This window comes from Botryllus schlosseri, chromosome 6, assembly GCF_051294905.1.
Source record: "Botryllus schlosseri isolate E-star chromosome 6, Bs_hap1, whole genome shotgun sequence".
NCBI classification, from domain to species: domain Eukaryota; kingdom Metazoa; phylum Chordata; class Ascidiacea; order Stolidobranchia; family Styelidae; genus Botryllus; species Botryllus schlosseri.
The window spans coordinates 12,893,102-12,965,190 of record NC_137241.1 but is presented as its reverse complement, the minus strand read 5'-3'; the positions used below and the strand labels follow the sequence as shown (position 1 = coordinate 12,965,190).

General features: G+C 40.0%; 2 protein-coding genes across 2 annotated transcripts in view; both read right to left on the bottom strand.

The window, feature by feature from the left end:
* Positions 1 to 1,057, bottom strand: part of LOC145441716 (uncharacterized) — a 22,689-nt gene extending 21,632 nt beyond the window's left edge. Inside the window, exons 1-2 of the mRNA XM_080319651.1 lie at positions 1,031 to 1,057; positions 141 to 387 (exon numbers count right to left, since the gene is read on the bottom strand). Of these exons, the coding sequence (XP_080175777.1) occupies positions 141 to 387; positions 1,031 to 1,057 (274 nt within the window). The remainder of the gene's footprint in view (positions 1 to 140; positions 388 to 1,030) is intronic.
* A 36,375-nt stretch (positions 1,058 to 37,432) lies between these two features.
* On the bottom strand, positions 37,433 to 60,890 carry LOC145440301 (uncharacterized). Its single transcript, XM_080317869.1, has 10 exons — positions 60,618 to 60,890; positions 60,417 to 60,548; positions 59,902 to 60,075; positions 58,411 to 58,569; positions 54,598 to 54,783; positions 52,002 to 52,139; positions 51,816 to 51,938; positions 45,318 to 45,437; positions 39,474 to 39,674; positions 37,433 to 37,710 (listed from the first exon to the last, which is right to left on the bottom strand). The coding sequence occupies exons 1-10, from the start codon at positions 60,823 to 60,825 to the stop codon at positions 37,550 to 37,552; spliced, it is 1,602 nt and encodes a 533-aa protein (XP_080173995.1). The 5' UTR covers positions 60,826 to 60,890; the 3' UTR covers positions 37,433 to 37,549.
* Positions 60,891 to 72,089: the final 11,199 nt, after the last annotated feature.

Genomic DNA, 72,089 nt, shown 5'->3' with positions numbered 1-72,089 from the left:
AAACACGATGTGTCTCACAATATCACATCCTGGTATGAATTTGTATTGTGGATAGGCCTAAAATAGGGATTAGTACTAAATAGAAATGAGGAAATTTCATCGCGTCAATGAATTGTTCGAAAAAAAAGGATGATTCTCACCACATGCATCAGTGTCGCACTCCTGATTTTCCTCATTACCCTCGAGACCTCCAATTTCACATGTCCTGGTTTGTGTTCCGGTAGTATCACATCCCCCGATACAAGGACCCCACTCAGTCCATTCGTCGCATACTGATATAAAAGACGCGAAATTGTAACAAATATGTTTGATTACAGCTTTGAAAACAATGTGCAACAGCTCTGAATTTGGATATAAGCAAAATTTGCAGAATAATAGACGATATCGCTTTTAACATGTTAAATACGATTTACAAAATTACACATCCATATGCCGTATTAACAAAAACCTCTACAGGTCGCCCATGACTGGTCACTTGGTCAGTTGTCATGGCCCATTTAAGAGACTCTTTAGGTCGGCACCTCCACGAGCTTCACCCGCAGGATATAAACAATATGCACCCCTTCGTACATACGAGTGTTCAGAAGTCATACAGATCCAAGCACACCATACCGCAGGTGAAGAGCACTGGGCTAAATCACGAACGAGCCGAACTAGTCAAATATGGTGCATTACCTTTTCTAAACAACAAAACGATATAGATCGCCACGCTATCATCATGAAAATCGGGGAGATGATTGCCGCCTGAAGGGATTTATTGCCTATTCAAAACACAATGGGAGTATATTTGAACCTTATTAAGTTTATTGACTGAAAAGAAGTATAAAGGCTATATATCAGACCTGGGCAAAGTGCGTCCCGCGGAACTATTCTGTGCTGCCCGCGAGCGGATGCTTGGAATTCAAATCATAAAACCTGCTTTTTGAGTGTTTATTCGTGGACTAAAACCATAGACTCTATCAAATGGACAGAAAATTCGTTTACTTTGAAGCCTGTTAATTAATACTCCACGATTACGCTGGCTGCGTACCTCGCATGCGTAACCCAGATTCAACATATTGTCAATGTAGCAAAGTATGAGTAGCAATTAAGTTTAGTTCAAACCTCCTTTGTTGCCATTGTCACATTACGCATTATAAGGTCTGTGTTTTGAATTGTTACGTGATACCTTTCCAAATCCCTAATTCGCAAAACAAGTCAATTAGTGCTCGCGATTACTACATGGCTCATCATATCCAGTGGTGACTTTTGGGGACTCTTTAGTCAATCCTCAAATCTATGCATTTATTAGAAAAGTCCCATATTCCGATAATCATCAAGTCTCTGCATGCGGTAGAGGTACTTAGTTTTGATGCAGTTTATCCTTGCAACCATGCAATAATAGGTCTATGAACTAATTAGGCGAGTGGCTCAAACCTTGACGTGGTGTGCTGGCTCATTACTAGGGCGATGTTTTTACCTAAAAACGAAAGATTCTGACTTGAAAAATCTAAATTTTGACATTTTTTTACCTTAAAAAACTGAATTTTACCAAATTTTGACCCAACGTATGCAAATCAGGTGTTTTCCCAAAAAATGTTAGAATTGTACTACTTTGTAAAACTTTTTTGACGCAAAAACTGACAAATTTTTACATGACAAAATATTATATATTATTTTAACAAAATCTGGCCCTATGATGAATTCCAGTACATGACGTAGGCCTACTATGGTCAAAATAATTAAAATTTGTTGTAGTACAGCGAAAGAAACTTTCCTGCATTCTCGGCAGGAATATCTAGATATCTAGTTCTAGATATCTCTGATTCTCGGGTAAAAAGTGTCTGTCTTTACTAAGTAGCTTGCCAAGGATGGAGATGTGGCGAGATCGCGTAGTAGGATAATCCACAGCTACAACACCAATGGGTTGTGGGTTCTAGTCCGACAGAGGTCGACTCCAGAATTCCTACCCAAGTGTTGAAGGTTCATTTAGGATCCTCCTCGCCTTCTCATCCGCGTAAGCGGTGTCTTACAAAAAGCATAAAAGTAAACCGTGCTGCAAATCGGCAGATACTAGGCGGATACGGAATCGAAAATAAAGAATATCGGCCTGGTGTAAATGACCATTGTAGTCGTCAAACACCATGAATATACAAACAACAACAAGAATAAGAATGGAGAAAGAACGTTCAACTGTAGCAGCTGTTGGCTGACAACACTGAAATTGTGCGTTGCTGGTGACACACCGTGTTGCTTCATTCTGAAAATGGTGTAGGCCTACATCTCAATTTTCGCAAGAACCATGCAATGCCCACGCAGTCTTGCTTCACTTAGGATATATCCAATGGTACAATCATTTCATGTGACTCTTACATTATGTACAATGATTTCAAGGCCGGAAATTTCAAACCGGCTCCAAGCATTGATGCACGTACTGCTCTAAATCCTCAATACATTACGATTCGTTGCGGTGGTGCCGTATACTTCGATTGGAAGTTGAATTGATAATAAATTGCGATTATGGCTATTTTCATATTACAATAATACGACCTGCCAAGGTACCGTAAATCTATATCAAATACACTTCTGTCCGAGTTTAATGGAAACCCCTTTCAACGGCATACGACCCTGCTGGAATACTCGGTCACTTCAGCATTAACTTCAAGTTAATATATAATCGAAATTATTTTCGTTGCCGTTAGCCGTAGGTTGTCGTAGCCAGGGATAAAAGCTTCCGTTTCCCCTCCCATTTTCGACTTGTAGATTGTGACTCCATACGTGCCATTACGTCCCATCAGAGTCAAATGCTCCTGTGGCCCACCAGTGGGCCATGTTTCACCCTTTGAGAACCCCTGATCTATAGCGTATTAACAATATGCGAAAGGTGGCCCTGCTGGGTTAAACCCTCGAATTGAAGCTGATCAACAATCAATGACAAATCATTGTGCCCAACGCTGTTTTTTGTGTGGTTCACTGATTCACACTCTTTACTGACCCGCAGAGCACTTGCGTTAGTCTTCAAGCCTTCGCTGAACCACAAATTTTCGCAGAGTTATAAACCAAAAAATCTGGCACAATATACATTTAACTACACATCTTATACTTTACTATAGTACGGGGGTGGGCAGACCTGCTTCATGCCCGAGTTGCATATCAAAAATCTTATCTTTAGATGAACAACAACACAAAAATCCAAGATATGAATTTATGACGTCACAATGAAATGTAGGCTATCGAATGAAGTTTATTATTGTGTGATGATACGAAGTGCCTCCACGAGGGCTGCAAGGTGTCTGAATTTTGTGTAGCTCTAGTTCTAATTCTAATCCAATTTAGAAAAAAGTATGTAGCTCTAAGTCCAATTCTAATCTAGTTCTACTCAACCTGCTTCAGTTACGCACGCTTTTCAGAGTCACTGCAAACTTCGCGGATTTCTAAATTTTCAAAATTAGGATTGCTCGATAATTATAATACTATTTATCATTCGTATAAATATCACTGTGATATCAGCCCAAGATTATGCAGCTTTGTAATAATTTGGTTGTTTACCAAAATGCTCAAAATATATCAAATATTGCATTGAATATGGCAAATTAAAATTTCAATTGCATATTTGTATCTGTAGCCGGATTTCAAGTATAACGACCAATTCCACAGCGCATGCTACGTTTTCGAAACGACCCGGTAACTCCATAACGGCGCCGATCCAATTTGGCAGAATCAAGCACTATCGTGCGTCACACCTCTCAAATTGTGCTGATATTGAACAGTGGCAAATTGATTTTCTACTACATTACTATTTAATACCTGGACTTATCAGTATTGTCTTCTAATGACTCGAGTCATCACGATCCTGCTAATGGCTTTGCAATTTAAACTTTAGCTTATACTCATCGACCAAGTAAGCAGTGAGGGTACCTGGTTTTGTTACCACCCCCGAGGTTATATTCTTCTCCATCTATGAGGCTATTTATGTTCATCGCTCACCAGTCACCATTAGACTATCGCGACGTGTATTCAGCATCATGTATTGATAATAACTTGCTTCCGAGAAAGAAATAGCATTCATTATACGTTAGGGTTAGATGATACTTTCCTCAGATATTCTATTATGTGTATTTGAGACTAATGCGACTTAATAATATTATTGCGTACACATTCGTGAAATAAGGACGTTGGTAACATTCAGATTCTGCGTAAATTTCGCGTGATCAACTATGTATGATTTTTTGTGTATTTCAGACTATGTATGTTCACAAAGACTGCAATATCGCATGGATAAATGCATCATCACTAATTAATTACTAGAATGCGACTTGATAATATTAATCCCTAGTAACGTAGTCAAACATGATTTTAGATGTATTTAAGACTATCTATGTTCCTGAGAGCTCCGATACCGATTAGATAGCGACATCATCACCAATTAATTAATATAAAATGCGATTTCGACTGCGGACAGATCGCGGTTTCTATTTCCGTGGTCTCTTTATGACTATCTATGTTCACGAGAACACTACAGCAATGCACTCATCAACGTTGAACCATGCGTGGTTTTATGACGATAAAATAAAATTCTACATACATTTCGTGCGATCAACTACGCATGATTTTAAGTGTATTTAAGACTAGCTATGTTCTCAAGAGTTCTGATAGCGATTGGGTGGCAACATCATCAATAATTAATTATTATAAAATGCGATTTCGAGTGCGGACAGATCGCGGTTTCGATTTCCAAGGTTCGCATTTTACGACTTATTACCAGCTCGCAGTACAACTCAATAGGGTCTCATTCTAATACCTGCATAATTGTTTCATGTCCAGTATAAGGGTAATTAAATCATCACTAAAACGCCTCCGGCGTGCTTGTCGGTATATCTGAGATTATGCACGCCTGTGCGTAGCACAGAATCGCGGAGTTTTTGGTGAACTTTGACCGCAGTTTGACCACCCCTGCTCTAAACCATAACTATAACAACTTGAGTAGGTACTCTCACTAGGCAAACCCTAGCAGACATGGGGTAATCGCGATTAGTAATCGTAATCGATTACGACGATTACAGCATTTTCAAGTAATCGTAATCGCAATCGATTACATTCGAAAAAATTCCAAAGTAATCGTAATCGTAATCGACTACTTCCCATATCTAATCGATTTCATTGTGAATAAACGATTACTTTTTATTTGTCCAAGGGCTATGTCATAAACTGAACATTTGGAAGAGATATTATACCATAGGTTAGTGATACCACAAACGTCTGATATCCAACCGCCATTGCTCATTATTACGTCAGACGTATTATAGCTTTGCTCGTCATTGCGTAAGAAGTATCCACAGTAAATATATATTCGTAGGAAGGTATAGTCTGATTGTAATAACACCCGCCGTGCTGTATATCAGGTTATAAATACGCGCCATACGCCACTACTTCGCAGCTGGATAATATTCGCCTTATATTCAACTTATCTATTGATGTTCAGTTATGCTTAGTTAAACGCAGCTTGACCGTTGCTGCTTGGTGAGCAGTGGGCATATGTACGTACGTAGGCCTACACCCGACAAAGATTTAAAATTTTGTTCTCGTCAAATAAAACATCACGGTTTCCACAACGAAGCATTAAAAATCAACAGCTGCTACTACTATATATTATAATCGAGCCGTTCCGAGCTTGCAGCATCTGTGCCAATTAAGGCAGAGTTTTATTTTAATTTTATCTTATTCTCACATTACTCTACTTGAAACGGGCGCCAATCGTTATTTCAAAATTATTTACTCAACATTTGGACCTGCTGCCATAGCCATCCGCTTATATACCATGTTAGCGTGGGTGGTAGCTAGAATCAGCACCAAAATACTAATTCGTTCCCCTCTCCAGGCGTTTTTCTTCGGCCCACAAAGGGTGACAATTTTCAAGTTGAAGACTGAACTTCGTCCATTATGATACTGGTAATTGCATTTTATTACTGTTAATTATTAATTCTCTCTCAGTCCCTCGTGGTCAGATATACCTGTAGAGCTGAAGGCAAGTAATTCATAATTATAACATCTGGTAGGTTGTTGTAATTACTTTACTGTATGTTGTTAATTTGTGACTTCCGGTCTGTTAAATAATCAAACGATATGTTAGTCGCCCAAACGTAGCAGGCTATAAAAGAAAAACTTTTGCGAGACGCACACACAAATTGTCATTTCTTTATTCCACTGTGGGTGCCCCGAGCGGATTTTGCATTGTGGGCTCGGATTGGAAGGACATGACTATTAGTCACGCCCACCCAGCATATTATTGACAATGGACATATACCCTACATTTCGGCCAAGGTCTTACTTTAGTAGCACACTTCGTTGAGTCGCATGTTGGCCGAAACTGCTTATGTCTTTTGATGTGTCGTGACGTTGTAATGACCGGCAACGAAATGCATTTGCATTTTAAACAAACGGTGTTTTAAAACACTTTGTTTAAAACATGTTTTAAACAGTGTTTTGAACAAATGGCTTTTTGAATATTATTTTTTTTCAAACGTGGTCTAATTATCCCATAATTGTGTAGCTACGTCAGAAAAAACACATGTGGTATGAGCCAACGGACGATTTTCACCCGAAATAGTCGACGTACACGATGTGGGGTTGCTGGAACCCTCGCAATCGTCGTCGTTTCAACAGTTTTTGCACGTAGATATAGATCATTGGTACGGAATAGGTGTTCTAATGATGATGACCGCCGACCGTAAAAATGCTGCATACCGATGTAGTCCTGATTAAAGATATTTTTGGTTTGTTTATGACAGTGATCGGAATCCCTTTTCGTCGAAGGAGACATATTTACCCTATATTTTCAATTGTCAATGCCAACCCACTGTGACGTCACACTTAAATATTAAACAAAAAAAGAGTAAAAAACATGTTTAAACAAGTGCTTCGTTTTAAATTGATATTTGTTTTAAATGCAACCCTAACTATTCCTGTAAATTATGCACGCTTTTTTCTTGGGGGGGGGGTATGCATTTAAAAATCAAGCTATCCATTTAAATCTCGAAATTGGAAATTTTTTAAAGTTTATCAAATCTCTCGAAAATACTTTATGTTGGTTTACGAAATACTTTTGAGTCCCCTTCGAGCTCGCTCCCCACCATTTTGGGGAGTTTGGGGTGCGGCAGTTATGGGCCTGGCAAGATTTCAAATCGTTCGTAACGATAAATCGTCCCCTATAAAGTTGAGCAATGGGTACATTATGACGTAACAAGTAAATGACGCTCATTTATAAAGAAAGTTGTTATCTCATTTGCCCGTTCCATCGCCATCCTTATATTGTATTCCAATATATCTTCTGAGATTAGTTCTAAGAAGCAAAATGAATGTAATCGTGAGTAATCGTGATTACTTTTCCAATGTAATCGTAATCGTAATCGACTACTTCCTGATTTTGCTGTAATCATAATCGTAATCGTAATCGCGGGATTCAGGAGTAATCGTAATCGCAATCGATTACATTCATGAAGTAATTACCCCATGTCTGAACCCTAGTAGGGTGTACTCTGATTAATGTAGTAGTAATTGGTCATCGCGAAATAAATAGATAGCATGCAATATGAGCGTTGCTACGATGTCTGACATATACTTTCATTTAATGTATAAAAGTAGGTTATTTATACGTTAAGTCAAGAATAAAAATTAACGCTGTCCACATTGAAGGATATGTAAATATACTAGAAAGGCTACATCTAGACCAGTGGTTCCCAAACGGTGGGGAATTCATTGGATTCTGGTGGGGAATAGACGCATTTGTTCAAAATTATATACAGGACAGTCTACATATTCACGGAAACACATGCGCAGTTGCCGTTACCAGTTAACGGTTAACTGCTCTGGAATGTATGTATCGAAAATTATATCACGTGTTGTTCACAAAACCTCATTTTTAACTCTGGATTGCCAATCATGGCGACACAAACGCATCCAGCACGACTAGTTTGACGTGAAATAACGCATTCGTGAAATTTTGAGCGTTACTGGTATCGGTTCACAATACGTTTTATGTTGCAGTTATAGGCGATTGTTTTGCGTACTGGTGTGGTTGTGTGTCTTGTGTAGTAAAACCAGCAAATACCTGCTCTGTGATGACAAAAGTGCTGGGTAGTGGGGAACAGGACCGTAACTGTCGCACCCCCAACCCCCCAATTGGGGGCCAAAGCGAGCTCGAAGGGGGCTAAAATTATTTCGTGAATTAACAAGAATTATAGAGTATTATTTTGGAAATTTTTGCCACTTTTCAAAAAAAAAATTCGCGATGTTGGCGCGATTTAATATTTGTTTATATATAATATTTATTATTTAATAATACAGAAAATCAGACATATATCTGTGAATATCTGGAAAATTGATTCATAGAATTGAGATACGTGACAGGTTGATTCATAAAATTGAAGTCCGTGAGATCTATGCGAAAGAAGTTGTTCTGGTCCTACAATAGTTGGGCATGACGCCTCGGTCGGAAATCTGCTAAGAATTTTAATTGGTACTGAAATTGAGCTAAAATAAAAGTCATAGTCACCTGAAGTACTCAGTAGCGCGAGTGCCAAGAAGTAGACAACCAATTTTTCGTGAGTGTTTTCCATATCCCAATAAGTTTTGTACCAATAAAATATATCTGCTTTATAATGAACAATGTTATTCATTCGCAAACATGCATTTTCAAGTTGAAGAAATCACAAAACTTAAGAGCTCAACAGAATATACGTCTAACGACATTAGAAACAGTTTCCGTAAGCTGATAAATAGTTTGCCTTCAATAGTATGCAATATTGGACTTTTTTACTTCGTTATACAATCTTAGCAAAATACAATTCGTATTCGAACTCAAATAATGTTACAGTAAGTAAAAATGAACAGAACAGTCGCCGGAGTGTGACGATGTAATGTGCAACATAATAAACCCCCATAGAAACTCAGTGGTGGTCAAAGTCATTGTGGTAACACAAGTAGGGGAGATGTGGTAACGATGAGACACAGCGCGACCGAAAAAATTATCTGTGATAATCCCATGATTACAGTACTCGACTTTGTCTACGATGGCATGCTGGCAGAATCTTCCCTCACATGCTATGGGGTCTGTGACAAATGACTTACGTTTTAGGTGGTGTAAAATAAATTTGGGTAGACAGACATATATATTTTTCTATATCACCTTCCACACTAACAAAAAACCCATAATTTTTGATGTGAGGTATAGGGATTGTATCAGGGTATATAATGACACATATTTTCCATACCATCCTCGAATGAACTATTTTCGATTCAATTACAATATTTGAAGACTGAGGGGCCTATGGTACCATAACCAAATCAAGCAAAATAGTTGGACCAACTAATCACTTTTAATAACAGAAACACGCCTACATATTTAAAGGCTGTAAATAATAGTTACCTGTGGTGTTGTATCGCTATTACGAGGTATTTGAGAGTCAAAATGTCGATTTGCGGGTAATATGTACATTAGGGTGGTCCTTAAAAAACTAATTTTGGAAAGTTTTTGGTCTGACCCTGCCAAAATGTTCCTTTTGGTTAAAAAAAAAACACTGTGTAAAATTTATTTAATATTCATTAATGTTTAGAGATGGCTCAATGGATCCGAAATTTCACCTATAACAGCTATGGAGCATATATAGTAAATTCATAGTTGCTATTGGGTCAACGCTGGAAAGTCTGGATTACCTCGTCTGGTTAATAGCTGATCATGGGTGCGGGTACCATGGGGCCCAGTATCATAATATATTGCCATGTAAGCTCTGTTTGAGGCTTTTGGGGCACATTTTGTGGAGGTCAGCAACAACCCCAAATGCAAACTGCAGTTGCTCCTCGTTTTTTTGTGAGATGGGCATAAACATCCTGAAGCATTGCGTTGAACGTTCTGTGTGGTCGTTGGAGACAAACAATGTGAGTGTGAGTACGAGTATTGTCGACATATATCTAATGCTACAGTGAGGAGGATTGTAGGGAACGTGTGGTTTCCGTCTGCGGGGTTGATTGGCGTGGCGATGTTTGATGACGATCTGCACACGGGCACCGACCATAATATAGTTGTTGCTATAAAAGAGACGAGCTATTACAGTATGTATTTATTACCTTCATACACATTCCACTGAAGACTTACATCGACAAAGAATACAACACTTATTTTGAGAAAACCTGCGATGGTGCCTCGAATATCAGGCAGCTAAGTGGAAGGGCAGTCTGGTTTTATTGCGGAAAAAGATTCACACTCACATTGTTTGTCTCCACCGCCCTCACAGAACGTCCAACGCAATTCTTCAGGATATTTATGCCAATCTCACAAAAAAACGAGGAACAACTGCAGTTTGCATTTGAGTTTGTTGCTGACCTCCACAAAATGTGCCCCAAGACCATCAAACAGAGCTTACTTCGCAAAATAAAATGATGTTGGTCATCATGGTACCCCCACCAATGATCAGCTATTAACCAGACGAGGTAATCCAGACTTTCCAGCGTTGACCCAATAGAAACTATGAATTTAGTATATATGCTCCATAGCGGATATAGGTAAAATTCAGGATCCATTGAGCCACCTCTCAACATTAAGGAATATCAATAAAATCTCACACAGTCTGTTTTTTAATCAAAAGGAACATTTTGGCAGGGTCAGACCAACAACTTTTCGAAATTCGTTTTTTAAGGACCACCCTAATGTATATGGCATTAATTTTGTAAGTTTGGGCGTAAATCGAAACGTGACTTTATGCCCACATTTGAGTTGATATATTCTATTTTATGCTTGAAGGTGGCGACAAAACGTTATTAATTGGTTGCTGTAGCTTAAATTATAGTACACAACAAAACAAGTCGAAAAATTTGAATTTTGGAGCGTATGTCTTATAGGTCCCATGGTCGTGTGCCTTTGGACCCACCCGGTGAGGACCGATGATACGTTCGAGCAACAAATTTTAAACGTTGGTCGAGGATTTGAGGGCCAGAGATCATTTTGCAATTTTTGATCCATCGGTACCACATCTCCCCTAAACCAAAGTAGTGCCATAAATTCGTATTCAAGTATAAATACATAAGTAATAGTGTGTAAACTAATACCGAAACCACTTAAAGTATAATCTGAAATGGTGGATAACTGCTCAAGTGAGCAGTTTGAGGAAGTAGTTAGGTATAAGAAGCAGACTCAAATCGCCGATGGCTGTTTTTATAATCCCATATCCATCTTGACGGCAAACGTAAAGTTACTATTGGCGATGAAAATAGTTGCGATATAATCAGATACCATAATACAGGTTATTCATTGTCAAATTTCATAGTAATTTCAGTCATGACAGTAATCCGATATTATCCAGGTACCACTCTGTACTCGAAATAAACAGAAGTAGAAAGTAAGTTTTTTCGATTGATAACATATTGCAGTAAAAATAATATAATCCAAACAGCAGTGGCGGCTCGTCCTATAGGGCAACTGGGGCATTGCCCCACCTAAAATTCTGTTCAATAACAATTCTTCACCATTTATAGACGCACACCTATCTATATAAACCGAAATCACAGCGAAAATCGTATACTTCTTGTCCTTTCGCTTGTAAATGCCCATATATAGCGAAGTCTCTGCGAAAATCGAATTCTCTTCTGTGTTTTCGCTTTGCGAATGCCTAGCCGGGGCTTGCCCCGGTAGCGCTCATAACAAGCTTTCACTGTCTATTCTCTCAAAGCCGCGCACAACAAAGAAACGCTGATTTACTCTCTCCTATTCATAAAATTACCGAGCAACCGGGGCACGATAGCTCTGTGCCCTTAAGGTGTGATGTAACAATCGTATCTATAGCTGAACTCTGTTACCGTCATCTGCGTTTAGTCGACCTCTGCTGGTATAGGTCGATTTTATTGGGGTTTCACACCATGAAAACTCTTGTAACTTGTTATGTCATGTCGTGATGGTGGTATTTAACACTGCCCCAAGTTTCAGGGTTTCTACTTAAAGTTTAGGGTAGTAATTCCGTTTCCGAAGTTGAGTGTGTGCTGATCCGTCATGTATCGCAAACAGATTTTACTCAAAAGCCGGTATTGGTATCCATTGGTTTTGACGATGTTCAATACCGAGATCGGTTATGACATTTGGCACGGTAAGTCTTAATGTTAGTATCGAACGTTGTACCAAGTTTGAAGTTTGTCACTGAACTGTGTTAGTGGTAATTTGGTTTCCTAATTCGAGTGAGAGCTGACTAGTCATTTATCGCTAACAGATTATACGCAAAGCCGGTATTGGTCTCTATTGATTTTAACGATGCTCCTTACCTAGATCCGTCATAAGCTTTTGCACGGTATGTCTTGATTTTAGTATCGAACGCTGTGCCAAGTCTCAAGGTTGACACTCAATGATTAGGGCAGTAATTTCGTTATCAAGGTCGAGTGTGGTAAAGATGTGCTCCGATCTGACACTTTAGCCTACAACACATTGCGGATTTCACGCAAAAGCCGGTGTATCTGCGGTAACGTTAACTGAGATGATGATATCATACTCAGTTTGCATTCAAATATTTACTTTGATATTATATTCCCCAATGTCAATTTCACCGTGAAATTGTGGCCTTCAAGCCATTTGCTTACAACCCCCTGTCAAGCGCGATAGTGATTTCGTTTTCGATGGCGGCTAACAGCTGATCACTTGATCAGCCTATTCCCCAGTAAATTTTACGCAAAATTCGGTGTTGGTCTGTTCGCATTAATTTTGACAGTGTACCATACCGAAAAGGGCCATGAGGCCACTTCTCGATAATGTCATGTAACAGTGTACCAAGTTTAAGGCTTTCATCCACGTATTTATTCGGTAATATATTTTCCAAAGGCGATTTCGCAGCAGACCTATAAGACAGTAATAAAAACGTATGTGTCGTGTTACAGTCTCCAGTTTCAAGACCAAAATCTCTTATGCTGTACCGACTACCGAGACCAAATTTCCGAGGCTGCTATTCTTAGTTCTTTAGAATGATGTTTTGGATTCAATAGGACAGGCCCAATCTATGAGATAACAATTGCGTATCTGTCCGAATTCGTTGACCTTTCCAATTAGGCTTACGCTATCTCTCGAGTTATAGTCATTTCCATTTCTGCAGATACTTAGTCAGGTCTAATGCGAACATGAACCGTGTTGAATCTTTGTTCCGTACGCCGTTTACGCAGTTACCACACTTCAAGTCACAGCTCACCAGCAGACCTCTCGTGGCTCATACGTTAAAATCACTGTTGCCGGGAAATTCATGTTACCGTACCATCATTAAGTTACTTGTTTACGTTGGAAAACGCCATTGTGACGTCATCTTGATAAAAGTCGCTTGCAGCCCTTGCCCCACCACCCGATATTGTCACGAGCCGCCACTGCCAAACAGTAACCAGTATTGAGAGTAAACGAGATCCGGTTTAGTATATCCACGAAGTAGAATCATCTTTATCTAATCCGGGGAATAACAAACTGAAAAATAAATTTGGATAAGCTAAGAAGATGCGATACGTATACGGTCAATATTTACCATCGCGGTCGATTGGTGAATGCAAGGCCATTTCTTCCACAGGTTGAGGCGAGCTGCTCAACTGCACAAGCCCGTAAGAAACTTTTATCGCTGTGAAGCGAACATTTACAACGTCGCATTGCCAATTCTGAGAACCAGAATGGATAGAGAGGTACAGGGCTCAAATTAATGTAATAATGTGAATAAAATATGCCGAATTTCAAGCAATTTGATGAATGTCCTCGGGCTTTGCGGTAACATTGATCCTTTCCAAGTTCACTGATCTAAGAATTAGCCTACTCGCAGAGGTGCTCAGAATGGAAGTATGCTTATATGTTTTTTGTCGTACCAAAGCAGCCTATACTGTCTACTGCCTACTCAAGTGGTTCTGTTGTTTTTAGACTTCTTCCACTTCTACTTACTTTATACACTTTGGATTATATATAGTAAAAAGTAGTTTCGGGTATATAGTTCCATCTCTGTTATAGGGGGAAATTTATTAACTTTTGGGCGAGGTTTCCCTTGTATCGCGATATTTGCACATATTTTCGGAAACTATAACGCATATCTGTAGTGTCATTCGTTTTTTTCGTCGATCACGAAAATCCCCCCTGCTATTTCAAAAGAGGCCACCTCCAATTTATTGCTAAATGCATGCAACCCATCCATAAAACCTATGTCTGGACATTTATTTGTTATGTACTGTTCCCACCTTCATTTTATACTCCTAGTTGTAGTAGTTTGACATCAATGTCTTGGAAATCGCTGGTTCCACTTCTATTTGAGTAGAAATTCACATCACTGGCTACTTTAACCAACTCTGTCTATAAATGGCTCGAGCGGATAAGTTGTTACGATGACAGTTCTAGTATTCGAGTTTCGTGGAAGTATCCACTTATAGCGGATATTCGTTGTCCGAATAGCGCGGGCCTCTGATAACAAACATAATGTCAAATGCACAGGATATTGTCGATTTTAAAATGAAATAGACTTTAAAATGAAATAGACTATATTCAGCCCAGCTGATATGCCGCAACAGATATCGTGAATAAAGGAATTGTACGGTTCTATAAACTGGCGGATTCTAAGATCGTTACGATGTCCACAGAAAATCATATCTGACGAGCAGCATGCAAATCGTTAAATGATTTCATACGCATCTTCTCGCATTATACTATATTGCAGTGGTCGGGAACCTATGGCTCGCGAGCCATATATGGCTCTTTTGCGTATAAGATATGGCTCTTTGCCAAATATTCATTTTTGTACTGAATTGATCAATATTGCAGCGACTTGTTAGTAAATTTTCATCACAATCAGAATAATTATTCCTGTGGCAGTATAAACATGTCTTCGAGAGGCAAAGGCAATGCCGTGTTCAGGTTTAGGTGCTCGAACTCTTTTCAAAATCCTCAAATTTAAGTTACTGTCGCGCTGGCGACCATTATCACTCGCGCATTCGATGTAGCCGACCCGACTCGAAATCTTGAATTGCGCGATACGTTGATTGGTTAAAGAGAATAGCAGACATGGCGCCACCAATAAGACAACGCAGTTTTCAAATACACGTTGTCTTCCTGGTCTACGGTGCGAAATGAACCGCCGTAGACGTGACATTCACAATTACAAACAACGCCATAGCTACCCAGTACCCACGTTCTTGATTGGCAAGTTGCTGTACCGGCGATAAAATAGACGTGTAGCGCAACATTATATGTTACCGCGGAATACAATGGGAATTGAGATGTCGATCAGTATTTAGATTTCCGGAATCAGCGCGACAGGTACATTGAATTAATATCAGTTATGATAAATTCTAAGCTATTTACGATGAATTGCGTTTCCCTCTCGTTTCGCGCTTTATTTTCGAACAATAAAATGAATTGTATGAATTTGGGAAAAAATGTTCAAAATCTAGTCATTCATGAACATCAATATAAAATACTGATAATAATTAAATGTTTCAAAATTTTCGGTAACAGCTTAAGAGTATATATGGATTGCTGTTAGTGACCATGTTTTGCTCCATCTACGCACGTGATCATGGGTCCTCGCATTTAAAAAGAGCATCACGGCGAACCTACGTTCTCTTAACTCAAGTTTCGCATGTTCAAGTAAGGCTACCAGCACGATTAGTTCGAGTTTTTACAGTGGCAATGTGGCGCACACGACGAATCCCGTGTAGCGAGTTCCAATTAGTGCTACGATGACGTCAAAAATTTTCAATTGTGTCGTAACACCTGATTGACATGTCTGGCTCTTTCGGAGGTAAAATGGAAAAACAATAAGGCCAATATGGCTCTTCGGACAAAAAAGGTTCCCGACCACTGCTATATTGCAATATGCCACACGACACAGTATGCTAATTGCGTGCTCGACTGTCCCCTTGGGCAATGCGTAAAACAACGGTTTGAAATCCAAGCGAATGCGGAGATCGACTAGATTTGAATCACATTGGTTCGTCTCTATGCTAGAGGTGGTCTCTAAGTATACTAGGGCAATCCACAATCTTTTTACAGTGTCACGTGTAATAATTTGATCACGGGGGAGAGGTAGTCAAATTCTTTTTATTCATATATGTATATTTTTTAACATGCATTTTAAATAGCAGACATTTTACCGAAAAACAAATATGAAGTGATTCAAAATCTTAAACGGATTGTCAAATCAATAATATCTGTGATTTAGATTGCCTGCAGTTAGGTGGTTCCGTTTCGAACCCGAAGGTTGATATTGAGGCCTGGTTTAAGCAGGATTCATATCTTCGTTTATTCGCGTGGGCATTCGACCGGATTTGAGCCCAAAAGTTTTTGTAAAGTCGAGCCTCGACCCGAACCCTGCCTTCGCAGAACTAGGATTAGTTTTTGAAGTAGGCCTATGAATTATGAATTGGTTTTGAACGAAAAAGAATAATTTCCTATGGTTGCTTCCCATAGGATTTTCAACTGTTTCTGGCTGGACTTTATATTGAATTGAGAATGATTTTTGGAGTTAGGTGTCATATTCCTACAATTGTGGATTTCCATTTCACGGCAGGCTGTTCGATCTTCTGTAAATCTCTTTTTATAAAGCTCCTTACTGAATAGCCTTTTACTTAATAATGTGAATGACACGACGCCACCAAAAAAGAAGCCATCGCATATCAAACATCCTAAACCGGATCAATCGAACTAAGTAATAAATCCGTGTTTCAAAGCGACGGACCAGGTGAAATACAATTTGACGCACGTTGCATATAGCGTGCCCACTGCCCACTGCCCATGCGCGAAAAACGCTCCTCTCTAGTGTAGGAACAAGCAAATCAAAAATACCCATGTCAAAAGCCAAACGCCTATAGGTCACACTAATACAAGTTGCACGAGAACATTGATGGCAAATGATTCAATTAGACTTCCGTGTTAGTTAGTTCGTATGCGGTGGATTTGACTCGCCGCTATTACTAGCCTTGTTCACCAGAGCGATTGACTGTGAACGTGTGATGAGTAGGCTTAGGTCTGATAGCGCCATATTAATGCCATAAATTGTGGCAGCTTCGATGATATGTTGTTAAAGTATTGGAGTATCATTAGAATAGCAGGGAATGTTCCATATATTCAGGCTGAGCGTACGGTTCGCATAATAATCAATCCGCCGCCGTGACATTCAATCCACTACAAATTTCCGAATCGCCCACAATGTCTGGATTGAAATTACATAGGGGTGAACGGATGATTCACATTCATTGAGCGTAAGTCTGTGTGCTTGTGCGATATGAAATCTTGCTATGGAGCTTGATTCTTCGGATCTTGAGAGCAGTGTTTGTCTGTTTGTGGTATTCATGGTGTTTGGCGACTACAATGAGAGCCGTGTTCTACCTCTTCGTTATGGCGAACACCGCTGTGTCCTGGAATCCAAATAAAGTTCACCCGTGTTGAACGCTCGGCGGGACTTCTGCAAAGAGAAATATATCTGAAAAATTCGAATTAACATGTCAATTGTACCAATGCTAAAGAGCAAGAATGGCGCTTAAACTCCTGACAGTATTGTCATGCTCTGTTCGGTTCAAGCGACCAAGATAGCTGGTTGTTGATTAGCCTTTCCAGTTGTGTTGAAGACATTGCTCGCCAAGGAAATCGGTCAACAGGACTGAGTAAGGGTTTATTAGCTTGTTTACTGGCAGTTTTATTAGGCCGAGGTTTTCTCGCCACAGATGTTTTGGGAGCACACTTCGCAGATTCCCATGTCGGTCTAAACTTCATATCTTGGTTTAGTGTGGTGCGGTAACTGCCTCCGCTGAAATGCATATTTCTATATATTTTGAGTATTTTGGGGGAATGGGTAGCAAATAGCCGTACTAAAATAAATAAATGCAACGGCATAAAATCGCGCGAGGTTCCCAGCTCATCCATTAGTCACAGAATGAATTTTACTGTTGGATTCGAGTCTGTTTTGAGTTCTGGGGACACAGTAATAATATTGCACTGGGAAATTATCTTTCAAGGATATTTCCATAATGCGCAATTAAGTTACTAACACTGCACCTTCTACGACGCCGCATTCGCATCAGATTGACTACATGCGATATTCAGTTGACGCAGACAAAAACATTCGATCTTTGAAATGTAATCAGGTTTGCGTGAATTATTGCTACGCAGAGCCTTTGCCAGAGTTGGTGATACGGATCGGTGAATTTCGAATTTCGAGTTCGCGTTGTATGTTTTCGTTATAATGTAAAGTAAATGATATTGTGATGAATACTGAGGTGTATTGTATTGAATTGATAGGTGTAGGGATAAACCGTAATTCTATCATACTTATATTACCAATCGTAGCTTGAATGTTCGAGAGAACAGGCAAAAGTGCATAACTTATTGGATACATTCCCTCCGGTGATTGCAAAATTGTGACAACCTTAACCTTGAACTTGTCGATAAATTGTGTTATTGGTTCTTATATACACACTAGGGTTATGACTAAAAAAAATTATTTTTGCCTGTAGCAGGAATTGATGAACATTTTGATATATATTAATAAAATTATAATAATTTTGTTCAAATCGAAAAAAATGTCCCGCACAAATTAACTTCAATTTTCGACACTAGTCCAAATATGGAAAAAATTTAAAATTCAAAGATATTCTTTGCTGCAAATTTAATCTTCAAATATATGTCCTTTTGCAGTTCTTTTAAAGTTCTTCCATCAATTTGACTCCCCTTCCTGTTATTATGTTAGTGCGAGGGACATCTACGACGGACATATCCGACTTCCAATGGGGTTTTGAGGTACTTTATCACTGCTGGACATTCGACGGCAAAGATATCAGCAAATAATCTTTGGTATATTCTAGAGCTCGACCGATATTGGATTTTTGGGTCTATACCGATATCTTACACCTTGACCGATAACCCCAATACATTCAGACGATATTCAAAAGAAGTTGGATGTATACATAAGCACATTTTCAAAGCTTCAGGGCATTTATTTGAACATCTTTACAGCCATTGTTATACTTGAACATGAAATAAACTAGAAAGGCCTCCTCTGGACACCTGTAAAGTGTAAGCTATATGAAATATATCAATATTCTCAGTCTAGCGGCCAAAGAATATAGTTTTCTGACTTCCTACTGCCATGTTGTGACGTCACGAAAATTACCGATAATTCATTCAAAGTGTGATAACGTCTTGATATTATTGGCGAACCGATAATCGGTCGGGCTCCGGTATATTCCGTCTATAGACATCTGGTTTGAATACCAGACTTCCTGACACGCATTTGCGATGAATAAGCATGATATCTCAAGAGTTATTCTCCATCTGGGGACTTGGAAGTACGGAATTATAGTCCTTGAGCTTCATCTCGCATTGCGTAGAGATGGACGTTTATGCCATTTGATTAGTGGTAATCTACTATTTTCTCTGAAAGAGCAGCATGCTCTTCACAGCACATAGATAAACTTAAAATCTTCCCTCCATCCTCGGTTTTCTAATATTTTCATTTGAAATTCTGGCTTGGTGGATAGTACAAAGTTTTCATAGTGTTTTACCATATCCATCTCCAAAATTGTAGCTGAGAGCTGGATTTGTTGAGGATGTTGGGTTGAAGAACTCTGATATATGCTTTAGAATCGATAATATTATGTTGGCAACCAATGTATTGTGGTTTATGAAAACCCTTTCTCATCATTGCATTTTGCAGTTTCACAACAACACCATTCCGCCGCCCAGTATCAACAGATGCTGAGTCACATATGATATGACATTTTCAAATTTTCATCATATTCCTCTAATCGGTTTTCTAGACCGCTGAAAATATGTTGAGTTGTTCTACTTTCGCCTTTTCGAACAACCAGTTCGATTTGTGTCAGAAAAATTGAAATTATACGATATATACAGTCTACATCTAAAATCGAAATTATTAATTATTTATTAATTATTTAATTTTTGCTGTAAGCAAGAAAACGATCGGAATAATTCAATCTGGGCAATCACAATTTACCAAAATACTATTCTAAATCTTCGAAATTGGAATTTGGTCAGTTAAAATCAAATCAGTCGGTATATATATTATATAGTCTGTATCTATACAAAAAAGCCTATCCTTCATACAGTGAAAACTGGAAAATTTTTGTGCGGGAGGTTTTTGTTCAACCAGTCCTAACCTTTGTTAATTTTGAACTCAGGACACAAAAGCTCATCGTTTGTGACTACAGGACACACAAAATTTCGAAATTTTTTGTGTAGTCATAACCCTAATACACACGCAGATCCGCTGCGATAAAAACAGAATAGCCCGATGTGACCTTTCTTGGAAAATGTATCGGGCCCGTAAATAATAATTAAACATATCCAGGTGAACCCGTTGGTATAACAACTTCGTTACGTGATGGTATTTCGTGGCCTGTCTGCTGTGTCAAAAGATATTGAAATCGCCCAAACGTACTAAACTAAAAGACGCATGCGATTTCAAATTGGTATTTATGCACTGGCAAACAATTTTTCTCTGTGGGATGGTATTCAGACTGCCAGGACAGGAAAATTTGGCGCCACAGATTTAGGCGCCAATGGACTATTAAGCATATATGTAAATATATTGAAGTGTGTTGAGGCATAAGGACAGTCCTTTTCGGCCAAGGTTTTCTCGCTGCCGATCGTTCTGGCACACTTCTCGGAGTCGCATGTTACGTGTCCTAAAACTTCATATGTCTTGCTGCGTCATGGCGTGGTAATGGCCGACGCCGAAATGCCCATCTCTATAACTCATGCGTATTTTTTCTTTGGGGAAGGGTAGGCTACCCAATAATCAAGAAATTAGACATCATTAAATCGCGCGAAATGTTTTCGAAAAATTTGCATAAAGATCCAAAAAAGACTCTATAATTTATGTTAATTCACGAAATGATTTTTGGGCCACTTCGAACTCTCCCCCTCCCAATTGGAGGGTGAGGGGTGCGGCAGTTACGGTCCTGCTTGGTGGGAATATCGTAAAGTTTTTTAAAAGTCACTGGTCCGTATATGATTGTAAAAAAGTTGCATTTGCGTTAGAATAGTTGGAATGCTTGGTGAGAAATACGAGATTTGTAACGGTCACTCGAATTGATATAAAAGTAAAAAGTTATAGTCACCTGAATCACTCTGCATCGTCTGTGTCAAGAAATAGACATCGCCGCTTGCGAAAGTGTTCTAGATTAGACATTCCAATAAGTTTTACATCAATAAACTAAATCTGTCTGAAGATCATCAAAGTTTGTCACTGTGAGAAGTAACGATACCTATAGGTGATAGCAAACTCGGTGGCGATTTCAGGAAGAGTTAAAAATACTATTCGCGTCATTACGGATTGCGTGGCGAAAATAAAGATTTGACATGGAACTGGCATCGCTCGATACGCCAAAATTGATGTATAAACAGAGTATGCACGAATACATTGTTGTAACTAGCCTTAGGCCGAAATAAATCCAAAGCATCAAAATCATTGTTATGATTCGTAATCGCTGGATTGATCAATCCCCAGATTGGTCGTAAATCCAGATTTAATCACTTGAATTTGTAGCGTTTTATTTCTCCCTTCATGGACCTCTTGGATAGTAGTCTGCTGACCCTCGAATGATACACGGACCCTAATGTAAGAATCTGCTTTACACATTTTCTTTTTCTCTTCATACAAACTCCTGTCATATCTTGTCGACATTTTTATCAAAATCTTTCATGAAAATCTATATTTTGAAACAACCTTATTTTAGGCATTTTTGGCATTTCTATTTTTGGCAGTTTTGGCATTTGGTTGCCGAAATGCCAAAAATAACACGGCCTGGATATGCACCAGGGTTGTAATGACTCGAGTCAGACTCGTGTCACAATTTTTTTGTGACTCGACTTGACTCGAGTCATTTTCTTGAAATGGGAAAATGACTCGAATCGACTCGAGTCAATATTTGGATTGACTCGACTTGTACTCGAGTCATTACGCATGACTCGACCCAAGTCATTGACTCGGCTTATTTTATATGACTTGAAGATGAAGAAATTTGCAAATCGTAATGGCTAGATCAATGCATCTGACGAATTCTGCCGCCATCGCTATTTGTCACCACTGCTTCCGATGTACTTGTCTGATATCAGATATGCCGCCGTAAAAACAACAGACAATGGTACATATTAGCAATGTATTGCACAAAATGATCCAGTAATGAAGGTGTAATAGATCCTCCGCAATCAAAGTACTCAAGACTTTTCAATTATACACGACTTTTCAATTATACAAGCAAACAATCGAAGCAAAGTTCAATTAGAGCCAATGCAATGACTCAGATGGTCAAGTGCTTGGAAGAGCTTGACTGATAAGCTCTTGTGTAAATTTTAAGGTGATGATTCGGCGACTAGAAAGAATGAGTATCCAATGCTCTTCAGTGTGGTTCAAAAATGCTTTTCCATTCCTGCATCTATACTGCACCAGTGGAACGTATATTCAGTAGAGAAGGGTTTATTCTAATGTAGGGTTGCCAGACGTCTGGAATTTCCCGGACATGTCCGCAATTTCACTGTTAAAACTGCGTCCCGGATGAATTTCGAAAATATGCCGAAATGTCAGGAATTTTGAAGTAATCTCATACGTTTTTCCTAAATCAACATAAACAATATGAAATTTGGGTAGATTTATGCTACGTGAAATTTTTGTTCGCGCTACTCGCGATTTAGTATGTCGGCATTAATATGGGGACTACCACCCTCGCAAAAACTGCGATCAAACATAAATAAAAATAACATTCATTTACAGAAATAAGTCTAATTGTAATCGCAATTACAATTACAAGATAACGGTATATTCGTAGAGTCGGTTTACGCCGTTTCGATGCGTTATTCAAAGATAGAGGTTCTAAACCTGGGGGTAGTTTGCCTTTATTTTGGGGTTCGCGAAGGTGTTGAATCACTTGAATGCAATCAAATCAGTTTCCAAATATGCCGTAGATAAGTCTGGGCAAATGTGCCGACTTTTAATTAGTAATCAGCCTATCAAATTTTGAGCTGGGCCACGGAACATTTTCATATTGGAAATGGAGTCGCGACCATAAACGGTTGGAAACCAGCAGGTGCGCGGTGTTTATATAGCTCAGTGATGCATTGAGCACAGGCATTAGGCTGATAAATAATCCTATCGATGTGACATGAGCATGACTTTACTATGTACAATTACTATGTACAATTTAAAGAAGTATTCGGAAAATTTGAAAAAATGATTTTGAGCAGCCCCGTTGTACAATTATTTCTCCAATGCTGTAAATGTGATGTAGTCTGTAATGCAATTGGGAAAACCTTCAGTAATATCAAAAGGTATCTATTTTTTTGTTACTGCACATAGCTGCATGCACGGTATTACAGCATGCTGACCTGGTGAAAATACCTCTCCAGACATAAACATGCATTTGTTGATTCTCTATTAGCTCTGATGCGAATTCGTTGGTTCTTTATCAGATAGCACGTAGACGTGAATTCTTTGGTTCCCTATCAGCTATTTGTGAGCTGTCGTCGATGTGCTCGAAATAAAAACTGAATGCTTGTATTTGTGATGTATGTCGGACTGACAAGACAGATATTCGATTTTAAGTTCTAACATTAGTAGAGTTATCATATTGGCGGCCTGTCTTGTCTATTTGTAGCATCGGAATTCGATATTACCCAAGCAGGATTGAAAACATGAGTTGAACATGACTTCAATACTGTGACTTGGACTCGGACTCGAGTCATAACACTACGACTCGGACTTGACCCTTTAAACGGTGACTTGGACTCGGACTCGACTCGGTGATGAACTAAACATGTCTCGACTTGACTAGAGTCAAAACCACAAAAGTAAGATTGACTCGTGACTCGGAACAATGTGACTTGGTTACAACCCTGATATGCACCTTCCAACCCCTTCACCACGGAACTCTCTGTTTCAATGCGTGAGCGAGCAAGTATCAAATTGCGCTAACTGTTTTCGTCACAAGGGCCATTGTCAGTTTGAGTTCTTCACCTCTCATGACAAACACAGTAACACGAGAAGTCTGGGGTTTCAGGATCTCTTTTGAGCAAACCATGCAACCCTTCTGCATTTCCTGCCATGGCTGAAGACCCATCAATAATTACAGAATCAGCTTTGTCAAGTTGACGTTTTGGGGGGTCTCGATAAAAGCTCGTCATTACGGGACATCCGCCCCCCTCCTGGAGGGGTGGTGCATGATTTAGAAAGCCGTAAAGGCTAAATCTGCACTTCCTTGTCCAGCGGCATATGCACATCATGCGCTTATGGTATACATATGCACAGATCGTGTGTATGTGTATCATGAGTCGATGTATATGCCGCAAAAAAAAAACAAGGACAAAAGTAAACTACGTCCTTTCCTTTCCTGTCCTTTCCTTTCAAATGTGTCCCCTCCGATAAAATGCACCTGGATTATCATTTATGCAATGTCCGTGGAATTGGTGGATTCGTCCAACTTTAGGCTAAAATAGTATGCGGGGAAACTTGTTCCAGAAACTGCGACAAAAGATCGACTGACGTTGCTGTTACTCATTTGGATACGGTTGAATCAGATTCGGACGCGAGAGCGAGCGAGAGAGACAGGAAATGAGAGAAAGGATCAGACACGTCCGAAAGAACACGAGAGGAAAACATACTGTGAACATTATGAAATTCATGTCGTGGCGATAAGCGTCACTCTAGTGACCATTATTATTATTAATGAAAATTGAACGCATGGGTTACACCAGTGGTTCTTAACCTTTTTTCCTCCAGCGCCCCCTTTCAAAAATTATCGTGCTCCAGCGCCCCCAACCTCATATTGTAAGGAATGTAATAAAGACAATGAGTAAGAGGGAGGGCCGAAACAGCACTTCGTCACCCCCCCCCCCAAAAAAAACGTTGGTCTTGGGCCCCCCATCGGGTGATAAGCCAAACTTCCGGGGGGCTTCGCCCCCAGACCGCCCTTCGGCTATCCGCTATTTGCTGATACTATAGTATCTACACTGGGTGTCCATTTACTGAGCCAGCTATTCTCGCCTAGACGCGCCAAGCGCAAAAAAAAATTCAATTAATAATGATTGAATTGGTCAATATGATCGGGAATTGCATGTATATCGATATCAATTTTTATCCTCTCTCTTCTCACGTTAACAGATTTACCGGTAGAGCTGAGTGATGTGTGATTGAAAAGGTAGGACCCCTCAATAATATTTATACATCTTCGGGCGTATACCTGTTGGCAGGAACGAAACGGCACTTCGTCAGGCCCCCCGAAAAAACTTGGGTCTTGGGATCCCATAGGGTGATAAACCGACCGTCCCCCATCACGTTGATCGCTTTTGCCACGAAATCAGTTTAGAGAGCCAGTGCGAAGCGCGAAAACTTTCGATAGTTCATGATAAAATCGGTCAGTAAGATCGGGAATTGCATATATATTGCTATCAATTTCTTGTCCTCTCTGCTCACGTTACCAGATTTACCGGTAGAGCTGAGTGAGGTGCAATGTTCCCTCTAAGCTGCGCATGTGCGCAGTGCTGACACGGTCACAGAAAATCTACGTTGCGCACAACAAATCCGAGTTTATGACCTTTTTTAGTCGTTACGCACTGTTGTCCAAGGGTCTGCGAAGTGAGTTGTTGAGTGTGCGCAGACTCGTCAAAACGTAGGGCGAACATTGTGAGGTGTCTTGGAAACTGCAGGGCCGTAACTAATAATTAAACATATTCGGGCGGGTGAACCCGTTGGTATGACTTCGTTGCATGATGTTATTTCGTGACCTCCTGTCTGCTATATTAAAGAATATAGAATCGCTCAACAGGGATATCGCCCAACAGGAATATCCAGTTTTAGATATCCCTGTCGCCCAATCGTACTAAACTAAAAGACGCACACGATATCAAATTGGTATTTCTTCACTGGCATATCATTTTCCCCTGCCAGATGGAATTCGTCTTCTGGGGTTCAGATTGCCAAGACAGGAACTTTCGGTGCCAGTCATTTAGACGCCCATGGACAATTAAACCTATTTGTCTTTTGTAGTCTATATATAACGAAGTTTTCGGTGTTAATTTGCTTTGAATAGTCATTAAGGATATGTCCTGCCACCACATCATCTACTGCGAAGCCATTTTTCTCCAGCGCCCCCATACCGCCCCCCTGAGCCCAGCGCCCCCCATATCGCCGCCTGAGTGGAGGCAAGGTTAAGAACCACTGGGTTACACGGTACCGGAAATATAACCCCTGACAAGCCATGGAGCTACGGAACACCAACCTCTATAGGCATACATACAAACAAACAAACAAACTAACAAATAAATAAAGTGATGCGTCATACGCAACGTTCTATTCCAGTGGTTCCCAACCGGTGTCCGCGGACCCCTAGGGTCCTGCGAAGCATTTTCAGGGGGTCCGTTAAACCTCTAAAATTAAAAAATGATTGAAAACCGAATTCATGAGTTTTTGAACTATAGGGTATTCATGGGGCAGTCTCGCTTCATAACTGCCGAAACTTCAGGATTCGCATCAACAGAATGTCCGTCTGGGATGAAATAGCCTACTCTGTCAATTCATGTCAATTGCCAAATTGACAATATAGGCTACTGTTACTGGTAGCGAAAACACACCATTTTATTACTCACCTTTTGGCCTCCGCCCTAATCATTTTGGTCCGATAGGGAATCCTTCCGATCACATAGTACATGGAACAAATCTGTGTAGCTCTCTGAGTCTGCCTTCTAGACACGCATTAGCATTGAGCATTGAGATATTTACCTGTCAATATATGGGCGACGAAGGCTATACAGTATTTAGCAACCGAAATGCTTTTTGATCCAATATGAAAAGATACTTTGTCCTATATTCGAATGATATCATAAATGAGTTGATAAAATCATGGCCCACATATAATCTCATGACATAGTATTCAGTAATTTTACGGGACGAAGTAACACTCGTTGCTGCGGTGATACGCATCGTGCCAGCAATACTCTCGATAAGAAATCCTTGTTGGCTCTCTCCTTTATTTTTAGAACGGAAAGCAGTAACATTTATATGCCGCCTGCGGTTCAGCGCGCTCGTTGCTCACATAAGGTTTGTTGGTTGCAACGAATCGTGCTTCGTGGTACTTCATACAAACGTATACAGACCGTTTGTGTAAGATTCTTGTCATAAACACCCACATTGCTCGCACGAATAAAATATTTATCTAGATTTTGGGATAGTGCGAAACACCAGTTTCACTGAGCAAGACAATTGCCATTTATGTTGAAAAATATTACTTCTAGGGTTGCATATAAAACAAATGGTTGTTTTAAACAAAGGCCCTTTTGTAAAATGTGTTTTTTCAAGTTGTACAATATGGGAAGGTTGGAACACTCAAAATAGACGGTTCAACAGCTATAGTACGTAGATCAGTGGTTCCCAAACTTTATCGATGTGAGGGCCAAATTTAGAATTTCAGAATACGGTCGGGGCCGCACGAATACTACGGCTATGAAACGGACCCAAACAGTAATCATGGCTATTTCGGAGTAGTTTTATTGCCCTGGCGAGATTTCAAAACTGTACACTGTTTACCGCTACTTATCTACTGTATTGGGTGGCCGTTGAGTGAATCAACTTTTCTCGCCTAAACGCGCGAAGCGCGAGAAATTTCTTTAGTTTCATGACTGAATCGGTCAATATGATCGGGAATTGCATGTATTGCTATCAATTTTCATCCTGTCTCTGTTCACGTAATCTGATTTGCCGGTAGAGCTGAGTGAGGTGTGTTTGAAAAGGTATAGGCCCCCTCAATGGTAATTAAACATATCCGGCGGTATACCCGTTGTCAGGAACGTAACAGCACTGAGTCAGGACCCCGGGCTCCAACGGGGTGATAAACTGACCACGCATCACGTTGTTCGCTTTTGCCACGAAATTAAAGTTGTACTGTTTAGTGAGACAGCGCGACGCGCGAATATTTCGATAATTCATGATAAAATCGGTGAATAAGGTCGGGAATTGCATTGTTGTTCTCTTTGCCCTCGTAATCAGATTTACCGGTAGAGCTCAGTGAGAGATGTCTTTGAAACTCCAGACCCCGTAAAATTAAACATCTTCGGGCGGGCGGACCCCTAGGTACGACTTCTTTACATGATGTTATTTCGTGACCTCCGGTCTGCTATATCAAAAAATGTAGAATTGCCCAAACCTACTAAACTGAAAGATCACACGATTTCAGATTGGCATTTCTTCACTGGCATATAATTTTCTTTCCTGCGAGATGGTATATGTCTAATGAGGTATAGATTGCCAAGACAAAAACATTGGGCGCCAGTCATTTAGGCACCTATATCAACAATTAAACCTGTATGTATTTTGTTTATATAACGAAGTTTTTGGTATTTCGAAGTTTTTGGTCAGCATAAAGCAGTCCTTTACGGCCAAGGCTTTCTCGCTGCCGATCGTTCTGACACACTTCTTGGAGTCACATGTTACATGGCCTAAAACTTTATATGTCTTGGTGCGTTGTGTTGCGGTCATGGCCAACGCTGATATACCCATTTTTATAAATAGGACTACCAATTATGCTGCTTTTAGCCGGCAAAAGCAGTATGCATCTCGGCGTATTCAACCGTGAGTCACATGTTGCACCTCTAGTTATCATAGGGTTACCATGCGTCCTCTTTTAAGATGATTTGTCCTATTTTTTGATTTTTTTTTAAAGTGTCCTCGGAGGAGCCCAAATGTCTTCTTTTTTGAGATTCTGTCTTCTTTTTGAGGATTGTGGTTACATATAGGGTCAAATTCGACTGACATACATTAAGTCAGCACTGTAGGAACGCTACTGCGGTTATTTCTGGAGCTGGACCGGAAAGTTGACCTTTTTCAGTCAACCACTTGTTAATGTGAAAGAAAGACTGTATTTTCCGGGAGTTGAGCCTCTTTTTCTTTTTTTAGTCAAGCGACCAAGAAGTGGGAAAAATTAATCATTTTTTCAGGATTTTCCTCCGGTTTTGAAAGTTATCAATACCTATTTATATCCATAACTACTGCTCGTTCAACTGGAAAGTTAGGGCACATTGCATTGAAACAGCAGTGACGTAACGTTAGCAGTCTATACTCACAACTTTCCTGCAATTCTATAATTAAAAACTACAGAGGCTAAGCCGAGCAAGAGTATTTTATAAATATAAATTTTATTTTGTACTCATAACTCGATTTCTTAATATCTCTTGGGGGCCGCACGAAGGCTATCTGGGGGCCGCATGCGGCCCTCGGGGCCGCACTTGGGAATCACTGACGTAGATATTTCGTCAAAGGAGCTATATTTGCTCAATATTTTCAATTGTCAATACCACTCTACTATGACGACGCAATTGAATATGCGTGACGTCATGGCTTAAAAAATACACAATACAATAAATGTGTTAAACAAGGGCCTTGTTTTAAAAATGTTTGTTTTAAATTTTTTGTTTGTTTTGAATGCAACCCTAATTGTTTCTACTCCTATTTTCCAGGATGCATTGTATGTTCTATTTCCGAGATCTCAAACACGCGGCAGGCGACGACATGATGGATTTTGAAGTATTAGACACTAATTAACTCTAGAATTACCAAGTGTCTTTTTTGACACTTTTTCATTTTTGACCTGCTTGCATTCAGTCAAATCTTCACTTTTCGGCTGAAACTTCCTGACAATTATTTATTTTCTTCAGGCAACCTTACGAGTGATTTTCATCAGTCGTCTAGTAGAAATAAAAAAAGGTATATACATAACTACCCAGAACTACCAAGTGGCTTTTTGACGCATAACAGGTTTATACCCCAAGGCATCGCAGTGTCACTGGTTATGTATCTGTCAAAAGTACACAAGTCGTTTGCAACAATTGGACGTTGTCAATTATGGCAAGCGGGTTTAACTGTGTTCGGAACATCTCTTGTAATAGAAGGCAATGTATCTCCTGTTTTCCGAGTCATCAAGTCTCTGTAACATTCAAATATGTACTGTTTCTGAAGCTCCGCGTGTTACAGGAAATAGCAACTGGAACGTACCACTACACTGAGCCGGTATCTTTATTAGCCATGTTATTGTACTATGATTGTACCAGGGCAAAGGGGACTTTGCCCTCGTTCGTTCTAGTCTAGGAATGGATCATCGGGGGCTGGCTCTAGTAAATGGAATGCATTACACTGAGTGCATTATATTTAGTCAGACCAGGGATATCTAGAAACTAGAAATCTAGATATCCCTGAGTCAGACCCTCTCGAGAAACTGGTTTATGGAAATCAGATACTTTTTATTTACATACAGGGTGAAAAATGGTGTAAAGATACATTTTGTACTCATTTATTACCAGCCTCCCAACCAGCCAGATAAAATTGGACTAAAATGTCAGATGATGAATGCTCCTGCCTTCTGCTAGTAAGTATTTGTACAAGGGCAGCTTTCGATATTTAGGCAGGAAAAAGGCGGGACATCCATTCTATAACACTGGTCGACATGATTTTTCTTTTCTGGCCAAAATGATAACTATCAAGTCAATTTTCGTACGCTGATTACGAATATGAAGTCGCTTTTTTTCTCTCACGTCTGGATTTTTTGTAATCTGTCATTTAAAATTTTGCATATTAGTGCTACAACAGCCTGTTCTATGACGTATTCCTTGCTGTTTGATCATATCTATCACCATTGTGACGTCAACAGAGGTGGTCAAAGTACTTATCATAGGTACTCAAGTAGAAGTAGAAGTAACGGCATTAATTTCTACTCAAGTTAAAGTAGAAGTAATGGCGTGAATTTCTACTCAAGTAGAAGTAAAAGTAACTTTTTATAAGTATGTAAAAAAGTCATTACCTAGGCCTAGTTTTTGATATCAGTATCAATTTACTAATGTTTTCTTCATCTCAAAACATCACAAGACTGCGATACAATGAAAAGATAGGAAGGCGTCGAAACGACTTGGAGTAGTCTTTGAAATCAGACATCAGAAAACTGAAATCAGACCTGGGCCTAGGCGATGTAAAGAGGAGGTATGCACAGCACAATGAATGAATAATACAGAAACATTGAGGCTGTGAAGCAATTGGAGACAAAACTATTTACCATTTGGTGTGCTAAAATGGTTTGGAGAGAGCCACATGGACATGGAAAAGATTGTTACTTTTGCTCATGTTTTTTTATTTATTTATTGTCAAAAATCAGTATGAAATTCAATATCCAATTTGACTATACGATCGATTTCTCATGGGCCAGATGTTACAATTCCATTGCCTTCAAAAGTTTTACCAGCAGTTGAAGGAGATTCTCTCGGTGAAGAGTCTTTTTCTGAAGAGTGTTCTCAGCATGTGTGTGATGGTGAACAGCAGCTATATAAAGTTGAATCAAGCTGAACTAAATAACTGTGTCATTAATATGAATTTGCCAAATGAATTTGCTCTAATTGTAGGTTCCAGATTGAAAGTCAAACATATAGCCTACTTGGCACTGTTACCACTTTTGCTTGTTATATGCATCGTGATAGTGAATACACATTCTTCATTGCCGGCGAACCCTCTTTAGTATATTGTGTCGATGTTCAAGGTCTCATAGAGACATTGTGAAACGTGAATTCCAGCCTCTTTATTTATGCATCAAGCCTAAAAGCTGTTTTGTCGCAATATACAAATCAATGTGCTTTTATCCCTGTAGCTAGTAGGCTACAACTGGCATCAAGAGGTATTATGAAAATATCAAATTTGGAATAAAGTAGGCCTACTCAAACGTGTAAAGTTTTGAGTTGATTTTGAACTCATAAATATGCTGCTGGTTCAACGATCTAGAACTACAAGGTATCCATGTTTTATGTGTGAATGGGACAGTAGAAATCATTGAATTAAACGTAAGTGGCCAATGAGGGAGTATCTTACACCAGGCTTTAAAATGTTTAGAGGCTGCTGCTCTTATCGTGAGATCTAATGTTGTATTTCCACTATTGTATATTAAACTGTATCTCATGAAAAAGTTTTTAAAAGGTCTGATCAAAGAGAGTGCACGTTCTAAATACATTCACGAAACGTTTCTTCACTTGAGTGCTGTTACAGTTAAAGAGGGTGTATTTGTTGGATCTCAAATCGGAATACTCACCAAAACCCCCTTATTTCTTATTGGGAGGGCGGATTTCGAAAAAAATACATGACTCTCCCTCATTGAAGTTGCATCTTAATTTCTTGAAAATACTATAAGGATCCTTTTTATATGGAGGGTTTAGTTTGAGATAGTAAAACCTCTATCCAATAAATAAGTTGAGAGCTTTGTAGGATGTATTTCGCATCATATACGGACCTAAACGGGCAAATGCGCACTTGATACAGGCGTTTTTTAGTAAAATTTTCAATCGACATTTTCGAAAAAGTGTGACGTGATGGGTGAATTCTGATGGCAAATTCGGAATTAGCATCGTCAATTTATGTAAACACAATTAATCATTCTAAAAAAAAGAAAAACAAAAGTTGAAAAATGTCGACCAGTGTAATCTATACATGTACCCAGCATAATAATGTAATGAATCTGATGCAACCCCTCTTCAATCACGGCTACAATGTTACCTGCGATAACTTTTTACATCTCCTAATGTAACTGTATACGCTTGTTGAAGAAAAATAAGGCCCATTAGTTGACAATATTGGCTAAGGTTGCAGGAACCTGTCCCGGGCCACGAAGAAAAATCAGCAGCTTTATGTAGCCACACTTTTCAAAATTATCGCTTCGTCCATAGCCTACATGTAGGCTAAGTTAACTGCGAGACACCAGGGCAGATATCGAAGTCTGTACACTAGGGCTGTTCAAAAATAACTTATTTTTCTGGATTCCAGTCGTTCAGTTATCAAATTGTCAGGATACCATAAAAAAAAAACGCTTCACACCAAATTTGGTTCAATTCTAACAAGTATAGGGCTCCACAGATCCAATTAAATTTTTTAATTTAAACAGGAAAATTGAAAAAAAAAATTTCAAATTTTTTTGTCAACCCCATGAAATTGTTGAGCTGTCTTCAGAGATTTCAAAGAACGTGCTCAAATACAAAATGAGCACCCGCACGACACTGATATTTTTCTCCAATAAAATGGTGATCTGTGATTAGTGTTGCCCAAAGGTGTGCCCAAAATATTGCAAGTAACTGTGACAGCAATGAACAATGATTTTGCAGGTCTTTGTGTTGATTTTTAGCCTCCTTGAATGCAATGAATCGGCCAAAATACTACATGCGTCAAAAAACCACTTGGTATTAATAGGTACTTCGAAATTCCGGTATTTCTAGTGTTAACCGCTACGTTTCTCTTTTTTAGACTTGATTACTTGAAGTTCGCTCTAAAACTACTCCAGAAATCTGAACCTACTCATCAGACTTGACTATGACATCACTTTCAAAACTTACCACGCGATGGCAGATCAACTATTTCGTTCCATTACCTAATTATGATGGTAAAATATGACCCTCCTTTGATGATTGGTGATTGAAAATTGTGATTAGCGTTTCGACGCAATCTTGTAGAATTACTCGAACTCGGACTGAATGGGCGATAAAATTAAAAGGGTTCAGTCTGGTCGAACGTTACAATCAAAGAAGGTCTTGTGACTTGGAACGTCGTGACTTGGTACAACCACGGATGCAACGAACTATCAGACCGTTATGGCCCTTATGGGGAATGGTAATATACCAAAACGTCGTAGCTTGCGTTACTTTTGGGATTTATTTATCTAAGGAAGTTGGTATGGCAATGGCAACCATTAGCGTTCTATTGCGACCTTGATGTATATTTAGTTACACCCTGCATCATATTAGGTCTCTTCACTTTTGTTATTATCACCAATTAAATGTGGCGAGTAAGGTATTGATACGCTCCACACCTGCAACACCAACAGATTCTTCGGCGCAGGCCACCTAAGTGTTGATGACCTGTTTTTAGTCGTCCCGACAGGAGCGAACCGAATTAGCTCACCTTGAAAACAAGACTTATATTACTAAACTCCGAAACTGATAACAGTTATGTCGCGAAAACTATTTGCGCAACTGTGCAGTGTGCATTCATATCCTGGTCGCGCGAAGCGCGAACTTCTTTCGAAGGTAATAAATGAATTCGATGAATAAATATGTAACCTACATATATTGTTGGTCGATTCTGTATACCACTGGGCTCATTTGGCAAGGACATGATTATTTGTCGTTTAGATATAGCAATATCGAAGGTTTCGGTGAACATGCCTCTATCATTTTGTGCAAATGTTTCATCACCGACGATCTCGCTGCGAGAGCACAAGCGAAGTCGCATGTTCGACGACACATTATCTCCAAATTGCGAGTATAGTTAGACTCAATTCCGTAAATTACGCGTATGTATACTTTTCAGGAGGGGGCTCCAAACGAGTGACAATAAATGATGCGATGTGCTATGAAAAAATTCAAGTCAAATAATTCTGCTACGAAATATTCTACTTTGTGGTCATATACGAAAAACTGCGATACATGTGGCTGGCCATTGTTTACGCCAATGCGTCGGAACTGATGTTTTAGTCATCAAATATCGCGGTCAGGCTGATCAAACTTTGGTTGGCCTTGGTTGCCTTCGAGAATTGCCTCGCGGGCTGCACAAAACCGTCTCGCGGGAAGTCCGACCGAGGTCGACTCCAGAATTCCTACCTAAGTGTAGGAGGTTTATCTAGGGTCCTCCTCGCCATATCATCCGCGTAAGCAGTGTCTTACAAAAAATCTAGAAGTGCACCGCGCTACAGGCGGCAGTTACGGAATAAAAAATAACGAATATCGGTCTGGTGTAAATGACCATTGTAGTCGACAAACACCATGAATACCACAAACAAAAACAACAACCCAAAAAGTCTTCGAGTTCAATACATATTCGAGTTCAATACATATTCGAGTTCAATAAATATCATATTACAATCGATGTTGTATTGAAAGCTATACTCAAGTCCTGTACCACGAACCAGCTATTCAAGTAGCTCCTGTGGATGGACGTGTGGTAGGGGAGATGTGGTACCGATGGGTCAAAAATTGGAAAATGATCGCTGGCCCCAAAATGTTCAGCCGAAAACAGCAGATCTTTTTCTGGCTCAGCACTTTGATACAAGCTCTACCTAGCGCGCACATATACATGAATATCTGTCTTTTTAAAAAATCTTTATGGACGTTCAAAATTTGTAGCTCGAACGTATCATCGGTCCCCACCCGGTGGGTCCAATGGCACACGACCCCGGGACCTATGAGACATATACTCTAAAAACTCAGATGTGACAACTTTTCTTGCTCAGTATTATAATCTATGCTACAGCAAGCAAAAGAAGAATGTTTGGTCGCAACTGTCAAAAAATAGAATAAATATTAACTCAAATGTTGTCATAAAATCACGTTTCGATTTAGGCACGAGCTTATAAATTTGATGGTACATACATTTTCCCCGGAAATCGACAGTGTGACTTCCAGATACCTCGTTATAGCGATAAAACATCATATGCAATTATTACATAAAGATTTTCTGTACGTAGGCATGTTTTATTTGTTTCATGATTAGTATGCTTGATTATTTTGCTCGATTTGGCTATTGTATCATCGGTCCCCACCCTACTAATTTTATACATAAATCGAAAAAAATTCCACTCAACGAAGGTACCGAAAAAATAATAGGTGCCATTATATAGACTGATACAAGCCCTACACTTCACAATAAAAATGATTGCTGGTTTGTTCGTGTTAAAGGTTACAAAGAAAAATGTCAATGTCGATCTAAATTTAGTTTACACCCCCCAAAACAAAAAACATCTGTGAGAGACCCCATAGCTCGCGCACGTCGATTTTTTTTGTATGTGAGGAAAGATTTTGCCAGCATGCAATTGTAGACAAGTCCACGGAGTGTAATCATGGTATTAACATGGATAATTTTCAAAGTATTTTCGGTCCCAGTTATCCATCGGTACCACATCTCCCCTAGGCCATACATGGGTGTAAATGGCAAATTAGTACCCAAATGGCATTATGACTCAAAACACACCCTGCCGTAGGGTGTAAATCGTGGAAACATACCATTTTCGTTTATAGTGTTGATTTTAAAAAGAGAAAGCAATTTGGGAAGAAGTTTGCATCACATCTATGAGTGAAATTGTCATCAATAGCTCATTATCAATTGTCATCAATAGTCTCACGGTAACTGGTTTTATACATAAACCTGAGCTAGTTTTCAGATGTTTTGGAAATTGCTACTTCCGTAGAAATTTTAAGGTGTTGCTCTACTACAATTTCTGTAGAAACTGCAATTATATAAACCACGTCCGGTGTTGACACGCCTTCAACGATCGCAGTGCCCTGCATGTATGATTCCACGACGTGAACATAAATTGATGGCTATGCTCTTGACATCGATATCGGAAAATCTTCCCGCGAATGCTCGTTCCATGAGCGGAATTCGGGATATTCGCAAGGCATTTCCTGAAATCTAGAAGGCTACTGTGAAAATATTGCAGTTACAACGATGCAGGCGATGTTTCATCTAGTTGGTATGACAATTTCACTCAGAAACGTTATTGAAGCAGATCCCAAAACCAGCATAAAATGTTAGCGCTTGAGTAATTAGTGCAATTAGCAACATCACAATAAATAACTCTTCCACACCGACGATGACGTGATAAGAATTAATGACTCAAATTTCAAAAATAATTATAGAATAAGAGAACACGAGACTCAATTTATTTGTGGACGTAAATAATAAGTTTTTTAGTCCTAGATTGGCTTGATAAAATCATCTGCTCTCACCCCTAAGTCGCTGTGTGGGAAGCTGGAAAATATGTTTCGCATCGTTTTGGGGGCCTTTACGCTTGGCATGTTATGTTCATCCAGATCGAGCTCTCAAATTGGCGAGCAATGTCATTGTGAGCAATGTCATTGTGAATTACAATAACAAATGTAAACCGGTAAATGCCTTTGTGAGAAAAAATGCTGTGAACGACTTTAAGCGACCGTTGAGCTCCCAATCAATCTTGCACCCTTCATTCAAGCTTTTGAATCTCAGTATACTAATGGTCGAAGCTGTTAAGCTATAAGTATGTTTTTGCAAGTAGTTTCTAATGACATGTGTACCAATTTCTCCTTCACACGTGTGAACTGATTTTACCGTGTAGTAAAATAGTTTACCAGAGGAAGTCCGTGGTTTCCTCCACTACGCTTACTTCTGCGATTGGTGGCTAGCTGCATCTGCGATTCTGTGTCTTGTCAGGTGTCACTATCTCAAGGTAAATCACTGATTTGGGCTGCTATACGACATCAGTCTATTCTGAGGCGACGCGCCTGGTAGCGAGAAGCGAAATCGTGCTAAATATCGAATTTCCGATTTATGTGCGTCAGCCTGTTAGCTCCTGCAATTGTCATGTACCCTGGAGGTCGGCAACCCATGGCTCGTACCATTTCATATTCAATTTCAAAACAATATCACCTACATCACCTTTTATTGCTATGTCTTATTTCACCGCGTTACACTGTAACTATGTACAAAAGAGGCGACACATATCCAGGATGGCAGCGTGAAGCATAGAAATCGTCTCCATGTCATACGACGGCCTTACCACACGAAGTTACACCTCTGCCATTTCGGTCTTTACATGTACACCTGTATGTTATGCCACGTATTGGCCTCTCATAGGAGGTACCGACCGGGATATGGCCGTACCGATGACGATAGCAAGTGATCGGGCGTCTGGTTCGGGGTGCTGTAAAATACGAACGGTGTTCCTGACGCGCGTAAGTTATTATTAAATCAATATTATATTTGTTACATATAGATATATGTTATCTCCATGTCCTCTGTCACTATATATCCAAATAAAAGATTGTGATTTTGCTTATAATCTCAATTTTACTATAGTGCGGTCCGCGAATGGATTCAGATGTTGAATGAGGCCTTCAAGCTAAAATGACTGCCAACCCATGGATTAGAAAGTGGACTTGTTTCTTTCACATCGAAAATATAGGAATCATATCATTCATTTTGCTGACATGTTCATTTTTACAGGTGAAATCCCTTAATAACTGAGCGGGATAGCCCCTTTATCGCGATAACTGAATATATTTTCGAAAATTGCCACTATTTTCATTTTCACCAGTGAGTTTTTCTTGTGGCGAGGACCCATCTTGCTATATCGAATGTAGCCACCGCCGATCAGTTACTACAAGTGTGTGATCAAATGTACAACTCACCTAAGAGCTTTTAGACATTCATTCTACTTCCTAAGAGCTTTCAGACATTCATTCTACTTCAACATGAACTAGTTTAGACGCATCTTGGAAATCGTAACTTGTACTTTTAATTGAGTGGGGTGGTGTATTACTTGTAACGATTCGAGTCCGGGTATTGGTGCGACATTTTTCTGAGTACTGAAGTTACATGCTCCATTACAATATAACGTATTGTAATTTGTACAACGTATTGTCAACGATATTGTGGTTTCGATGCTTTTTTCCAACATGGAAGCCTTCAAACCACAATTGGTCGTAGCTATAGGGTTGCATTTAAAACAAAAATCAATTTAAAGCAAACATGTCTAAAACAAGGCCCTTGTTTGAAACATGTTTTTCATTGTTTTTTGTTTGTTTGTTGTTTTTTCGCCATCAGGAATACTTAATTGTGACGCCACAGTGGATTGGCATTGACAATGGAAAATATAGGGTAAATATGGCTCCTTTGACGAAAAGGACTTCCGGTCACGGTCATAAACAATCCCAAAAATATCTTTGATAAGGACTACATCGTTATGCATCATTTTTACGGTCGAATTATCATTATGTGGCGTTCGACTGGTTTTATTTTCGTCGTCGTCGCTTAAAACTTGAATAAGAGCTGATAATAGTTGAACTTGCCACGCCGTCCGTATTCGTATTCGTAATGAGTAGGGCTGGACAAAATCCAGTACCTGAGGGATTCGATTCTGAATCACGTATTATACTTCGAGTCGAGTATTCGAGTATCATCAATTATGACATCACAACAGGAATGATACGCCAAATTTCCAACGAGTACCATTTATGCCACTTTATGTTTCGTATGCTGCAATACGGCCAATCAAGATTTTAAACCTTCCACAGTGGAAAATTGTATCGAAACTATAATTCTCGTTGATAAATTAACTTTCAGTAGCGAGGAGCGTAACATTCAAGCACTCGAAAAAATAATTTTTTACTACTCGACTCCAATCATTGAAATTAATACTCGATTCAGATTCGAGTACTCGAATCATTGGGCCCAGCCCTAGTAATAAGTGATACCCATATATACTCGACTCGACTCAAAGTTTGATGCTCGATTCGGTATCGAATCACTCAGATAATCGAGTTTGCCCGATAATTGATCAGAAATGTTCGGCGTTACTTATATTTATCAATGCTTACCACTTTATCCATCTCTGCTTTCGCCAAGCTTTGCATTTGGTTGTGTATTCAAAATATATGTTCACGCTACTGGTAAAAACGAACTAACTTTTTGTGGTAGTAGCTTCTGTTGTTGTGGTTGTCGTGGTTGTTGCTTCTGTTGTTGCTAATTCTCCCATACAAGACCCAGGAATGGCATCACCATCGTCTCCACAAGTGCAAGCTTCCTGTGCGCCAGAAATTGCATTGGTGCGCAGAAAGGGCTCTCCATTTTCAACAAATTGTCCGGAAACGTCATCCCTGCACATTTCTGGAAATATATTAATGAGATGTTATACAAATTATCAATATGCTTTCGCAATTTGGACATTATTATCGGCCTTTGTCGGATCGGGGCCTACGATAAGTTAGCCTACTTTGACTATTTTACTAGAGATCAGTGATGAGCATCGGAGCGGAGTCGGAGTGGATTCGGAGCGGAGTTTTGCCGATTTCGTGACAGTCGGAGCGGAGTCGGTATTTACTACAGATATTTTTTCGGATAATTTCGGAGTATTGTAATTTTTGTCTCCGATATCTTTGGATAGCTCTGACCAGAATACACTATTGATTATGATTACAAACCAAAACACAGACAGTTGACACCTTGTAAAGTTGTAATATGACGGGTAACATGAAAAATGATTGTCAAGTGCATAAAAATCAGCCATCTGCACTTCAATTGGAGACTGGAGAGTAGACATTACTATGAGGCCAACCATATTATCACATGTACCATGTTGTACCATGTACCATGCTTGCCACTGTTTCTAATACTTGACGAGATTCACCGGAGTATCTCGGAGTCTGGGATTGAGCTCTTCGGAGTCGGAGGGAGTTTTCTTCAGACACCAAAGTTGTCGGAGGGATTCGTAGTCTCGAAAAGCACTATCCGCTCATCACTCCTAGGGATGGTGTGAACCTTCGAAAGGTTCAGGTTCGCGTGAACGGTAACCTTTTTGAAAGGTTCTGTGTGAATGCGAATGTGAACGTCATGACGTCACTTGACGTTATATTGCTAAATCCAACCTACATGTTAGTGAAGTGGTAGCCTATATTAATTTACAGATACCTAGGGCCACACCCAGAGGTGGTCGAAGTAGTCAAGAAAGCTACTCAAGTAGAGACGAAAAAATCTACTCAAGTACGAGTAGAAGTACTTCTTCCATAAGCAACCTAAAACTACTTGAAGTAGAAGTATAATTGACTGACTTTAAATCGACTCAAGTAAGTAAGTAGTTGTGAAAACGATCGTAATTCGTTCGCATGGATTGTCAAAAGGTGGAAATTAAGCTATGCGAAAGGTGCAAAGCGTGATTCATATTGATGCATACCAGGAGGTATTCAATTTTCGACAGCATAAGCATTTGTTCGCATCACGGGATGATAATGATAGTGTTGATATGGAAATGCGATACTAATCCTCGTTTTATAAAATATCATGGTATGGCACACTCCCCCGTATTTTAAGGCCCGTAGTTTAGTCGAAGAGAAATACGGAGACGTTGTATAGCAGGGGTGGGCAATTATTTTTCCCCGCGGGCCAAATGAGAAGCAGAAATATGATGGCGAGCCGAGTAAGAAATTTTAGAATATCCAGCGTATTGATTTTATTTCTAAATTGGAAGCAGCGAATTGCATGAATTGGTGCTCAGTGGATGTGTTGATATTGGGGAATGACAAAGTGACGGTTAATTACCCAAAAAAATATTTATTTACCGTCATATTTTGTAACAATACTAAACATTATACATTTTGAACTCTCCAAAAACGCCTATCCGCGTTTTTCTATCAATAAAAATTATCATCCCCCCAAACGTTGGTCTTGGGCTCCCCATAGAGATCTAAACCAGGCTCCTGGTGGCTTCGCCCCCAGACCTGCCGCCATCGAGATGGACGATGCACGAGATGTCTTGTATACACTAATTGGCAACGTTGATGCTCTAATCGCGCAAAGCGCGGAATTTTTTCATGATTCATGATTCAATCTGTCAATAACATAGGTAATTGCACATATATTGCTATATTTTTTAACCTGTCTCAGTCCACGTAGTGGCCTAATCAGTTTTACCGCTAGAGCTGAGTAAGGTACTGTCTTGGAAATATTCGGGAAGGCCCATTGGTATAATTACTTCGTTACATGTTGTTATTTCGTGACCTCCCGTCTGCTATGTGAAAATGTATTGAAATCGCCAAAGCGTACCAAACTAAAAAGACGCATCCGATTCCCGATTGGTATTTCTTCACTGGCAAATATTGCCTATGGGCAATTGGACTTCGTGGTTTTCGGTCATCATAAGGGCAGTCCTTTTCGGCCAAGGTTTTCTCGCTGTAGAGCTTTTTCCCCTTTGCTTCATTGATCGTGGTGCGTCGTGGCGCGGTAATGGCTAAGGCCGAAATGCCCAATTCTAAGAACCATTGATCTCTAATCACGCCGAGCGCGAGAAAAATTTGAATGAAGTTGCATAAATTTTCAAAAAAATACCTTATAATTTATGTTCATTCACGGAATAATTTTGGGCTCGCCACCCTATTGGGGGGTTTGGGGTGCGGGAGTTACAGTCCTGAGAATAATATATAGCTTATAGTCTTGGTAGCTGGTTTCCGAGAAGTGTGCAGCTTGCCGAAATGGCCTCGTTGTGGTTGCAGTTATTAACCATCTTTGAATTTCAACTTTCGGCTTTCTTTTTTTGACATCCTTTATTGGTGGTGATATATTCATAAAAATCATGGGTACTGATTCACCTGTTTCACGAATTATGGATTTGGAAACACATCACGTAACAATTTGAAACACAGATCGCGTAATGCGTAATGTGACAATGGCAACAAAGAAGGTTTGGTGACTTCTTGCGACTTTAATTTTAACAGCATAATTTGCTACATTGACTTTACTTTAAATCTGGATTAGGCATGTGAGGTACGTATAGGCTGCGTAATCACGGTATGCTAATGAGCAGACTTGATAGTAAACGAATTTCCGGTTCTGTTTATTCATCCTATGGTTTTAGTCCACGCAGCAACATTAAAAAGTAGGTTTGATATTTGAAATTTTAAGCTACATTTCGCGGGCCGCACAGAATCGCTCGGCGGGCCGCACTTTGCCCAGGCCTGTTGTATAGGATACGGTGTAAACACTAGGCGTGATTAGTAAACGTTAGTAAAAATTATGGTGGATCGTAAAAATGCCATATTGTGGAGCTTGGAAATTGTGGAAATTGAAGGCATTACTACACTTGCTTCTATACTTCAACATGTATGTTATCCAGACAAAGAACTGATATTAATAAGAACTCAAAGTATATGATACTGGGAATGGAAAGTGAAATATAAATAGCGGAAAATGTATTTCATGTCTTTAGTCTAGAAAGTTTTAAATGTGGTATGCTAAAACAGCTCTAAAACTAAAAATATCAGAGACCACTTTTCCAGATTAGGGCGCGCTATGGACTGCTAGATTACGATATGATAAGTAAATGTTGGATTGCGAAACATCAGTTTCAAACGTTATGATGAGCCATATATACTGGGATGCTGTGTGAACGGCACCACGCAAACCCGCTACCTAAATTATGTTCAGCGATACGTTCGTGTGATCATATTGGTTACTCCGTATCCACTGAGCGCAATGCGCGGCGGAAATTCTGGACTTTTCTCAACTTTTTTGAAAATTAAATGTTGATACTCCGCGAAAACTGCCCTGAAATTGCTCAGGCTATCTTACTGATTGTAGGATTAAATTACTTCTACTTAACAAACTGAAAATAGCGAAAAGTAAGTAAGTAGACACAAAATATTACGAAGTAGAAATAGAAGTAGCGAAAATCAGACCTACTTGAGTAAGTACCGGAAGTTGAAGAAAACTACTTGAGCACTTCGAAAAAGTAGAAGTACTTCGTTACTGACCACCTCTGCATATTGCCACAATGCTGAAGTACATATTGACGTCATAAACGTCGCCAAATGTATCAACTGAGGTAATCAAATGATATAATCATCCATTAAGGTTAATATCTTCCGTCGCTTTGCCAACAATTTCGCCGAGGATGTGCAAGGGAGTATAAGCTAATACGCCTTAACGGTCTAGGCCAGACCGGACAATGTATTCGGCGTCCGAGTATTTCTACGTTGATATTGAGCAGAATGTAAAACGGATTTCTATGCTTGCTACCGATATTACTCCACAAACAAGTTTTTGTTTGTTTTGGGGTATTCGTGGTGTTTGTAGACTACTATGGTCATTTACACCAGGCCGATATTCTTCTTATTTTCCGTAACTGCCGACTTATAGCACGGCCCACCTCTAGGCTTTTGTAAGACACCGCTGACGCGGATGAGGTGGCGAGGAGGAGCCTAGGTAAACCTCCAACACTTAGGTATCGGAATTCAGAAGTCGACCTCGGTCGGACTCGACCCCGCACCTATTGGTGTTGCATCTGCGGACTATACCACTGCGCTATCTCGCCACCACAAACAAGTTATACAGCAATAGCCAACACCCCGATCGCGCGGATTTGGTTTCAAATACAATAAACATACGAAATCAAGATTGACCCCGTACGCGTGCTACATTTTTTACATCAGACAACGATATCAATTTCATTGATTGGTTGAATAAGCTTCATTCGCTGACTACCTACATGTAGTATATTTCGCTATTGATGTTGCGTGATTGTGGGTCAAGCTCACAGCAGAGAGTCTTCAAATGTTCACAAACGGAAAGCTGGATATTTCGAGCAAACTTTGGTAACAAAGCAAGTAGAATTTTTGAGATAGTCAAGGTGCATGCTCGTTTAGTGTTGCTTGTATTATGCTGCCAGCGCCATGCATAGATGGGCCCGCAGTTGAAATGCAATAAATTTCAACCAAAATGTTCTAAGGAAGAAAAAATTGTGATATATGAAAAAGGTTCACAGTGCAGAACCTATACCAAGTTTCATTTGTGAACGTGAAGCTCTAAATTTCTGAGGTTCACACGCAGAACACGAACGTGATCCTCACGTTCACACCATCCCTACTATTTACTCGAGTGGTTATATTTCAGCCTATACTGCCACTTTTGCTTGAACACTATTTACATTTAACCCTTTGAATTTGTAAGTGTCGGTGGTTTCGGGATAAGTGTGCATCACTTTACCTGTGAAATCGTCTCCTGCCTGATGTAAACGACAAACACCATGAATACAACAAAACAATAACAGCAACATTGAATTCGTATTGGAAGCTCGTCGTATGTGTTTGTTGATCTACGAAGAACTAGAACGTAACAGTAACATTGACTACTGTGATCACTTCTGGTACTTAAGAGATTCTACGTATAGCTAGGATTGGCTACTCTAAATCACAGAAGCACTATACAGAGACGTCTCGCGGACCTGAGACCCAAAAATCTGCGTGTCCAAATAAAATGAGATCGTAGCGGCAATGATGATGACCTCATATAGAGACCGATATTATACAAGTCGAAATATCTCGTCCGAATCTAAATCTAATGTCATGATGGCTGAATGTTCCAAATTCAGAGGTGGTCATTTGAAGTAATCGTTGCTGATACTCAAGTAGTAGTAGAAATAACGATATAAATTCCTATTCAAGTATGACTATAAGAAACGATATCCAAGTAAGTAAAGATTTCAAGGCGTAAATGTTCTTAAAACGGCTGAAAATTCTAAAGTAGAAGTGAATGTAGTCTCCTAAAAAGTGGCAATAGGCTACTTCGTTCCGAAGCACCTCTGCTCATAGTCATCCGTACGCTAAGTCGGTATCAAAGATATGAAGGGATTGTGAGTTGGATGTAGACTTGGGTTTGGACGTGGTAAAAAAAATCGTACGAATATTTGCCCTCGGTTTTGACAACACGCACGCCTATCAATTAAATACAATCAGATTATGTCAACGGTCTGATTTGACTTACTTGAACATCTACGACCATCGCCCGCATATCCATCTGAGCAGACACACGTGTACGAGGATGGAGTTCTTATACAGTCCGCGTTTGCATGACATTCGTTTTCTTGTGAGCAGGGGTCGACCTCTAAATATGAGAAAATAACAGCAAAACAGCAAAAAGTGGCAAATATATATCGACACATATGATTAATTTCTGCTAACCTCTTGTACATAAAGTCAATTGCAATGAGTTTTACCTTTGTTTACGTTTGTTCTTAAATCAGGCGGTCCGCGGTCCGAATGCGGACCTTTTCAGTGGTTCGGAACCCTATATGCATCAGTATTTAATTATACGTTTTAAGAAAACCAAATTCCTCATCGTCGATTTGCAAAATTAGCAGTGAAAGTTCTCACTATGTTTGGGTCTACAGTTACAATTCAGCCGTCACAAACATGAACTATATAATGAATAGATTTCGCATTAGGATGGCCAGTGACCTTCAGCACTGCCCTCGACTCGCTCTTGTCACTTTAAAATCAAGACCTCGAGAAGTAGCTGTGAAGAACAGATCACTACATATATTTCGCTCATTGAGGTATTCCTACTACCACTTTACTGCCTTTTGTATATAGTTGTACAGTATTACATTTGTATGAATGTAAATTATTCCATGTAAGTGATAACGGGCTTAAGCTTTTGCAACTTGATCCTTGCTAAAATAGTTAAGTAGCCAGGCCTAAAACGCGCTGAACCGATCATTGAAGTTGTTGATGACAGGATACGCCAGGTGCTCTGGGTATAATTTACCAAATTGCTAGAAATTTATTGGTAAGCCACGTGGATATCACAAATGCTACATTGCCCGCATTAACCGGCCACTTGTGCGGGTGACCTCGCGTATTACGACCAAACTTATGCCACCTAAAATGGAGTCTGTAACATTCCTTTGGTTAGCGCAGGTAAAAGATCATACAGGCAGTTAAAATCCCGAGGTGCCGAAACTCCTTCAATACGCCACGTGATCAGTTACTTTCCAGACGTTCTTATCTCTAGAGGATCTCTGGAAACTGCTTTTAAAATGACTCGCAATTGAGAGATTCACAGCAGTAACATTTATATCTGATCGAATGGCGTCTGTTTCCGCTTTGACCAATTCTTGCCAAGTTTCATTCGTTAATAGAGATTAATAAACTATTGTCTGCGGTTTTGACTTTCTCCTATCTTTTGCATAGCAATACCAACTTTTGAATGGATGGAAATTTCGTGATAGTATGTTTCGTATGCAGACGTGGTCAGTAACGATATACTTCTGCTTTTTCGTAGTATACTTAGGTAGTTATCATCTATTTGCAGTACTTGCTCAAGTAATTATGATTTCCGGCTAACTCTACTTCTACTTCGTCATATTCGACATACTTAGTCTTCGCTAAGTTTTTCAAATATCATGTACTCCCAATAAGAGCGAGGGAGAGTAAGAGAGGGAAACCGACTTTTCTGTATCGTTCATCGTCTTATTATCTATATGCCTTACAATAAATGAGGGAACAACGCCGTCACGTTTCATGAAAAGGGCACTGGGATGAACCAAAGGTGTAAATCAACTGCTCTATAGCAAAGGTATCACTTGTATGACATGTGGCGAGATAGCGTAGTGGTATAACCCACAGATACAACACCAATAGATTGCGGATTGGACTCCAACCAAGGTTGACTCCATAATTTCTACCTAAGTGTTGGATGTTTATCTAGGATCCTACTCGCCATCTCATCCGCTTTATCGGTGTCTTAAAAGAGCCCGGAAGTGGGTCGTGCTGCATCTAACGCAGGGGTTCTCAACTTCGCATGTAGAACGGGCCACATTTTACCCGCAAAAGACGCGCTGCGGGCCGCAAAACATAATTACCATGCATTTGTGAGCTTCTATCAAATTTAGGCTACAGGAGCCTATTTATTAGTCGTATACGGGCATCTAGTCCATTTTTATGCATTTCAAAGCATTAATGGACAGCGTTCGTAAGTTTTCAATCGCTGTTTTTTTTGTGAGAATATGTAGGCTATCTTCCGGCGTCGCAAGTAAATCACTTCATGGAGCATTGCATTCATTTCCAAGTCGGTATATGTCAGTGTTGGGATGACTCGAGTCATGACTTGACTCGAGTCAGACTCGAGTCACCTTTTTCGTATGACTTGACTTGACTCGAGTCACTTTGCTCAAATGACTTGACTTGACTTGACTCAGCGTATCGGAAATGTGGATTGACTCGTGACTCGGAGCAAAATTCACGAGTCAATTTCAAGTCATCATGCAAGTAATCGGTGACGATAAAAATCACTGTGTCTTGCATATGTTCGGATTGCACGCGAAACGCTGGTGTAACCCGCAAGAGCGACCAATCATTCAATGATCGTGTGTTTTACTAAGCCTCCATTGTTCTCTCACAAATAAATTGACCGCAAACGAAGTGATTGAAGCTTACCGCTTACGTTGTCGTAAACTAGTAAAGTAATTTAATAGCAAAATGTATATTTCTGTTCTCTGTTCTTACCTTAACCAAACCTCTTGTTTTATTGAAATTGAATTCGAATACAGGTTATATAGTTCTACCCCATTGGCGCAGGCTCGAATTGTATTAATATGTAAATGGGTAATGTATTGCATCTCATCAATTCGTTACTCTATTCTCTATTTTGGCTGGTAACTATAAACGGAGGCTATGCTATTACTTACGTAGTTTAGCAGTTCTATACGTATATGTGAGCGATACAGCGCTTTCTGGCGTGTATATTTAATTATATATTCGTTGATCGGTTCAAAATCAATGAGCAGTCTATTTATATTTCAGACAGCTAACAAAATGAAATGACGTAAGCATGCCTCATACTTCGAAAAGGCAACTTGACTTGAATTGTGACTTGACTCGTGACTTGACTTGACTTGGGTCGACTTGACTCGAGTCACCTCCAAAAATCGAGTGACTTGACTCGACTCGAGTCACTTTCGAAAATCAATTGACTTGACTTGACTCGAGTCAAAATGTGCAATGACTCGAAATGACTCGTGACTCGAAGGTAGTGACTTGATCCCAACACTGGTATATGTACCTTATTATTATTATTATTATTATTACACACGGTATTACTGTGACGCTTCGCCGTTTAGGCCTTGTGCGTCACAACACAGGCACTTTTTTGTTACAACAGAGGCCATTATCACTTTGAGCTCTCAGTGAAATGAGAAGTCTGGCGTTTCGGGGTCATTTCAGAGCAAACCAATCAACCCATGTCCTTTCCTTCCATAGCTAGAGCCCTCCACCAATAGTTACAGAAGTCAACTTTGTCAAGTTGATGTTTTTCGCTGGCCACCTCTCCACGTTTGCCATGCCAGCATTTCTTTTGCAAATATGTCCACTCTGATAAAATGCACCAAGAAAATTAGCATTGCAATGTCTGTGAAGTCGGTGGATTCGTTCAATGCTAGGCTAAAGTAATATACGCGGCAGCGTGTTTCAGAGCATGCGATAAAATGTCGACTGGCTACTCTTCTGGTCACGGCTGAATCGGACAACTTTAGCTTCAAAATTTGTCGGGTAATGTTGTCCTTATACTGCTAAGCAGTGTTCCCTCTAATTTTTGACGAGTCTGCGCACACTCACCAACTTACTGCGCAGACCCTTGGACAACCGTGCGTAAAGACTGTAAAAAACGTCATCATTTCGGATATTTTGCGCGCACAGATCGGTCAGCACTGCGCATTTGCGCACTTGCCCAGCTTGGAGGAAACATTGCTGCTAAGTCCCGAAAACAGCAAATATTCGCACAGTATGTTAAAGTATGAGTGAAATCACACAATCTGTAGCAGATTTCGTGGGTTTAGCGATATTCCAAAGCGTCTGTAACGTCGTTGGCAATTTTAATAATTCCTCAAACTATGGATTACTGGGCTTGACGCCTAGGTAGTAACGTTTTTTCTAAGATCAGGTGGCATGTAAACTAGAATAAACTTTAGTGGTATCGTGTTAAGCTTCTACGCTTCGTTACGACAACTGTTCTTCGACAAATATGACAAATATAGGTTTTACATTTATATATGAGAAAGCAAATTCATCAAATTCTACTGCTGACAAAGTCGCCACGCACAGAAAATCTGTGCCGCGCACAAAAAAAAAACGAAATGATGACCTTTCTTTCAGTCGTTACGCACTGATGTCCAAGGGAGCGCGCGGTGAGTTGGTGAGTGCGCGCAGACTAGTGAAAAATTAAAGGTCCATACCAATACTGATTCAGAACAATAACAATCCAAACTCGAGAACATATCAAGAGACCAGAACACGTGTTATAATTGGTATTCAAACGAAACAGCGACGGTGCGATAAGAGAGCTAAGTAGCTAAATTAATATGCAACAATGCTAGGCCAGTAGTAATTGCGTTCGTAATGAAAGAGGCCACGGGCCGCAAAATGGACCTCTGCGGGCCGCATGTGGCCCGCGGGCCGTGGGTTGAGAACCCCTGATCTAACGTATAACGACACAAACCCAGATCTCTGCACCCGATCTCTGCTGTCCTAAATCTACTTATTTGTTTGAGTATTTATCAAAGACAGCAAATTCTTCTCCTTGAAGTAGTTTTGGGCAGATTTAAAAAGCACTACTCCCACTAATAAAATTCCGCGTCGCAGCTTCTGCTCCCACTTGGTTAGCCTTATTGGCTACTTTTGACCATCTCTGTTCGTATGTCAGTGAGTGCTTTCCAACCTGGCTACAATCAGCTGCCATATTATGACAACTACTATCGCTATGCGCTGAGCCATTGGCAATGCTTACATATTTCACTCATTCATATTCCTATGGCGTAATAATTAGGGATGCTCAAAAAATCAACTCGACTGAAATCCTAATACCCGATTCGCAGTCGAAGCTGTAATAAGTTCATATATAGTTACCGCTTGATCTGAATTACCCCAAGGCCATAAATGGCGATAATTCCCAATAATAATATTAATAGTATTAATAATCGATTCGGAGTCGATATACTAGGTGACTCGATTCTGAATCTAGGCGAGTATTCAAGAACCACTCCTTATATGGCGTCAAAACAGTTTGAACGACGTGCAAAGTTTAAACATGTATCTTTTACGCGACCACACAGAATATAATGTCAGTTCTACATCATATAAAAGATTATTTGTTACTTTGTCAATTAAACCTATTTCATTGCACTTTGTGAAAATGCTGTGGATTGGTCCAGTCTTCACGGAAATGTGATTTCCACTAATGTGTGCAGCTTTGTACATGCACCTTATGCTGCGATACGACAAATTGTGGTTTACAGCCTTCCATGGTGGGATATAGTATCGAAACTATAATCATCATTAGGGCGATGTTTTTTTTTTATCTCAAAATAAGTCAAAATTTGTCAAAATTGAAGCGTTAGGTCAAAAACTTCTCAAAATTGTTTACGAAGTCAAAAAAGTCAAACTTTGTTTGACCCTTGCATTTCGTTCGTATCGTAGATTTTGCGCTGTCGGTGAACTCATTTGACATTTTACAGCTTGTAGCCTAATTTACAGGCCCTCCATAGTAGACGGCCCATCGTCTCCTCATTGTGAATCATAAACGGTCAAATGAAAGAAATAGGTTGACTTGGTGTTATGGTCAACGGAACGCAATATCCTAACTGAAGCAAGACGGCGTGTGCATTGCATGGTTCTTATGTCAAGAAGCGCATGATGAGAAATTGTAATGTAGACAAAATTGTCAGTATGAAGGAACATGGTGTATCACCAGCAGTGTATGAACAACTTCAGTTTTGTTGTTGTTGTTTTGTCGTATTCATGGTGTTTGTCGTTTACATCAGGCCGATAATCCTTATTTTGGATTCCGTAGCTGCCGACTTGTAGCACGGCCCACTTCTACGCTTTTTAAGACACCGCTACTTAGTAAGGACAGACACTTTCTACCCGAGAATGTAGGAAAATATCTTTCGTTGTACTATAACAAATTTTTACTAATTCTACCATAATACGTGATGTAACTACTGGAATTCTTCATAGGGCCAGATTTCGTCAAAACAAAGTTTTTTTTTGTAAGGCTTTGTCAGTTTTCAAGTCAAAAACGATTTTTCAGGCCAAACTATTTCGTAGTGACAGACAGTTCCAACCTGAAATTGAAAATAAGTAGTACAATTTTACCATTATATGCGAAGACACCTAATTTAGGTATGAGAGGTCCAAATTTGGTCCAAATTAAGTTTTTTTTAGGTCAAACAATGTCAAAATTTTGATTCTTTAGTTCAAAACATTCCGTTTTTTTAGGTAAAAAAATATCGCCATAATTATTATTGACAAATTAACTATCGGTGGCAAGAAGTGTATAATTTCAGTAATCGAACAAATCGTATTTGACTATTCGACTCGAATCCTTAGATATAAATATTCGATTCATGTTCGAGTATCCGTTACATTGTGCCCATCTTCACTTAAGCATCGTCGCTATATTCTAGAAGCAGTTTTCTCAAACCCTCACCTGTACATGTTCTTCCGTCGCCTTCGTACCCTTCAAGACAAACGCACTGGAACGAAGTGGCGGACGACATACAGCGAGCATTGATGTCGCATTGGTCGAGGTTTTCTGTGCACTGATCCATAACTGTCAATAAGAAAAATCCTCAACCAGAGAACTAGAAGCAGTACAGATTGAAGATTAACATACTGACGCACGTGTGACCATCACCGGAGAAGCCTTCTTCGCATTGACAGGAGTATGATCCGGGAGAATTGACGCACGCGGCATTTTCGCCACATAGCCGACGTCGGACGTAAGAAAACGATGCAGAACATTCGTCAATATCTTAGCAAAGGGTATATATGCAGTCGTAAATCGCTCGACTACGGGATATTTGAGATTAAATTCAGCAACGCTACTAATTTCGAAACGCCAAATTCATTGGCTTCAGATGCCTGCCTGCATACAGAAGCGCTTTCAATCCGACCATTGTCTGCTCATTGTGAATCATAAATGGTCAAATGAAACAAATAGGTTGACATGGTGCTATAGCAGTGGTCGGGAACCTTTTTTGTCCGAAGAGCCATATTGGCCTTATTGTTTTTCCATTTTACCTCCGAAAGAGCCAGACATGTCAATCAGGTGTTACGACACAATTGAAAAATTTTGACGTCATCGTAGCACTAATTGGAACTCGCTACACGGGATTCGTCGTGTGCGCCACATTGCCACTGTAAAAACTCGAACTAATCGTGCTGGTTGCCTTACTTGAGCATGCGAAACTTGAGTTAAGAGAACGTAGGTTCGCCGTGATGCTCTTTTTAAATGCGAGGACCCATGATCACGTACGTAGATGGAGCAAAACATGGTCACTAACAGCAATCCATATATACTCTTAAGCTGTTACCGAAAATTTTGAAACATTTAATTATTATCAGTATTTTATATTGATGTTCATGAATGACTAGATTTTGAACATTTTTTCCCAAATTCATACAATTTTCATTTTATTGTTCGAAAATAAAGCGCGAAACGAGAGGGAAACGCAATTCATCGTAAATAGCTTAGAATTTATCATAACTGATATTAATTCAATGTACCTGTCGCGCTGATTCCGGAAATTTAAATACTGATCGACATCTCAATTCCCATTGTATTCCACGGTAACATATAATGTTGCGCCACACGTCTATTTTATCGCCGGTACAGCAACTTGCCAATCAAGAACGTGGGTACTGGGTAGCTATGGCGTTGTTTGTAATTGTGAATGTCACGTCTACGGCGGTTCATTTCGCACCGTAGACCAGGAAGACAACGTGTATTTGAAAACTGCGTTGTCTTATTGGTGGCGCCATGTCTGCTATTCTCTTTAACCAATCAACGTATCGCGCAATTCAAGATTTCGAGTCGGGTCGGCTACATCGAATGCGCGAGTGATAATGGTCGCCAGCGCGACAGTAACTTAAATTTGAGGAATTTGAAAAGAGTTCGAGCACCTAAACCTGAACACGGCATTGCCTTTGCCTCTCGAAGACATGTTTATACTGCCACAGGAATAATTATTCTGGTTGTGATGAAAATTTACTAACAAGTCGCTGCAATATTGATCAATTCAGTACAAAAATGAATATTTGGCAAAGAGCCATATCTTATACGCAAAAGAGCCATATATGACTCGCGAGCCATAGGTTCCCGACCACTGTGCTATAATGTTGTGGTCAACGTACCGCAATATCCTAACTGAAGCAAGACTGCTTGGGAATCGCATGGTTCTTATAGCAAGAAACGCATGATGAAAAATTGTGATGTAGACAACATTGTCAGAATGAAGCAACACGGTGTGTCACCAGCAGTGTACGCACAATCGTTGTAAATCAACAACTGCTGCTGTCGAACGTTTTTTCTCCATTCTTGGCCGGCTACTTATTAAGTACAGACACTTTCTACCCGAAATGTAGGAAAGTATCTTTCGTTTTACTACAACAAATGTTAATTATTTCTGCCATAATACGTGATGTAACTACTGGAATTCTTCATAGAGCCAGATGTCGTTACAATAAAGTTTTTTCATGTGAAAATTTGTCATTTTTTGGTCAAAACCGTTTTTTCGGACCAAACTACTTTGCTAGGATAGACAGTTTCGACCAGCAATGAAGATAAGTAATACAATTTTAACATTATGTGCGAAAACACTTAATTTGCATACATGAGATCAAAATTTGGTCAAAATGAAGTTTTTTAGGTCAGAAATGTCAAACCTTTGATATTTAGGTCAAAATCTTCCGTTTCAGGTCCAAAAAAATCGCCCTAATAATGTGATGCATATCAACGTATATATACTCGATTTAAATTTGCGTTGATACGACTATTCTTACGCGAAATCCATAACCTATAATAAACTGGGGAATGAATACGCTAATCTGCAAATCTTCTCTGAGTCACAAAAAAATCTACCACATTACCCATCTAGCTACACATCTAATACATCAATTTATATTATTGGCTCACAAAATGGAGTGTGCGTCAACAGAGTCTTAAACGAACAGGAATATTTAAATGTGTTAATTTGACACAAAGAAAAGTAGCATAATAAAAAATTATCGCAAATCGGCGTGACTCCTGCTGTTCTCTTCAGACACCCATCTGGAATGCGAGGCTTTACATTAAAAAGTGACATCGGTTGATAGAATCGCATTTCACAAGGTCGGGGTTTCGATTTCGAATCCCAGCTTAACTTGGGCACACAGCTACACACAACGGACCACCACCAAAGTCACAATAATTCCAATAGTGTTAAACAAACCTGTGCAATTGAATTCTCTCCGAGTAAGCGACCGATATCCCGGATTGCATCTACAGTCGTGTCGTCCCCTTCCGCGATAGATACATTGAGAATTCTCGCCGCAATTATGAGAGTCCGATTGGCATGGGTTAGAGGGCGCGACGACTCGAGAAGTCTGCGTTGGCTGTACAGGTCGGCTGGTGGTTCCTGTGAACATTTCATTTCACAATATAAGCCAAGTTAACTGACTGACGTATGGTATGGTATGTTATGGTATGGTATTGCATCGTGTGTTTTGCTGGTTTCACATGAGTTCAAGAGAAAGACACGTCAAGCTAACAAAGCCTTCTTTTGCGATGGCCTGTCAAATACGAATTTACTGGATAATTAGCCTAAATGATAGACGGTCGGAAATGATATTGGCTTATTCGATGTACTGAGGTTAAATCGAAATACAATGAAAGAGAAGATCACTTTACAAGTTGTTAACAACTAAATGACAAAACGCATCTTAAGTAAACGCCGTCATCGGTTCAAATGCCAAGCAATAAATAGCTGTATCCACGGTCTACTACACTCTGCAGTCCTGTATGCAGTTAAAATATATACGCACTTGCTGAGTGAAATTGATGCAGATGTCCTTTCTCAAGAACGGCGCAACGTTGAATTTATGGTTACAAAGTTAAGATACAGATGCACTAATATGTGGCTATGAAACAATATTTTAATGGCTACTTCTCATTGGTACAAAAGGAATCCCTACTGAGAGATTCTAAATCATTACAGCAGGTCAGCGCCACGGCAGCACTTGCATTCATGCGTGCAGGAAGTCTCAGCAGCTGTTGCAGATTCAGTGAAGTTGATAAAACGATCATGTGCGATGTGATTACCAGGCATGTTTATTTTTGGCATATGCCAAAAATAGCTAATTCTTAGCGTTTTTCAGATAATATTTTGGCATCGCCATGAATTCATATTTGTGTACTCGGATTGGATTGCTGTTATATACGCTTGGATCACAGCTTTCGCTACATAATCAATATTTCGGAATCGGCCTTAATTTCCAATATAATATGGAACATATCCGACTGACAAATTTATAGGCATGGGTTGAATGTATGTTTAAGTTCATTGACGAAACTATATTCATATTGGCAGTGTTGGGACTACTCGAGTGAACTTTTTCACGTGACTTGTCTTAACTCGGGTCATTTTGGAATAATGACATGACTTGACTTGACTCGGCGCTTCAAAAATCTGGGAGCAACGTCGTCAAGGCGCTATATATACGGCCTGGCCTGTTTGAATTATAGCTTTTTAATGTGTAGATGGGCTGTGTATTGCATCATATCAATTTGGTTCAGCTTTTTAAGGTTTTGTATTATTTTTTTGTACTATCATTTGACTGATAATAATTTATGGACTGAGGGTATCAGTTACCTATACTTAGTTTGCAGTTACGTCCGTGGAAGAGCTACATTGTCGTTTTGCATGTATAGGTAACTGTATATTCATAATTTGATTCAGCATAAATGACGACTCGATATGTACCCGACTTATCTTCCAATATACATTGATTTGAATCATGACTTGAGTTGACTGGACTCGCTTCATCTTCAATAATTGACTTGACTTAACTTGACCTCCGCGACTGGCAATACCGGGCCGTTAATTGTATTGGGTTTTGTTTTATTGCTTTCTATAACTAGTAAATCAACTTGGATAGTGGTAGAGATCTTTTTTCACATGGAGTTTAGTACTGAGACCAGTTATTAACTTTTACATGAATGTATTCCTAACAAAGCAACCCATATTACGTAATGATAAAGAAGTATTCTGAAGATTTAATTTTGTAGCTCTCAAACACAAATTTATTTGGTTAATGATTTTGACCAAAAATGTTCAAAGCAACTTTGAAGTACAAAAGGCTTTCACTCTCAAAAGTGGCACAGTGCCTCTTTCTTCAATTTCGAAACGCTGCGCGCTGCGGAATAAAATACCTAGTTCGAAACATTTTGTGAAAAATAACCCGAGCTAGCGTGACGGGAGTATTTTAACGGGGAATTCGCGATCTAAAAGTACGCGCATTACATGCATTTTAATAAACCGCTGCATTCATGGAAACATCTTGCAAAAACTGTCGGTATATATTTCGCGCGCTAAATTTCGAGATTACTCATATTTTGTCGAATGTTAATTTGTAACGACAACTCAGGGATATGTAGAACTGTTGTCCTACTATATAATCATATGTCCCCACTGCGACGTCATGTTTCTTCAGCGCCCCCATACCGCCGCCCTGAGCCCAGCGCCTCGCATATCGCTCCCTGAGCGTTTCCACCCCTTCAAAATCTAAATCACTCAATGGGAGCGCTGACGACCAGGTCAAGAAACACTGCTGTAGAGTATAATCCCGGGGTGACCCATCTTTTCGGCCAAAGGGCCACATTAGATGTACGAGCCATTGCGCAGCCCCTTGAATGTTGTTGACCTTTTTTTAGTCGTCCCTTTTACCACCCGTCAAAATTGATAACAATAACGTCATGAAAAAAAAATTCAAAGGTAATGAATGAATTCGATCACTAAATATGTCACTTGAATATATTGGGGGTCGCCTCTGTATACCACTGGGCTCTGTTGGCAAGGACAGGATCAGTAGGCGTTTAAATATAGCAATATCGAAGGTTTCGGTGAACATGCCTCTATCATTTTGTGCGAATGATTCAACTCCGACGATCTCGTTGCGAGCGTACAAGCGAAGTCGCATGTCGGACGATACGTTATCTCCTGATTGCGAATATAGTTTCAAAAAAAATTTCAAATCAAATAAATCTGCTACGAAACATTCTATGTTATGGTCATATACGATGATCTGCAATAAATGTGGCTGGCCACTGGTTAAGCCAATGCGTCGGAACGGATGTTTTAGTCACCATCAAATTTCGAGGCCAGACTAATCAAATTTTGGTTGGCCTTGCAATTTTACCTGATGTTATAACTAATTTCGAGGTATAATCGCTCTAGAACGAATTCGATTAGATATGTGAAATACTCGATAACGAATACTTCAAACATTTTTCGAATGCAATCGATTGCGACTATTTTAAAATACCGCAATTGTCGTAATCGATTACGATTACAAATCACTATTACCCCATGTCTGATCAGAGCATCCAAACCACGTGGCACAAAGTTACGCATGTTAGATTATACCGTCGTTAGTTGAAATATCATTTTCGTGAAGTAGTGAGCATTGAATAACTCGTAGCAATACCTCAAACTGCAATGAAATAGGCATCATCGACAACTTACCAAATTATCATGAATGTGGTTTAGATCTGGCATAAAACATAGATATTCGAACCTTCAGCATTATCTATATTTGCATAGCATCACAATGCGTGATAATCGAATACTGCGCTCGAATCCAGAATACTCGATCTTGAATCGCAACAGAGTAGGTTTTGACTTGGACTACCTATTACGGATTCGGATGGGGTTATTCTGGTCGTTGAATTACGGTCTTGGTTATACAATGTATGTCGCGGGCGTACCCGATTTAATTATAGCTCGCTTAGCCCTGCTGCGCAAGACAATGGTAATCAAGCACCATGTAACATCATAGGACTACATGCATGCTCAGTAGGGCTCAGTTGCTCACTGCTCAGGTACTTTTGCGTCTTTGCGGGGCCCTATAGTCTGTTTTGCTGTTCATATGAATACGGAGGGCAGAGGTTTCCTTATATTTTAGTACGAATCCCATCGATCCGTAGGTGCGAATGGCAAAAATGGTCGTGATTAAAATATTGTGTATTCACTAACCGTACCACTCACCTGTGTACCTAGTGCATGTTCCTATGACAGGTCTCCCATCATTTCCGCATTCACAATTGAACAATCGACCTACAGACTGGACCACATGCATCGCTCCCACTCGCACATTCGCGCCGCTGATGTGATCCTGGCATGTTGTGGAAGAGGACTCCAAGTCGCCTGCTCACATTCAACATATACGTCGCGGTTGTTTATCATGGTATTTTTTCGATTACAATGGTCGTACATAGCGAATTCATTATTGAGAAATTCAATAATGAACATGGGTAATAAGTGTAGAGCTAGGACAAATGATTTCAGTAGTCGAATTCGAATCGAGCATACAGTAAAATCATTCTAGTCGAGTTGTAAGAATTTTACGTTTTCTGGCATGAAATTTATTTTCTGACGTCTAATGTGCAACGACCTGGCCATAGAAGCACTAGACTTTCTCGTAGAATCACCACAAATACTTCGATCGAAAAGGACTTTAAGTTGACATCAAAACGAGAAACGGGAGTTGCATCCTTGATGAAACACTTGATGACCTAATGCGGGGAGCCTTGGAGCTGGAAATTGTGCCTAACTGGTCTAAAATTGTCAGAAATATTCACCGGCAACATTGATTAACCGGTCGCCTATTGTTGGAAAATTAGTGATTAAGTCAAATCATTTTTATTTTGCGTAATAATTTCGGCTGGTTTGTGCAGATCAAATCCCCGCAAAATTTTAAGTGCGGATGGTTTTCAAAAAGGTTGAAAAACCCCAATATAACACAAATCTACGCACGTTTATGCAAATGACTTATCGGTGAAGTCGTGACTAACCCACATCATATAGTCATAAGGTGCAATGATTTACCAATTATGAAAAATATCAAATTATCTTCATGTAGTGTGGAGCTGGAAGTATTTCTTTGTGGTCGCCTAAACGGTCCAAATTTTCCACGCTCCCCATACTGCTATTGCGTGGTACTGAATTACACTCGAAAAATAATAACCGACTCGACCCGAGAAGCCGAATCGAATCACTCATGTACTCGATTTTGCTAAGCCCAATGATAAGTTGACTGCCAGATATCAAAATGGAATTTCCTCACATACACATTCTGCACTTGTGTATTGTTGTAAGGCCATATTTATTCACCACATTACAATGTAACCATGACGTCGTACTACATTATACCACCCACAAATTCTGCAATCGATCGTGCCGATTTTTCATCCTATCTCTTCTCCTGTGGTCTCCTTAATTGCCTTTTCAAACACTCTTAGCAAGTTTAAAGCTTGACGTGTTCTCTACTCACTCGCACAACTTTCAATTTGTCATGGGAGTAACTGAGGAACGATAATATAGTTCGATCAGAGTGCACGGTGGTTCTATATCTATACGTTCTACATGAACACTGAACAGTGTGGATGGCTCTCCTGCGCACCTCTACTTTAATATAAACTACATATCGTAGAGTCAGATTGATAACAGCTACGGCTGATTGGAACGGTAAATGCGCACCCGAATATACGCTGCATGATCCCGATACCAATCGCCCGTTAGTTCCGCATTCGCAAGAGTACAGCCTTCCGGTTGGTGTCATGGGGATATATATCTCTCCCGGCCTTATATTTGTTCTTCCTTTGTAGTCGCGACACGTTTTTTGAGTTTGAGGAACGGTTGTCCTTGTCGACACTGGAGTCAGCAGAAAAAGATCGTAGCTTCACAGAATCACAGATCATATTGATAAATAAATCGTTTGTGGAATTAGTCCCAACAGAAATATTTATTTGATATTAAACGTGCGTCATATCATCCATATGCAGTATGTATGTATACCCAAACTTGATTTTAACGGATTCCGAATAATATATTCCGTTGCTGCTGGTGTTGCATGCGATGTGAAAAGTCATAGCAGCAGACTTACGTATTGGAAGGTTTGGGTAGGCTCATCTTAGATAGGCTATAATCTAGGATAATAATAGTAACAAGTATAACACCTTCGTATTGGAAAGCAATTAAAAAGAAGAACCAACCGCAATTGACGAATTGCATTCTCCCTCGTTTACAAGTACAAGTCATCTCCCTTCCCCCATACGTTGTGTCGAACCTTTCGTTCAAGTCTCTGTAAATCTTTAATTTCGCGTCGTAGCAAGGAATATCCACGGCTGTGATATAATTTGAGCCATTTACTGTAGTGTAAAATAGCAAAGAAGCAAATTGCTAGTATGCTATACCTGTACATACTGATCTTCCGTACTGACGACATTCGCAATTATACGTCCCTGTCAATTGTCCCCGTGCACCTTGAAATCGCTTTTGCTTGGTGAAAGTGTCACCCACGTTGTATCTGACGTCTGGTCGATTTGGATTTACGCAGGAATACTGAGCGAAACTTCGATCGCTCACGTAAAGCAATAGTACAGCTACTACCAGGGCTTTCATGGTGATACTGTGCGTTTTCGCACCTCTGCAACGGCTTGTATTCTCAAACTGGTAAAGGAAAAGGTTCGGCGAAGTCTTATAACCAAAAACGAACGGGTGAGTGGACACGCATCGATGCATCAAATCTCACCAACACTGACCGCGTAAACACGTCTTGGGAGCAATCGCGGCGTAACGGGATTGAGTAATAAGACCTAGGTCATATCGACATCTCCAGCCAAATTTGTTTTGGACGAAGCAATAAATTGTCTGTCTGTCGGTCAATACAGTATCGCATTTCTTCCTAGGTATGAGCCTATACAACATTTTGGATATATATAACCAGTAAGTCTATATCACTTAACCGTTCCGATTGTAGATTCTAAATCGGTAACGTGTAACGCAATGCAATGATGAGCACCATCAGCAACAGACTGATATGCGGGTAATCGTAGCAATTCTTTTCTCGAACGACGTATCGCATGCTCGCCGTTGTTTATGATCAGAATATGTCGCGGTAAGAAGATAAAAGTGGCATGTTGACAAACTTACCGATACGCGATGGCTGCAATTATTAGTTCCGTCACTGTGAAATTCGACACATTCTCAGCATATACCTTCCACGGATTAGATATTGTGAAGGTGTAACCAGGTTAGAAAAAATTATTCCCGCTATTCGCCAGATACTGCGACTGTTGTTGGTATTGCAATAAAACGCACTATAATAAGGTTCGCTGTAACCATCAGAATTATCTCAGTAATTGTGCAAAAGTGAAGCACTCAGGTGTGGAGCAAAGAACTCGCAGACTGTCAGTGGTGTTTTCGTGATTTTAAGGGATGGATTATGTGATGGCATGGCATTATGTGATGGCATGATTGTTCGCTCTAGGTTGCCGGCTCCTTGTTTAGAACATGAAAATAAGAAAGTAATAGCAGATAACAATAAAAAGGATGTCTGAGCACTGTTAGCGAAATTTCATGATTCAATCAAGTCACAATCACAATAATGACGTGGCGTTGTCGAGGAGTCAGAATTGGTGCAAAGTCGTGGTGGGGTGAGAAAACATGTTTTTACCCAGTCTCAGGAATATGATTTAACGTCAATAACAGGACGTAGCAAATCAGTTGTTATTGTTACTATGGGCATCCGAATAAATAAGGAAACCAAGTGAAAATGAGAAGATAAAAGGAATAAACTTTGCGATTCACGTCATCGATCTGCGATGAGCTGCGGCTGGCGAAAAAGTTTAAATTTTGAGCGCGTGCGGCTGGTAAAATACGTTTATAAATATACCTTACTGCCGTCTGATGGGTTGCCGCTAAGCTCAAGTTGGCTAAGAGAACGTTCGAAACACTACAATTGCAAAAATGATGGATATATGCTTATTTGCCCTATGAAAAGTTTTGATGTAATTATTCAGAACCTGACCTTTTTAGTGCTTCACGATTACAGTCCGGGAGTTACTAATTTCTAAGTACAGCTCTGTATTATCTTCGCCATTCGCAATCTGAATGGGGTGATGGGTCTTACAACTATAGACCCAGTGTGACCCGCGGTTTCAATGCGTTATTTTTATCTGACCCGTTCATCTATAAAAGGTTGCGCAAAATACACACCCCTGATTTATGGCATTAGGATGACCACACAGCTGAAAGCTGATCTTGCGAATAAGACCATGAAAGATTCAAAGCCTCTCTGTTCGTACGTCTGATGACCTCATTATTTCCATTTTCGAGAATAAACGAAAAGCAGAAACATGTGTCTCTTTCCTGGATATTTTATAGACACGATAGCGCACTCTCCGACTCCATCGGTATATAATAGGGATGGTGTGAACCAGTGATGAGCGGATAGTGCTTTTCGAGACTCCGAATCCCTCCGACAACTTTGGTGTCTGAGGAAAACTCCCTCCGACTCCGAAGAGTTCAATCCCAGACTCCGAGATACTCCGATGAATCTCGTCAAGTATCCGAAACAGGGACAAGCATGGTACACTTGGTAATGTGCTTTACTAAATTAATGAGATAATAGGGTTGGCCTCAAAGTATTGTCTACTCTCCAGTCCCCAATTGCAGTGCAGATGGCTGATTTTTATGCACTTGGCAATCATTTTTGCATGTTACCAGTCATATTACAACTTTACAAGGTGTCAACTGTCTGTGTTTTGGTTTGTAATCATAATCAAGAGTGTATTCTGGTCAGAGCTATCCAAGGATATCGGAGACAAAAGTTACAATACTCCGAAATTCTTCGAAAAAATATCTGTAGTAAACTCCGACTCCGCTCCGACTGTCTTAAAATCTGCAAAACTCCGCTCCGAATCCACTTCGACTCCGCTCCGATGCTCATCACTAGTGTGAACGTGCGGTTCATGTTTGCTTTCTGTGTGTGAACCTTCGAAACTTAGAGGTTCACGTTCAGAAACGAACCTTTTTCATATAATACAATTTTCACGTCATTATAACATCTTTAATTGAAATTATTCGCTTTTTAACTTCGAAACACTGTCTGCATTTGGCGACGGCAGCATAAAAAATCAACACAAAACGAGCATGCTCCTTACCACTATCAAATATTTTACTTCCTTTGTTACAAAAGTTTGCTCGAAATATTCAGCTTACCGTTTGTGAATATTTATTCACTCTCTGCTATGACCTGAACCCACAATCACACGATATTAAGAATGAAATACAGTACATGGAGGTAGTCAGCGAATGACGCTTATTCAGCCCATCAATGAAATTAATATAAAGAATACATCGCTTTCTAATGTAAAAAATCTAGCAGACGTACCGGATCCATGTTTATTTGATGTTTATTGTATCATAAAAGCCAAATCCGTGCGATTGGGGTGTTGGCTACTGTTCAGCTTGGTTTTTGGTTAATATCGGTAGCAAGTATACAAACCTGTTTCACACTCTTCTCAATATCAATGTAGCAGTAGTCAGAAGCCGAATACATTGTCCGATCTGGCCTAGACCGTTAACACGTAAGCTTATATTCTTCGAAGTTGTATATCACTTCACTGAAATATAGGGTTGGAATTAGTAATATGACGTCTCGTGACGAAATAGGTTCACGTGTGCGTTCACACAGAACCTTTCAAAAGGGTTAACGTTCATACGAACCTGAATCTTTCGCAGGTTCGCACCATATCCTTGGAAGTAGTTATGACTAGGTCTGGGCGTTATCGAGTTTCTGATTGATTCAATTCAGAACCGAATATTAGGCTTCGAGTCGAGTATTCGAGTCTCACACAGTATGACGTCATGACAGTATGAATAATGTGGAAGGTGTCAGATTTGAATACTAGAATCATTGTGCCTTGTGCCTAAGTATGAGGCGTTTCAGAAATTGGCCTTATGCTTTTCGTATCCCTATGTCGACTTACGCTTTCATTGTTTCAACAAGTGCGGATAGCGCATAAATCCCAGATTTGAATTTTGAAACATCGAGAGGGGGGACACCGACAGTAGCTAACACGATAATTTGCAGAAGACAAATGGTATCAATGCCTTCAGAGTACACAAAATTGAAATTTACGCGACAGGACATTATTATCCCTATTCGGCGTGCCAGTATGAATCACCAATAACGAATGTTCCCTCTAAGCTGCGCGTGTGAGCAATTGTGGAGTGCTAACACGGTCTCTGCACACAGAAAATATAAGTTGCGCACAAAAAAGTCGAAGTGATGACCTTTTGTAGCTGTTACGCGCTGTTGTCCAAGGGACCGCGCAGTGAGTTGGTGAGTGCGCGCAGACTCGTGAAAATTATAGAGGGAACATTTCCAATAACATATAGATTGACGCTACCTGCAAGACAGGCCATCGCCATCAGACACGGATTCGCAAACTGGGGTACGAGTGAGAACCTTCGGCTCTACGTGAGCAGCATCATTTTTCTGGCACTGCTACAATATTCTTCAACAGCGATTGGAACGTTTATGGGGAAAGAAAGTGAGAAGTTGTAGCTCACTAAATGCGATTTCAGGCTTGGACCGCAAAGCATTTACATTACTTCACATGCAGTTGTGAGCAGGGCTTTGGAGCCGGAGCCGGAGCCCGGAGCCGGAGCCCCGGAGCCGTGCATTTTCACCGGAGCTGGAGCCGGAGCCGGAGCTCTACATAAAATTCAGCCGGAGCCGGAGCCGGAGCTGGAGCCCGTTATTTGAGGAGTAGCTCCGGCTCCGACGAATTTCATAAGATGCTATTATATATACAACAACCACATCTGCTGATTTATCATAATTGAACAGCAGGCCCGAATTTTAATGCTGTGCACAGCAATGGCAAGAGTAAAGTGCGTTCTAGTGCAACTATGACAATTGACAAGTATTCATTATGACGCCACACGCCGGCATGGCGGCACCTACGTCTTCGTTGCTACATTGGATGTTACTGACGGCTGACAGACTCTAGATTACTATAGATAACTAACCTATGGGTAGATTAGTAATCTATATAGACCAGGAATGGCCAACCTTTTCGGCTAAAGGGGCACATGTAATTGACGAACGAGTGCGCGGTCCACTAGCCGCGCCAAGCGGGTAAAATTTTCAAAGTTTATAAATAAACTATAGGTCAATAATATTATTACTTGAGTATATTGCGGGTTTACTGTGTACCGCCCGCTAGGCTCAGTTTGCAAGGACACGACTATTCGGCGTCTGGCCACATCGATATCGAAGGTCTCCGATAATATGCGACAATCATTTTGTGCCTGCATTTAACCGTCGACGATCTTTATGCGAGCGCAAACGTGAAAAGACTTTTTCCCGTAATTGCGAATACAGTTAGACTCAATCGGGCAAATTATAGGCGTTTTTTTTCATTCTCAGTAGAGGGTAGGCTACCAAGCAAGAAATCGTGTGACAATTAAACACGCGAAGCGTGAAGAAAAATTTCACTACTATTTCATTTTTCACTACTAGTTTATTGTAATGTACGACGATTTACTGAAAATGTGACTGGACCCTGGATCTGACAATGCGTCGGAACTGATATTTTAGTCATCAACATCCCAAGTGTCGCAGCCAGACTTGTAATTTTTGGTTGGCATTGCAACTTCACAATCTGAGCAATTCATTTTCGATAATATAATAGTAAATGACCTCGCGGGCCACGGAAGACCATCTCGCGGGCCGCATTTGGCCCGCGGGTTGGTCACCCCTGATATAGACAGGGCCATTCGATAATTTCAGAGCCGGAGCCGGAGCTGGAGCCGGAGCAGTGGTAATAATGCGGCTCCGGAGCTGGAGCCGGAGCTAATGTATTATAGAAGAAAGATCCGGAGCCGGAGCTGGAGCAGTTTAAATTTACGGCTGCTCCAAAGCCCTGGTTGTGAGCAAGGTTTTCAAACCATGTAGGGGAGATGTGGTACCGATGGATCACTGGGACCGAAAATACTTTGAAAATTCTCTATGATAATTCCATGATTACACTCCGTGAACTTGTCTACAATTGCTTACTGACAAAATCTTTCCTCACATACAAAAAAAATCGACGTGCGCGAGCTATGGGGTCTCTTACAGATGTTTTTTGTTTTGGAGGGTGTAAAGTAAATTTATATCGACATATACATTTGTTTTGTAACCTTAAACACGAACAAACCAACAATCATTTTTATTGTGAAGTGCAGGGCTTGTATCAGGCTATATAATGGCACCTATTATTTTTTTCGGTACTTTCCTCGAGTGGAATTTTTTTCGATTCATGTATAAAATTCGTAGGGTGGGGACCGATGATACAATAGCCAAATCAAGCAAAATAATCAAGCATACTAATCATAAAACAAATGAAACATGCCTACATACAGAAAATCTTTATGTAATAATTGCATATGATGTTTTATCGCTATAACGAGGTATTTGGAAGTCGCACTGTCGATTTTCGGGCAATATGTATGTACCCTCAAATTTATAACTCCAAGCCTAAATCGAAACGTGATTTTATGACAACATTTGAGTTAATATTTATTCTATTTTTTGAAGGTTGCGATCAAACATTCTTCTTTGGCTTACTGTAGCTTAGATTATAATACTGAGCAAGAAAAGTTGTCACATCTGAGGTATTTAGGGTATATGTGTCATAGGTCCACGGGTCGTGTGCCATTGGACCCACCGGGTGGGGACCAATGCTACGTTCGAGCAACAAATTTTGAACGTCCATAAATATTTTTGGAAAAGACGGATATTCATGTATATGTGCACGATAGGTACAGCTTGTATCAAAGTGCTGAGCTAGCAAAAGACCTGCTGTTTTTGGCTGAACATTTTGGGGCCAGCGATCATTTTCCAATTTTTGATCCATCGGTACCACATCTCCCCTACATGTGCTGTGCATAGGCATGATGAAAAACAAATTTCGTGCCATACTTTCGATTGAAGGTAATTTGCGCGTTGGCCTTTCCGGAACTCTTCCAAGAAAGAATTTACTCTTGGAGAAGTGGTGCAAAAGGCCTCCGGTGATAAGCGCCAAGTATTCTTCTTCAGTAAACAACAGCAGCAGCAACAACAACAACAGCAACAACTCTTGGAGAAGCATAGATCTCATCCATCGCTTTAAATGTGTGGACTATGAAATGATGCTTGAAATTATAAATACATAATTTGTTGTGTTTTGTCTTTTCAATTGCGCACATTATATTTTTAGTGTGCGCTATTCATGCAGATTAATCTAAAGGGTGAGCAGTTAAAACAGTTTGGCAACCATAAGGTCACGATGCCATCCTCAGACACCATTGCATTAATTTTCTCACGCTCTGGCGAGTCGCCCGGCCGGGTTGGTAAACCGAATCAAGAATCAATACATAGATGTAGTAGAGCGAGTCCCCAAAAGGTGGTTCATGAATTCGAGATATAATTTGATGTGACAAAATCACTGAGAAGAGTCCACTCAGACAGTGGTGTACAGAGCAACAACTGCTTCAACTTACCCGCGAGATCATTTTGTGCGGCCCGCGAGGGGATTTTTGAATCTAAATTATTCAACAATATAAACTGCATGTCATGGGAATAGTAATATAACAAAATGTCGTAGCTTGCGTTATGCGTGGGATATAGAGATATCTAATCAGGTCAGTAAGGAAGCCATAGGCATTCTGTGGCCCCCGTGACGTATATTTGGATAAATCCTAGTATTGTTTGTTCTCTTTACCCATGTTATTATCAGTGGCGAGTGAGGTAGTGGATTCTTCGGCGATTGGACATTTCTATTCCAGGGGTTCTTAACCAGGGGTCCATAGGTACGAAGCACCTCATCAGGGGGTACGAAATGCATTGTGAAAATAGGCCCATATGCTGTGGGATATTTTCTTGGCGTATTTACTCAACTGAAGTACATTCTTCGCACTACGCGCGATTTTATGTGAGTGGGCCACATCAGAAATTGTGTTGAAAATTGACAGGAGCACTGGAAATCTTATTGAAAGCACAAGGGGTACGATCGCTAAATAGGTTAAGAAACAATACTTTTACTATGGCACAATAATGATCGTATTTAAGTTGTCATTGATCTGTTCTAATATTAATCGAAGAAAACCTAACGCTGGTTTAATTTGACTTTGGCAATGACAGAAACAATAGCCTACTTACCACGACTATATCAGAAACCCGGATTAGGCTACACCGCTCACATGTTCTGATATCATATCAATCTTCAGTAAATTATAAAATATTCTACACAACATTGTGGCACGTCAAAGTTCGAGAATCTGCAATATTATAACCCGACAGCTTTTACGATGTCATCATGCGTCCTCTCGCATGATGTCTATAACTTATTATTTAAAAAAATTATGCCCTGCACAAAAATTATTTCATGCAAATATTTGAAATTGTGATCGTTTTCGTGCCCAGCGTGGATAGTATAACAGTAAATTACATCTTCGCGATGTTTGTGGAATCCCTGTCTGCCAGGTATCGTTAAATAAGGTCTACCTGGATATTATACATTGAATACCCCTATTATTGATGCTGCGGCCCGCGGCGTCATCAGAAACTAGGAAGTTGGCCGCAAGCACATTTGAGTTTGAGACCTCTGCTTCAGAGTGATTGAAAACAGTATCCAGCAAGGTTGTATACATCAAGGTGTCGAGTCACAAAATTAATCTTACTTATGTAGTTCGACTCGGATCAAGTCAACTCATTTTCTATTCTTCGCATAGTCAAGTCCGGGTAAAAGTTGAGGGGGTTCGAGTCCGAGTAATATTGTTGAGTCTGAGTCATTGTGTGCTCTCCCTTCACTCTGTTAGCAGGGGCTGAATGTGGGCGAGCTCTTGCTTGCACATTCAGATTTAGGTATAATCCTTGTGTTCACAATGTATCTGAGATGAACGTCGCTAGGTGACGTGCTTACTATTTCAGCATAGTGTCCTACTAGAGATAACTAAGGTAAACCGGTTTACCTTAGATATCTATAGTAGGGTTGCCATACGTCCGGAATTTCCCGGACATGTCCGGAATTTCACTGAAAAATCTGCGTCCGGGAGGAATTTTTAAAATATGCCTAAATGTCCGGAATTTTGAAGGCTTGAAGTAGGCTCAAAAGTTTTCCGTAAATCAACAGAGACAACATCAATTTCAAGCAGATTTATGCTATTCGAAATTCTTCTTCGCGCTGCGCGCGAGGTAATGCAACGTATATTGATATTAATATGGGCACCAGGTACCACACTCGCCAAAAATGCAATCAAAAATAAATATAAATAACCATCAGTTATTGAAATAAGTCCAATTGTAATCGCAATTATAAGCTAACGGTATAACGGTATGTTTCTAGAGTTGGTTAAGGCCGATTGGATGCTTCAGTCCCAGACAGTGGCTCCAAATATTGGGGTCGTTTGCCTTTATCTGGGGATCGCGAAGATGTTGGACGTAATCAGCTTCCTAGGCCGTGAGTAAGTTTGGGCAAGCTGAATTTATTTAGTAATCAGCTTATTCAAGTTTTGAGCTGGGCCACCGAACATTTTCAAGTTGGAAATGAGGTCGCGTCCATATAAGGTTGGAAATCACCGGATGTGCAACCTGCTGGTGCATTTTATAGTAGCCTAATATACGGAATGATCAATATTATTGACAGAATTCATTCATAAAATTTAACAGCCAAATGCATATGGTAAGTGCCCAAAAATTACATCGATTACCCTATGATGGGCCCAAGATCAGTGTTTTTTAGAGCGGAAAGTAGCAGGAAAAATGTTGTTTCGGACCTGATTAAAACACACAATCAGATCTAGCCGAACCGACCCAACAGTATAGCAGGGCTGTTAAACACAATCCCGACAGGCCAGACACGGACCGCCAGACGATTTCATCAGGCCCGTGTATGAATCTATTGCGGACCCTAGCAAGTAGTAATCACAAGAGGTCACATTACAGATGGCCCAATTCATTACCTATGTTCCACTCCATTTCTGTATACAGTCGACTGGCAATGCATTGCTAGTGTGACGTCACAATGTGTCATACCTCATTTTCAAATCCGCTAGTGGGCGCTAAAGAGTACCTGGAATTTGCTTCACAAATATATGGTAACCCTAATCTATAGTCCTACTCTCCTACAACGGTGTGGAAGTCTAAACCAGCAAATCTCACTGTTCACTGTGATTGGTTACGTCACACTTTCCATTAGGCCAATGGCAATTTTACGGTAATTTTTGACCGTGTTTCCGAGCTTGGAAATTGATAAAATTGGTATCAATCGGAAGCTACGGGGTACTGATTGCGAAAATATATATTTAATTCTGATCGTGGTCCTGGAACTACACAACATCAGTCTGTAATGTTGTATTGTAACGGATTTTGGTATCGTGCCGCAACAATAAAAGGCTTTACCACCCAGATGGGGTGTACTGGGGTGTACCAGATCCGCATTCAAATAGACCAGTGGCCGGGAACCTTTTTCGACAGAAGAGCCATATTGACCAAATATTGTCGATCGTAACTCCCTAAGAGCCATACATATCGAACAACTGTTACGTCACAATTGAAAATTCGTGACGTATTGGTAGCAATAATTTTATATGGTATTCGTAGTATGCGCCATATTTTTCTGCCTGCATGCGTAGGTGAAGCCAAAAATGGTCACTACAGCGGTACGTACTCACTGCAGAGTGTGATACGTTAGTGACGTGCGGTGATGAGCGGATATTGATTTCTGAGAACCCGAATCCGTCCGACAGCTCGAGTCTCTGTTCCTAATCCGAACAACCTCAACCGAAAATTCACGTGAATCCGAATAAATCCGTCTGTAATCCGAAGAATCCGAATCGAATTACTTTATTCCGAAGAATCCTATAGTTGTAGAGCTGAGCAGAGTAGTCCCTAAAAAGTCTAAGGTTAAGCTTAGCTGATTTATATTTGCTCGGAACGTTGACAGCAATGTTTCCTCTAAGCTGCACACGTGCGCCATTGCGCAGTGCTCACACGATCTCTGCGCGCAGAAAATCTAAGATGCGCACAAAAAATCCCAAATGATGATCTTTTTTTAGTCGTTACGCACTGTTGTCCAAGGAGCCGCGCAGTAATTTGGTGAGTGCGCGCAGACTCGTCAAAAATTAGAGAGAACATTGGCTGACCGGACAACTTTAGAGTGCTATATCAAATGCTTATCAGAACGTGTTTACAGTCCAGGTTTGGTTGTCGAACGGACGAGTTTCTCTTTTGACTTGAAATCACGTCACCTCTGGTCAGAACTATCCAAAATGTCGAAAGCAGAAGTTACAACTATCCGAAAATATCCGAAACAAAATCTGCACTAGAATCCGAATCCGATCCGAATGTCTCAAAATTGTGCAAAATCCGTCCGATGCTCATCACTGGTTACGTGAGGTTAGAGGAGGCAAGTGAGCCTGTCCCTCGCATGTCGCCAGGGATGTGTGAGGGAAACCTCCAATGCTTTATTGGTATTTTCTATCGATGTTTATGAATGATTCGATTTCAAATGATTGGATATTTAACATTTCTATTCCCAAAATCACGGAATTTTCATATTTATTGTTCGAAAATGAAGCGCGACAGGAGAGTTAAGGCAATCATGAGGCGCAGACACGCCAGGTCTCACACGTGATAGCGCAACTCATCGTAAACACCTTATTATTTATCATCACAGATAAATATTTATCATCACGTACACTATTCAAATGAAATTGTCGCGCTGATTCCGAAAATCTAAATATTTATCGACTTCTAACGTATTCGGCGTAACATAACGCTGCGCTATACACCTACCTTTTTACGGCGGTGTTTTCTATCTGAATTTGTAATTGTTAATGTCACTCTCAAG

Excerpts from the sequence above, each read along its gene's own strand:
- LOC145440301 (XM_080317869.1), bottom strand. The coding sequence starts at position 60,825 with ATGAAAGCCCTGGTAGTAGCTGTACTATTGCTTTACGTGAGCGATCGA. Across the intron at positions 58,570-59,901 it reads ATCATGCAGCGTATATTCGG|GCGACTTGGAGTCCTCTTCC; the intron begins GTGCGCATTTAC and ends GAATGTGAGCAG. Across the intron at positions 52,140-54,597 it reads GAGAGAATTCAATTGCACAG|ATATTGACGAATGTTCTGCA; the intron begins GTTTGTTTAACA and ends CCCTTTGCTAAG.